Source organism: Eupeodes corollae, chromosome 1 (genome assembly GCF_945859685.1).
Source record: "Eupeodes corollae chromosome 1, idEupCoro1.1, whole genome shotgun sequence".
Taxonomy (NCBI): domain Eukaryota; kingdom Metazoa; phylum Arthropoda; class Insecta; order Diptera; family Syrphidae; genus Eupeodes; species Eupeodes corollae.
In genome coordinates, this window is record NC_079147.1 from 311,076,464 (window position 1) to 311,135,593 (window position 59,130).

The window sequence follows — 59,130 nt, forward strand, 5'->3', positions numbered from 1 at the left end:
CTCTAAAAAAAACTCTTACAAAATGCCTTAGATAGACTAATTCTGTGTGGACTGGGTGTTAACCCACACAAAACTGATTTGGTCTTATTTTCGGTGAGATACAAAATTCCATTTGTCAACCCTCCCTATATTAAAGATTAAAATTCTCAGACTAGGCTAAATACGTCGGTCTTGTCTTAGATAAAAACTAAATTGGAAACGCAACGCACAGGAAAGAGTCAAAAAAGCTACTGTAGCTCTTTTTTTTTTGCAAAAAAGCTATTGGTAATTTATGGGGCTTACAACCCACCATCACGCATTGGCTATACACATCGGTAATCAGACCGATTTTAATGTACGTTGTGGCAGTATGGTGGACTGCTGTAGGGAAAGTATAAACAGGGATAAGTTAAATAAAGTCCAACGTTCAGCTTGCCTATGTATGTATAAGTGGATCGCTTCGCACGACCCCATCTGCGGCATTCGACAACTTACTCTACCTTACACCTCTTGATATATTAAGCAAACAAATAGCAGCAAGCTCTGCTATTCGCCTCAAAGCTTCGTAGCAGTGGACTTACAACAACATTGGCCACTCCGTAATTCTTAGGTATTTAGAATCAATTCCAAAGCACACAGACTGCACAATCCCCCAACTGCAATTCGATAGAAATTTCCAGATTTCTATACCTCCCAGATCTTTTTGGGAGGATAGGAAATTCCTGGAAGATGAGTCAATCCATTTCTATACAGATGGGTCAAAAACAAAAGAAGGGGTAGGTGGAGGTGTGTACTCTGAACGATTGAAATTTAGTCTCTCATGCCGCCAGTGTAGCGTGTTCCAGGCGGAACTTTTGGCAATAAAGGAAGTCTTGTCCTGGCTTAAAGAAAACGTAATATCGACATTTGATATCCGTATTTTATCAGACAGCGAAGCCGCTATCAAATCTCTGGACTCAGTTTCTTCAAACTCTATAACAGTCTATAACTGCCGATCATCTCTAATGGAGATGGCACAACATTTTAATATTCACCTTTGCTGGGTGCCAGGCCATAGAGACATTCCAGGTAACTGTGAGGCAGATGAACTCGCCATTAACGGCACAGTACAGCCCATCCTACCACGTTTGGCACGTACTGGCATACCAATAGGTATTTGTAAAATGCTGCTAATGCAAGGGCAGGCACCAGATTGAGCAACAGTCATAACCGGACACTGTCTAAAAGGAAAGCACGCCACAAAACTAGGCGTATTCTCAAATGACTTTTGCAGAAGCTGTATGGAAGAGGTAGAGGAGGAAACAGTTCTTCATCTTCTCTGTACAAGCCGTGCTCTGGCTCGAAAATGCAAGAACTACCTAGGAGAATTCTTTTTTAACGATCTAAATCTAAACGATCTAAATCATATCAGCATAATCAGCCTCTCACGTTTCGTAAGGGACTTAAACTGGTTCCATTGAGCTTAGAAGGAAGCCTCAAGATTCATGTGGTATCAAAATGGGCCATTAAACTGGCCTAAGTGTGTCCGTTTCCATCTTGGACAGCCGCAATAACTTAACCTAACCATTTATTGTGAATAAATTACAAGAAATTTAAAACAAAGATAAATCAAATATTACTATCAAGAAAGAATCCACGAAATCGAACAGTTAAAAATAATAAACACTCTTTCGCTTGTGAATTTGCCAAAAAAATGCTGTCGGAACTCGCTAACAAACATTATAAAATTTAAAAGTCGCCTTCGGACTCGTTGATTGGTCGAATTCAAAACGAAGAAGGCGAAAGCGAAAGTAATAATTGAAAAATTGCAAACTCGAAAGCAAAACCTTTTGCCGCAAAATCAAGCCCCTGTGTTTATTAAACAAAATAAGTCTTAAAATATAGATCAATAAATCACGACATAAGAATTTCTCTATGAATATGACCCAAAATGAATAATACAGAATTATTAATTTGTTTCACTTTACATCATTTTATCGTCTCGCCAATCGATTTCAATATAAGATCGTTTGGTATGTTTCAGATACTCTGACCGTAACTTAGATGTCAAAATGATATTCAATAACTTCTAAAGTTCTTCAATTGTCACGATTTTATAAAAATTAATAATTGCCTCATCTTATTTTCCCATATTTATTTTCTTTATAATTCTAGATCAATATTGATTTCGAAATTTTATTTCCGGGAAAACAAAGTCTTCTTATTGAAAAATGGGACAGTTTTAAATCAGCAATTCTACCAGTTTTTAACGACAAGATTAAAGATAAAAACTGCCACGACCTTCTTTGTCAGTTAAACAATACAAAGTTTTTAAGAGGTTTGTAAAAAATCGATTTTATTTTTAACGTTATGTAGATATGAGTATATGGATGGATATAAAATATATTTACAATCTATTTTTAAGCCGAGTACAATTAACCTTCCGATATGAATTCATTTATTCATTCATTTATAAATATATATACACAAAAAAAGGGGTAGTATTATAACAGGGTGGAAAAAGAAAACAAGCCGAATCAAAATTACAGTTAAAATAAAAAAATGTATGTTGTTAAATAAACAAACAGTTGTCATCGAAAGGTTAAGGCAGCGGCTTAATTGTAGTTGATTTTGAACTATTTTGTGGGCTTTAAACCCAGAAAGGCATCGTTCTATCTTTTGTATATTTTAAAATCACCAAATATTTATTTCATCTTTTAAGTATTTTTTGCTTTTGAAAATTGTTGAGAATCGTGTTTGTTTTACGAAAGCCAAGAGTAACATATTAATTATAATTTTGATTTTTTTCAGATCCAGAAGATATTTTAATTATAAAGGCAGCTGTTTCAAGCGAAATAAAAAAAAAGTTTTTCAAGCCAACTATTAAGGACTCCCAGCAGTCATTAGTGGTTGAAGTAGGGGAAGTAAATGATCGTGGTATTATGAAAGGCGAACTTCGACGTTCGCTTTTGAAAACAATATTTCCAACTTTAAGAAGTGAAATATGTAACGTCATGACTCGGTGAAACGTCAAAGACTGAAAATTATTGTTGATGATATATTGTTTACAATTTGGAAAAAAGTAAAATAAATAAAACAAAATATGATAAGCAGTGTTGATTAATTTTTTGAAGATGAAGATGAAAACGAAAGAGCGGAGAAAGTATTGGTGTGTAGATTACGAAGAAGTTTAAGGGACAACTCCAACCCACTTCAACTTCCAGATAATTTGTAAGAATAAAATTGTGAATTTTATTTCAGTTTAATTCAATTGTTCTTTTTATAGGTTTGTGTCATATTTTCGCGTTAATAAGCATGCATTTGGTTATATTTTAAACATCATTACACCAGGATTTAAAACTACTCAAAGTTCTGCAATTCCACCATATATAAAAGTTTCAGTAGTTCTAAGTGAAGTTACTTATTACTTTTTTACTTATTACTTTTTTGAAAGGGCCAGATTACCCGGAATAGTGGGCTGTGTAGATGGGACTCACATTGGAATAATCGCTCCTGTTCAGCTACAACATCAATTTTTAAACAGAAAAGGATTTTATAGTTTAAATGTTAGTGGTGGTTAGTTAGATACATAGAGATTGATTCTTATTATTTCACTCAAACTTTTTTCATTTCAAGGCCTGTGACAATAATGGAATTATAAGATTTATTGATTCCAGATATCCAGGTTCAACACATGACTCTTTTGTGTGGAATCATATTGAATTAAAGGATCTTTTGGAAAGCTGGTGGTTGAATGGAGAGCGGTCAAGATATCTAGGTGTGAATATATTCCATTCGTAGGTAAAGAAGTAAATGGGCTATTTTTAAGAACAATTTTTTTGTTTTCAAAAATTCCAGGCTTGGTTTTTTTTTGAAGATCCGAAAGATCCTATACCTTTCGCATTTTCGGGGTTTGTCTCCATAATTTCAACGAGCTTTGAAAATTGGTTGGAGTTGGTTCTTTTTATGCTAGGTATACAAATAAAATTCTATATTATTTTTGCAATTGTTAAGCATTCATTAATTTTAAGCATTCATTACCTTTTTCTATTTCCAGTGCAACTCATTTTACTTTATTTTCCAAAATTATTCTCAAAACAAAATAAAACAAACAAACAACCACCGATTTCAAATTTAACAGTAAATTTCTTCAAGTCACGAAGAACTACAGTTCGACCGATTCTGACAGATAAAAGCGAACATTCGCTAGTGGTAATAGAGCGAGATTTCAATTCGCTATTTTTTTTTTGACATTTTAGGCGAATGTCAACTAGGCGATTCGCAAACGGTAATACCAAATAGTCACATTTATTAAATTTTTCTTGCGACTCGCGAGTCATAATAGGGCCCTATAATTCAATGTTGGTTTGATAACACATATTTAGTATATTTTAACGAAATTAAATATAAATTTCAAAACTTTTTGCCAGCGTTAGATACTTGCTTTAAAATTTTGTTTGCTCTTAATCTCAAATATCCAATCCAATGTAAATCTGTTTGGCTTTTTATACAAACATTTTTTTTCAAATTGAAACCTCTGAGAGAGTATCGCCTGATGTTCTTATCCTCACAGAATCTTTAAAAAAATAAAATGTGTAAATGTCATTTATGTTTATTTGTATTATTTGATGTAAAAAAGCTTATATGTCACTATAAGACAATACATTACTTCAAACAAACAGACGATTATCAATGTTTCAGCTGTAAGCAAATATACAACCTAAAAAGTTTTAGAAGACATTTAGAACGATCATGTAAGGGCATACATTTAAACGAAGAGTACTTATGAAGAATCTGATTTGTTTAACTGTAGAACCTTCGGCAATAAGTTTCTTCTGTAACTTGTATGGGAATGCTAATTTATCGCGGATGATTGTAGAAGATATAATTAATGCATTGACTGAGGGATTATTTTCACTTATATTTAAAAAAACTACATCAAGAGTTTTTTGAACATATCAATGTGGCAAAGCAAGAAATATTTAAACAAACTATGCTTTTTCTAGAAAATCCTTTCGATAAAGTTAAAACTTTTCACAGATTTATTCAGGTAACAAAAAATATTAATTTATATCAAGAACCTTCTAGTTATGTTATAAATAATGAGGTTTGTGTTGAGAGTGGAACTACACCCACTATTAATATAACAGAATCTGATGGTATTTTATTACCATTGAAAGTTTTGGAAAGTTTTTGAATAACCTGAAGTTTATAAATCCGCAATAGAAAATATGAAAACCCTTACTCTTAAAAATACACCGCATTTAATAACAACTAAAATTTGAAAGGAAAGAATTAGTAGTAAGCGTTCCCAAGTAATGCCATATAATTTATATTTCGATGATTTTGAATTAAATAATCCATTAGGGTCACACGGTGGAAGTCATTCCATTGGAGCCGTATACTACAATTTTCCAAGTCTTCCACAGCACATTAATTCAGAGTTAGACAATATATTTGTGGCAATGTTGTTTTATTCCAAATATAAATGCTTTGGTGAAAATTCGATTTTCTACCACCTTGTTGATGAAATAAAAATGCTGAAAAAACGGAGTTCCTATTAAACTAAGATCAGGTGAGACAAAACATCTTTACTTTGTATTGGGATTGATAACAGGAGATAATCTTGGGTTAAATACCATCCTCGGTTTCTGCAAAAGTTTTAATTCTCAATATTATTGCCGTATATGCAGTTGTTCTAAAAATGATAACTATACAACTTGTTCTGATAATAGTAGTAACCATAGAACTATTAATGGTTATAATCTCGATATATTTAGATTCCCAAAATCAAGTGATAGAATGTTGAATACTGGAATAAGAGAAGAATCAACTTTTAACAATATTCTATCATTTCATGTAGTTCAAAACTTAACTGTAGATACAATGCACGATTTATTTGGGTGTATGCCATTACGATTTGTGTAAGCTCATCAATCATTTTATAATTGAAGAAATTTTGTTTAAGTTTAGACGTTTTAAATAACAGAACACAACTTTTCAGGTATAGTGAATCTGAAATTGGAAATATTCATCCAGTAATCAAGTCCGAACATATAAAACGGAATAAATTAAATATCTCAGCAAAAGAAATGTGGACGTTTTGTAGATTTTTACCAATTATTATTTTTGATCACGTTCCAGAAGGTAATGAGCACTGGAAACTATTAAAAATTCTTAATAAAATCATTGATATTGTTTTAAAATCAAATTATGAACAAGTTGATCTTTCCAATCTTCAATCCCTTATTTCAAGCCACCACTCGACCTATATTGAGCTTTTTAATGAAAATTTGAAACCTAAATATCATTTTATGATTCACTACCCTCATGTCATGCGAATGCTTGGTCCGTTAAAACATTTTTGGTCATTCCGGTTTGAATCGAAGCACAAAGTACTTAAAAATTATTGTAATAGTATCACTTCTCGTAGAAATCTTCCATTGTCTTTAGGATTAAAACCTCATTAATGTTCTGTAAAAGAATAACTTGCAGCTTGGGAATCTCTCCGGAAATTTCCAATATACCAAAAAGTGGCACTTTACTAAAAGGTCGTTTATGATTTCCAAATTTACAAAACGCTTCTTCCTACAAAATGAATTTAAATGAGGTGATAAGTTACAATTCTTTTACATATCGCAAAATTTATTATAAAAGTAATGACTATATTGGCATTTTTAATGATGTTTACAAAATTAATTGTATTATTTTGTTAAAAAATGTTCCATATATAATATGTGAAAAAATAGTAATATCTAATTACATTTATCATTTTAACGCTTTTGAAATTTGAAAAGATTCTTAAATGTATTATATTTATAATATTAATGAATTTCATGGGCCTCCAGTGTCTTTGCTTTCAAACCCTAGTGGTAAAAATTTTATAATTTTAATTTTTTTTGAATAATGTGTCTATTTTTTATTTTATTCTTTAAAAACATTGTTTAAAATTCAAGAAAAAAATAAACAAAACAATAAAAAACAGTTAAATTAATGAAAATCAACTTTTTATTTTACCTTTTAAGAGTTCACAGATTTTAAAGTAAGTATGAAATCAAAAAACGACTGAAGATAAAGCGTTGTCAAGCAAACACAGTTGTAGTTTAACGTAGTTAAAGAATAATGGAAACATTATAGTTTAAGCCTGAACATTGTCATTTAACAGCGAAATAAGCGTTGTTAAGCAATCACAGTTGTAGTAGGTGTACAATAAACGTAGTTAAGGAGTAACGGAAACAATATAATTTAAGCCTGAACATTGTAATTTTACTATGAACGTGTTTCTAAAAAAAAATATTCATTCAACAACGTGCATTGTTAAACTATCAGAAGAGTAGTTTATTTATCACGGTCATACTCAAAAATAATTTTTCAGAAGTACAACAGCCATGATCGTTTGAGTACGAAAATACTCAGTGTAACACAAATATTGTCAAAAAACTATAAGGGGTGATACATCGAATACGAAATCAACACCGTTCATTGTAAAGTTTTGATAAAAGCATTAATCACGCGACCATAGTGAAATCAAGAATGATTCCTGGTTGACGTCAAATTAACCAAAAATATTGATTGATATCACCAACGTTGTGAGTGTTAGTGATGACACTTTTATTATAAATACTTTGCATAACCTTGGTATGCCGATGATCCATTACAATGCTGTCCACGATTTCCTTGAATTTTGTTGGAGTTTCTACACTCACGGTAAGAAAATTTAGCGTGTCACTGAAACTACAAAAAATTTGAAATTTCGAAAGTTTTACTAGGTTAAGTGATCAAAATAAAGAACCAATCCATACTACACGCAAACATTTTGTGAGCCGAAAATGATTGCCTGCGACATGTTAGTCCAACACATTTGTAGTTGTTGATTTACACCCTCAAACCATTTTCTCATCTTTAAAAAAAAAAAAACATTTTTTTCTAATTTTTGTAAGGATAAAGTATATATAAAAAGAGGCTGGGATGCGACCCACACTGATAACTTTCCATCCCGTCTGTCGATTTATCTTTTTTAAAAGTTTGTCTATATGTACTCGTACCAATTTTTACCAAATTAGCGTACTATTTTTTGTAGATTTTATTTTTTATGAAAAAAACGGATTGTTGGATTTTTATATAAAAATTACTGAATATCGAAAACAATATTTTCTGTGAAATAAAATAAGTTTGAAGCCAATATTTTTAATTTTTGAAAAGATATTTGAGTCGAACTTAAATTTTTACCAAGTTTTAGTATTGTTTTTTTTTAGAGTTTTATTTTTTGTAAAAAAACTGTCAATTCGATTTTTTTTAAAGTTTTATCAAATGTTGAAAACAATATTTCTTATAAGATAAAATAAGTTTGAAGCCAATATTTCAAATTTTTTAAAGGATATTTGAGTCGAAAATCAATTTTTACCAACTTTTGCTAATTTTTTTTAGGTTTTTAATTTTTTGTTCAAAAACTGTCAATTCGATTTTTTTCAAAATTGTACTGAATGTTAACAACAATATTGTTTTAAAGACAAAAGTAGTTTAAAGCCAATATCTACAATTTTTGAAAAGATATTTGAGTCAAAAATCAATTTTTAAAAATCTGTCGATTGGATTTTGCTCAAAATTTTATCAGATGTCAAAAACATTATTCTTCGTTCTTCGTTACACAAAACTGTTTTGGAGATAAAATCATATTTAAGTCTTATAATTTTTCAGTTTTCTTTTTGGTTCGTAAGATATTTAGGGTTAATCAAAATGTTCACCTTTTCTTCAAACTGGTACGGTAAAAAAAAACCACCCACGCAATTTTCTTGAGAGCCCTTTCTGCATCTTTCTGCCTTATTATCTGTATAACAAAATTTATTTGAAATCGATATCTCTTCTGGTTCTTGAACTATGGACGACGAAAAAAACGTAGCCAACGTACGGATGTACGAACTAACGTACACACGCACGCACAGACATCTTTCTAAAAATCTTTTATTTCGACTCTAGGGACCTTGAAACGTCGAGAAATGTCAAAATCGGACCCATTACAATAACTTCCTATGGGAAGTTAATAAGATATAGATGAAGTAAGACAAGTCCTTTAGAACAAAAGTACACTTTAAATCGTTTAAAATTATCAAAGAGTCAATATTCTAAAACTCGTTTTTAAAAATGTTTAAAAATTTTCGCCAAGGCAAAGCACAAATGAACGAAAGAAACAACAAGTATACGCCACATTGGCCAATAATAATTATTATTCAAATTTGAAAGTTATATTAATGTTGTTATTTGTTTTCTGATATATTATTTTTTGTCTGAAGAGAGAATGTTTAAATGTATATTCTACTGTTTCCTTTTGTTCAAAAGTTTGAATTATAAACTGACGGAAAGGAAATCACTCAACGTTAAAGAAAAGTTTGCACATTCTCAAGGATAGAATTGTTTGCTTAGAATGTATTTTCTTTAAACAGCAGATGTGCTTGAATGTGTCAAAACTGACTCATTTTATTATCAATTGAACTGTAACTAACTATAATTACTCATCAAGAAAAATTATGCATTTTGAAAAAATAGGATATAAGAAAAGAAATTCTTGCAAAATGCGGACAAAACAATTGCACCACTATATTATTGTTATTATTATTTAATAACAATATAATAAAAAACATAATTATAATGGTAATAGTAATTAGAAAGCTGAAGCTGCAGGCATTAACGCCTCTGATGCTTACATCGTACTGAAATAAGAATTAAGAGTAAAAGTTAAGTTTATTTTTTTTAATATAAAGTTAATATTATGTTTTTAATGATAAACATACATACATATGTAGTTATATAGACATATTAGAAAATTTAATGGATTTATCAATCATTGAAATATTCTATAGTTGAAGCTTTTAAAATCGATATAACAGAGTTGTTTTTTTTTAATATTATTTATAATAGAACTGAGCACTGAGCAGTGATCATTGCCCTAACCTCAAGATGTGCTTAACGTCGTTGACCAAATCGGACGGCTTGCTTTTCGGAGTAGATATTGATGAGTAACGGATAGTTGGCCCAATCGAAGTCTCAGGAAATTTGTATATGCGATTTTTAACTTCCCATAGGAAGTTATTGTAATGGGTCCGATTTGTCAAATTGAAAATTTTGACATTTCTCGACGTTTCAAGGTCCCTAGAGTCGAAATAAAAGATTTTTAGAAAGATGTCTGTGAGTGCGTGTGTACGTACGTTCGTACGTCCGTACATCCGTACGTTCACGACGTTTTTTTCGTCGTCCATAGGTCATGAACCAGAAGAGATATCGACTTCAAATAAATTTTGTTATACAGATAATAAGGCAGAAAGATGCAGAAAGGGCTCTCAAGAAAATTGCGTGGTGGTTTTTTTACCTTAGCAGGTTAAAAAAAAGGTGAAAATTTTGGTTAACCCTAAATATCTTAAGAACCAAAAACGCTAGAGACTTGAATTAAATTTTATATAATAAACTGTAACATGATCTCAAAGAAGTATATTTTTGAAAAAAATCTATCTAACGGTTTTTTTTTTTAAATCAAAAAAACTGGAAAAAAAAATTTGTCACCTACTAAATTTAACGACTTACATATGATTTCATCTCCAAAACAATTTTGAGCAATGGAGAATAATGTTTTTAAAATCTGATAAAATTTTGAGAAAAATCGAATTGACAGTTTTTTTACAAAAACTAAAAACCTAAAAAAAACATTACTCAAAGTTCGTAAAAAATAAATATCGATTCAAATATCTTTTTAAAAACTTAAAATTTAGGCTTCAAGCTTATTTTATCTTATAAGAAATATTGTTTTCAACATTCAATAAAATTTTGAGAAAAATAGAATTGACAGTTTTTGAACAAAAAATTAAAAACCTAAAAAAAATTAGCAAAAGTTGGTAAAAATTGATTTTCGACTCAAATATCCTTTAAAAAATTTGAAATATTGGCTTCAAACTTATTTTATCTTATAAGAAATATTGTTTGCAACATTCGATAAAACTTTAAAAAAATCGAATTGACAGTTTTTTTTACAAAAAATAAAACTCTAAAAAAAAAAACAATACTAAAACTTGGTAAAAATTTAAGTTCTACTCAAATATCTTTTCAAAAATTAAAAATATTGGCTTCAAACTTATTTTATTTCACAGAAAATATTGTTTTCGATATTCAGTGATTTTTATATAAAAATCCAACAGTCCTTTTTTTCATAAAAAATAAAATCTATAAAAAATAGTACGCAAATTTGGTAAAATCGATACTAGTACATATAGACAAACTTTTAAGCAAGACAAATCGACAGACGGGATGGGAAGTTATCAGTGTGGGTCGCATCCCAGCCTCTTTTGGTAGTAGATGTTGGATAGCTTGACTTTTCGCGTTCCGGGTTAATAGTAGTGGATTAATTTATTAAATTTAGAGTTCATATTCTGGATGGCATTACTTAGGTCTTTGTAGTTAGCGTTTCAAAAAGGTGAAGTCACATATTGCGCGCCGCTGCTTGATCAGCATATTAGTTTCCTGGTATTCCTGCGTGACCAGGAGTCCAATTATTTTAAGTTTTTTAGGTGAACGAATAATGATGTCTCTTATTTTATTTAAAATGCTAACATTGTATCTATCATAAAGGATAGAATGTATGACTAATATACTGTCAGTTGTAATAATATATTTACCGTGGGTATTTAGAGATGTTTTGGCCGCTTGCAGTATATGCGCCTCGGCAGTGAAAATCGATGTTTGTTCTTATAGGAGACCCGTGCTAATAAGCGATCCATCTTCTTTGATATTGTCGGTACTGCGTTTTCGATTTGAATTAAAGTCAAGGATAAAAGACGAGTCTTTGTTTATTCAAGGTGGTTGAAAAGGCTTAAACTTTGCTCAAAATCCTAATGGAGGGTTTATTTCGGTTGCAGCTACAATCATGTTCGATATTGACTATGAAGTTCTTTTAATAATAGGCCGGTATATTGCGGATTTGAAGTACTTTTCGACTATGTATCCGGGTGAGAAAGACACTTTGGAAAAAAGCATTGATACTCTCTCTGGCTGCATAATGGTACAACGGTTTAACGATTTTTAGTGTGGACTTAGGACAACTGCCATATATACAAAGGCCATAATCAATTTGGCTAAGTAGTGCCCGGACTACGCAACATAAGCATTTAAATGTGCACTACTTTCGTTACATCCTAAATAACTTGTAACATCTACTCTGTTCTCAAGGCTCTTTTTAAGATTTGGTGTATGATCATTCCGTGGCACTGTCAACGGGGCTCGAATCAAAAGAATTGACAATTTTGTGATGATACTCATTCGATGTCACATTGCAAGAGCTATGGCTTCGATTAACAATTTAATTTTCGGGGCGTTCTATCCGAACGACGAGTATTTTAAAAGTGCACGCTTGACTGCTAAAGCGGCTTCATTCCACCAGAGGCTTTCCTCTTTTTAGATAGATGCGGTCTGATACAGAATAGATTGTCAGTTCCGCTAATCTACCACGTCAGACGAAGAACCGTGGATAGGCGACTCCTGTACAATCGGGACGGCATGACACAAGGCGGAGCAGAGTTCTTTCGGTTTAGTAGGGCTGTGTCCGAACGGGACCGAACTGATAGGGTGAAGCAGCAGAACCAGTTTTGGTGGCTTCAATCGGCACTTGATAGCGGGTAGTCGAGATGGGGTTTCAAGCCTTGGTCGCTTACATACTTGTTTTATAGTTTATTTTTAAGTAGAATAGGCATGGTGGCACAAAAAAAAATACAAACAAAAAAAATTAAAAGAAACATGGAATAAAAAAAAATAAAAAAAAGACAAAAAAATATGAAAAAGGAAAAATGTTAGATAGTTAGATTTGCTGCTGTGGTTGTTCTAGTTTTAAGCAGTTTATAGGTAGTTTAAGTTAGTTTTAAGTTTTATTTAAGGACCTAATTTTAAGTAGTTTTTATGTAAAAATAAAAAAGGATATTGATATAAGTTTTTTTTTATTTTCTAATGAATAAAAAAATAAATAAAATTGAATTGAACTTACATAGATCTTAGGGCCGAAAGGCACTAGAATTAAGTGTTATTGTTTAACTTAGAGTGTCCGTATGGGTTGTTGTAAGTTATGGATAATTAGGCTAGTTTTATGAATTTTTGTCCAGCTTTAAATTTGAATCAATAAAAATGAATTTAAAAAAAAGTGCGTTGAACTGTCATGCGAGAGGTCTTGGTTCGATCCCTGAAGATGCCACCTAAAGTTTTTTTTACGGATAGTGCCTCTTGCGAGGAATTGACAAATTCTCCAAGAGTAATTCTTGTCATGAAAAAGTGCTTTCTCAAATAAGCAGTTTGGATGCGGCATATAAACTGCAATTGTTCGCACACAGGAATGCTTGAGAGTTTCAAGTCACTAGGCCCTGGTTCTCTACGGACTGTTGCGCCACCTATTTTTTTTTATATGATCATTCCATTTTAATATTCTGTTAAAACTTAATCCAAGAATATTTAAGTTGTCGACTAATTTAATTATAATACTACCTACGACGTAAGTTTGTGCTTATCTACAATTATTGTGGATATTTATTGAAATATATATATAAATCAAAATATGTACTAAATAATTTTCATTTAAGTTTTGTTCAGGTAAAAAAAATCGAAATGATCGTTAATTTAATAGCCGCTTGTATTTCTATAGCGAGGACTAGTAGATTAGAGCTAATTGATACTGCTTATGGGAAATATTGCTTTTATTAAAATACCAATACCTTGTTTATTTGTCACGTGGGAACGTTATGAAAGTAAGCAGTGTAAGATTTTGGAATAATATTATTAGCTTGGATAGAGAAGTGAGTTTCCTGTCAAGCAATAAAACAGGGTGAAAATTATAAGAATATTGAGCTCATCAGAATTATGTAAGTATTCTTTTATGTTCCACTGAAGAACTTTCAGAAAATTTCTGATTTGAAGAGTGGAGATAACTTTTGTTTTCTGTTGTGATACATGTTATGTTAGCGTTGGTAGTCAGACCGCTGCCGGTGAAAAGCCAGCGGGGTCGGGTTTGTTGGTGGTTTACTATATGTAAGTCGGGTTCTTTTTTATAATTTGTATTTAAAGGTAAAAATAATGATTTTGTTGTATGAGAAAAAGGGTAATAGAAGATATGGGTTAAATTATATTAACGTCATCTGCTAATTCTGACTTAGAACCAGAAACATTCCTATTTTCAGGCTCGTTGTTTTTTGTTGGCTAATTTTATTGTTTTTGGTTCTTTTTGACAGCTTGAGTTTCATGTGGAACACGTGTTTTTTGTTGCATAGAGTTTCAGTGTTTCTTATCAGCAGTAGTTTTCTAGAGCTTTTAAAGTATTGTTTGTATTGATAAGGTTAAAGGCGGCTGATATACCATGGTAAAAGTTCTATTTCGGGTTAAGAATATTGTCAGCAAAGTTAGGCTTAGCTCTTGTTATTTTATTTGAGTTGGTTTTTTGTTTTTTACGTGGAGCGACATTATCGGATGAACTATTATTACCTACCTTTCCTGGTTTACTAATATTGTAGAGGCGTCTAGCTTCAGCCACACTGCATTTGTTTGTATTGACAAAAATTCCTTGTTTTTTATGTATTTACGGCATTTAACGAACGATGATGGATGAGGTTTGGCAGTTGGGGGACAGTTTGCGCACATAACACGTCTGTACAGCTTTCGGGGGCGTAATCATGAGGTGGGAGAATGCAAGTTCCACAAGCTTCGTCTTTAGAGAACCTTTTAATGGTGTGACCGAGAAGTTGGCACTTGCGGCAGCGCATTGGATTAGGAATATATTCCTTAACCCTTTCTTAATAGAAACCAATTTCTACCGTAGTTGGTAGCGGTCGAAGGAGAAGAGAATAAGTGCAGCAGAAACCAGTTCCCCGTCAATTTTGTTTGTGATTTTGTATACTTCCTTGACACCTTGAGTGGCCATATCAGAAACAATTTCAGCTCCAGGGGTATTAAAAAGTAAATACGATGCTTTGAAACGGGTTAACGGGGGCATTGATAGCCTTAGTTAGGACCGCTATAAATTTATTTTTTTGTTCTTTGCGAGAGTAAGAACGATTGCATCACGGAGCTGACTAATACTGTCATATTCTTTGCTAATGGCATCTATGGCTTTCTTTGTCACACAAACATTTAGTATATATGCAATCCTATTTAATTAAATACCTCATTTTTATAAACGTTCTAAGCACAATTAAGTATTCAATACTCCAAACCAATCAAATATTTTATATAAAAAAAATATCCATAAATATGTATATTATGTACAAAACAATAGGACCATTTTTATAGTTCTTAGTAACACGCAAATAACTTTAATGTTTTGTTTTCAACCAAAATTTTTTTTTAATTTGATATTTATTATAAGTATAAAGAGTAAATTAATTAATAAATTTTTTCCAAAATGTATACTTACTTATTAAAACAAAAAATAAAGAAAAAAAGCTTATGTTTGAATGGACAAAACAATAGGACCATTTATTAAATAAATTATTTTGATTGTGTTTTTGATACTTTCTACACTTGGTTGTTAGTATTTGGTGCTATAACCCTTGTTTTGCAACACATCTTGTACTCTTTTCGGCATTGACTCCACAAGTTTGTTGCAGGTACTTTGTGGTATTGCACACCAAGCTTTTTGAAAATTATTCCGCAAATCTTCCTTATTTTTTGATTTTTTTTCCAGCGAGTGCTTTTTTAACAAGTTTTTCAAAGGGTTTAAATCTGGACATTGAGAAGGCAAGGCCACTACATCGATCATTTTCTCTTCTATCCAGCTTTTGGCTTTTCGAGATGTATGCTTCAGGTTGTTGTCTTGCATGAGTTTCCATTTCCACCTCAACGGCATTTCATATTTTAATCAAATAACAATAATTTCAACATACATTTAAACAGAAGTCACCTGGTCTTATTGTTTCGTCCACCTCTAATGAATGTTTTTTTTTTAGTTTTTCACAATTATAAGCTATTTATTCTTTATTATTTTTGCTTGAATAAAAAGTTTACCGTTTTTCACACAAAAAAATATAACGGTCTTTATCTTAAAAAGAGATAGCTCATTGTTAAGACATCCCTACTGGTCTTATTGTTTTGTCCGTCACTGTATATGAAAATCATAACATATTTTATTTTTATCTTGTGAGCAAAGATTTTGAAAAGAACGTTAAAAAACCACCCACTGCTTTTAATAAAGTCCCAAACAAAAAATGTATAGTTTTTATTTCATTCAAATTGTTTATTTGCTTACATTTACTCGTAGGTCAGCTATAAAAGAATTTTTGTATTCAAAAATAAAACGAAAACAATTAACATACATACGCGAGCTAACGTAAATATTGTTTTCATTATAATTTATCATTTCGTTATTTTATACACATTTCATTCAATAACGCATTGAAGCAATGAAGAAGATAAATTCAAACTTAAAAACCATGTTAATTTGTTTGAACAAAATTTAATCTTAAAGATTTGCGCATTTCATAATATTTCTTATAGCTATGTTTTTTTTTAATTGGATATTGAAACAAAAAACTTCTTTACATCGAAATAATATAAAATATACTTTTTTAAAAACCAAATACTTAATTCATATTTTTTTATAAATCAAATTTATTATTGCGAAACTTCGTGAAAACGTTTTTGCCGTTCCAAACTTTCAACTTCTGCCCAGGAGCTTCTCATATTACGAAATAGCTGAAAATAACACACAAAATTTACAAAAAAAAGGATGTTAATAAAAATGCTTAATATTTTAATCAGAGAAAAAAAAAACAGTAAAGAAACGATCAGATTATGACGAACTGAAAAGTATACGTATTCAACTTATGTACTAAAAAGCAAATTTCAACATTTTTAATTTGTTTAAAACTTTTTTAAAAAGATTTATTGCGAAGTATTATTGTTGAAATTATTTTAAATATAAGCAATTTCTAACTACTTTTACACTTTTTTAATTTACTAATTCGACATATCAATCTTAACATTTAGTGAAACAATTTCGTTGTTACGCAATGCAAATGTTTGTAAGCATTCCTTGACAGAACAGTTAAAATTTAAATTTATAATAATTTGAAATTAATGAAATTGAAATTTTAACGTGTCTATATATATAAAAATCAATGCCACTTTTCGTTGTAATGTTATAACTCAACAGTGCCTTTACCGATTTGGCTAATTTTGGTCTTGAATTATTCGTGGAAGTCCAGAGGAGGTTTGTACGTAGAGAAAATTAAAAAAAATTAAATTAAAAAGGATGCAACTGGTGTTACAGGCAAAAAATTCGTTGTATCATTGATTTTAACGACTATTCGATCGGAAAAGAAAATTGAATTGGCACTTGCATCTTCGGGAATTGCTGCTACATTATAAGAAGGTGGTCGGACCGCACACTGTATATTAAAATTGCCATTGAATGAACGGGTGATTGAAACTCTAACTTGCAATATTTCGAGAAATTCTGCTATGGAAAAAGGTCTGCGATAAACGTCAATTATTTTATGGGATGAGTGCACAATGGCGAATAAAAAATCAATGGAAGCATTTAATCGCACAATGCAAGATTAACGCGGTAATCAACATCTGTTTTGGTGGTGCTCAGGGGACTTTCGTCAAACATTGCCTGTCATTCCTCGATTAACTCCTATTGATGAAATAAAAACGCCTATTTGAAGTCTTCAGTTCTTTGGAGATATGTACGAAAATTGACTCTAAATATTAATATGCGTATTCAGCTACATAATGATGCAACTGCTCATGAGTTATCAAAACAATTGTTAGAAATTGGTGATGGCAAAATACCAACCGACAGATGAGTTGATTGAATGTATTTTTCCGAATATTCTTCAAAATTACAGAAATAATAATTGGTTGAGAGAACGCGCCATTTTAGCACCGAGAACTTTCATATCAATGCCACCAATTTTCAAATTGAAGCGAAACCGCCACGTGTAGTCACGACATATTGATCAATTGACAGTGTTATGAATCAAGATGAGGCAATGATTTATCCAATTTAATTTTTAAATTCATTGGAACCGGTTGGTATACAACCGCATTGATTGAATCTGAAAATTTGCTGCTTAGATTATATTATTTCGAAAAATTAATCCACCAAAACTGTGTAATGGCACCAGATTGGCAGTGAAAAAGTTATTCCCAAATTTGATTGAAGTTACAATCTTAAATTTTAAATCAAAAGGAGAAGTGTGTTTGATACTGAGTAGAGTATCCCTTTGATTTCAACTGATATGCCATTTGAATTCAATAGATTATCCTGTGTGTATATCATTTGCGATGTTCATAAATAAGGCCCAAGGGCTAACACTTCACGTTTGTGGTGTTAATTTGAAGGAATCATATTTTTCACATGCCCATTGCCCAACTTTATGTGGACTGTTCCAGAGTCGGTGTCCCAACTGTATATTTATTCATGCTCAAAATGGAAAAACTAAAAATATTGTTTATCCAACTGTTTTAGACTAACCCATATAGTACCCAATTCTTTTTTATTTTTTAGTTTTAATCTTTGCTGATAAATATAAGGTAAACAATATATCATTTGGGTCATTTGGACTTTTAAATAGCTAGCAATTTAAAATATTTTTTTGATTAAATAAATGAACTTAATAATCATTTTTTTTAATACTATGCCTTATACGTAGCGAAGCACGTACCGAGCAGCTAGTTCTAGTATAATCAGAAGAAAGATTTATTTTTCTGCAATGTTGAAGTTCTTGCTGTATTTATATTGAATTATGCGAGGATAATTCGCCTGAATGATGAAAAAAATATTTTTTTTTGGGGGTGGTGGTTGTATGACTTGGGAACATTTTTGAAACCGCGATAAGATAATGCCTAAAACCAGATTTTTCGTCAAAGTTTTTTATTGGTTGAGATCAATTCAAACCATGTTTTTTTTTAGTGAAAAGCAGATAGGTCTTTACCATTGCAGTACATTAAGTTTACTTTATTTAAATTCTAAACTCATAAGAGAAAGAAGATAATTTCTGCTCAAAGAAATGTTTTAAGCAAAATTTGTTAAGCAGTTAAGCGAAAGGTATGTAATACAAAAATCATTAGAATTTTGGTACTCAAAAATAAAACGTTTTCTAATCAGGATTAGTCACTTCAGCTAGAGGCACTAATTTGGGTTTTACTGTTTTCATTTTTATAAGCAACTAAATTAACTATTGAACAGGTTTGAGATCAAAAGCTGTTGTTCAGTAGATGAAAACTTCCTATTAGAAGTTATTGTAATAATTGGTCCAGATTAGGTTTTGACATTTTCCGACGCACATTTCAAGGTCCTTAAAATCTAAATAAATAGTTCTTAGATAGATTTCTATGACTGCGTGTGTATGGGATAAGTTTTTTTATGAGTCATATCGCAAAAACAAGCAGATATCGACTTTAAATACATTTTAATTTACAAACAATAACACCAAGCAATGCAAATAATTTCAAAAAGTTCCAGTTAGCGTTTCTTTTGTTTACTATTTAAAATACGTCATCAGGTCGTATCTCCATCTTTGCCGATATTTTCAAAATTGATGAAACGAAAAATGTTGTTATCGCTTGCTATATACCATAGACATGTATATTTGGCTCATTAAAATAATAAATAATAAACTGACAAAAAAGGATGGAAGGGCTTTCTTGGCAAAAACTATTTGGCAATCAATGCGTAGCAAAACGAACACAGACGCTATGACAATTTACGTACCAAAATATTACATTTGACAGACCAACAATTTCTAACCAAAGAAATTTCTTGGGCAGAATTTGTCAATAGCTACAATTTTGTACTCTCTCTAATGCTTCTGCCCATTGTGGGAACAGCATTTGGGCAACATTTATTTACAATTCAAAAAATTCAATTAAAGGTTTTTTTATTAATCAAAAAACCGAAAAAAAGACTTAAGAATCCAACAGTCAGTTTCTTCATACAAATGAAAATCTACAAAAAATTGATAAACTGGTAAAAATTGATGTTCTATTCTCGATATCTCGTGAATATGAAATAAATGAAGGAATTGACTTCAAATGATTTCATTCTGTGCTAAATTTTATTGGAAAAATCTAATGCTACTAAAATTGGTTATCGACTAAAAATCTCGTTAACAAAAAAAAGTTTGGTAATTTCCAAGTCACAACTTTGGAAAAAGAAATATCAGGAAAACGAACAAAAAAATGAAGAAATGGGTTTTGACTAGAGTTTTAGGAGAACAAAGAGAGATATTGACTTCAAATTATTTATCTCCTGCAAAATATTGTTATGAATATTTTGTTTAAGTCTAAAGCAAGACAAATCGACAGATAGGATGGGGAGAGATCAATCGAAAATTGATGCTTCGGTGGAATTTATTTGAGCCAGCCGTGGCAGTCACTTGACCCAAACAAATTTAAAAACATAATGGCAAACCTTTCTATTTACATTTAAGATAAAAGCTCTTTTGAAAACCAGACATCTAAAAAATATTGTTGAATCATAGCAGTAGTATCATTCATAGTATTTGATGAGTACTCACCTCATCCACCCAGTTGTTTTCAGCAAGCAGATCATTTAAAATGTCTGTAGAACTTTTTCCTGGTAACTCTTTTTGATGTTCACCAACACGTCTTGTGCAAATAGCAAACAAATTGTATTTTTCATGAGCAATTTTGTGGAATATATCAGCTCTGGCAGCACATATTCGGCAAAGAAGAATATCCTATAAAGGAATACCAAATATATAAAAAGTTAAATATTTACATAGTTTTTGTATTACCTTCTCGTAAGCGACTCTCATATCAACTGGAACTGTTTGCATTGTATTCGTATTGTAGGGATGTCCGAACAGAAGGAATCTAACTGATATACCCGGCTGGTGACATCCCCCACAGTTTTTCTGATTCACATTGTTTTGCCCCCATTCTGTGAAAACATGACATTGTGGCCATGTTTCTATCGAAACAATAACACTTCGCGTCCAAGGAGTTATCGAAAGTAATTTTCTTTTGCAATTTTCCATTATTTCATCGATGGTCCTTACACTTGATAAAAAGTATTCGTCTGTTTTCAAACAAAGACACGCTTTAAGAAAATACAAATAGCATAAATGAAATGATTATATTTAACCTTTTTCTCTATTAATTTCCGAAAAGAAACTCGGGTCCAAGACTTGTGAAATCATTGTTTGAATGTAAATCTCAAAATGATCTCGATAAGTAAGATAGTCTTCCATAATTTTTTCGATAAATTGTTCAGTATCATCAGCTAATAACTCAGAACGCATAAACTCCACAATTGTTTCGGTATGAGATTGAACTTGAATGCGTACTGGTGCTTTAATGTATAGTTTTTTTGTGTCTAAATTCCATGATGCATACTGCTGGGCAAACAAATGACAGTTTTTTTTATCAAGCACTTTAAAAAATATTGCTATGAATTTACCTTCGACATGTTGCGATAGAACATTTTTCCATTCTGGCAGAATGATTCATATTTTTGTAAGATGCACTTAGAATCAACTTGCCATATTATTGGCCAGTCATTTACTAAATCTGACCGCAGAACAATGAAATCACCAGTCTGAATGAAACATAAATAATAACATCTAAAACATGTATTGAATTGATTACATTACCTTGAAGTTGTCGCCAGCATTTGCAGATGTATTCTCTGACAAATTGTTCGATGTTGATGAAACTAAAGCCATTTTATTGATGCTATCGTTTTCTAATGTTGTATCGTCTTTCATAGCAGAGCTATCTTTTTTCTTTGTTGAAGGATTTGGTTTAATTCGCCGGTTCTTACGTTTTCCCGCAAAGTTTCCAGGCATACCATCCTCACTCTATGATAAAAAGGTTAAATATAAACAGATATTACAATTTATTAAAACGGTTTACATCATCGTCTTGTGGTGTCCAAACAGGGTCCGCATCAGAATCAGCAAACTCTTCTGGTTCATCGCGGTCCGTAACTGCAGGGGAAGTTTGCATAATTTCGTTGATACCACGTGCCTTTGCTTTTCGCAAAGATTGCTCTCTGCGAGGAGGAAGAGCCAAGGGATCTAAGGGAAAATTAAGAAATTCTGTTTAATTTCCTTATTAACAAAATGCTAATAAGCTAGTGAGTTAGAATTAAGATATATTAATGCAGTACTAGCAATTTTGTATTAATTTCGTTTTTTTTTTTTATTTATTTTGTTTTTATTGTTCGGTTTGGTGTCATTTTATTTTCCGTAGGTCAAGGTCCTTCACGGAAAGCTATTGATACAAAAAAATACGAAGATTACCTTCTCCCTTCTTATTTCCTAATTAAACTTGAGGATTAAATTACTACTAGTAAAAGTAGCAAGTGAAAAAATATTTTAACTTCGATACACCACATTGGATACACATTTTGTTTATTTCTTATCGGCAACAATTTTATTTACAGTTTTTATTTATTTATCGTATGAATCCCTAAAAGTGGGGAAAGTGATGTGAGCTTTAAGATTAAAAAAATAATTTGATATAGAATTGTGAAATTTTCTTCTGAAAAACACTTTTACAAAAATACAAAACTTTTTCTTGTTTTATGCGCTATCTCAAAACAATTTAGATGAAAGTAAATCAGAAAAAGTATACTTTTGTAACACACGAAATGTTTTATTTTTGCAATATTTATGAAGATATTTCCGCACGTTTAAACAATGTATTCATTCAGTGTCTTTCTGTAATGCAAAAACGAAACTCCTTAACCTTGAAACAGATCACAAAAGAAATTGCACTTACCTTGATGGAAGTTTTGAGATTGTGGTGGAATCTGTCGGTACTGCTGCGAATGTTGTTGTTGCGGAACGCGGAGCTGCTGTTGTTGTTGTTGTTGTTGCTGTTGCACCTGATGCTGTTGTGGAGTTTCTTCAGAACTCGCTGGATTCTGTTGTATAACTGCAGCCATGTTTTGTGCTTGTGGTCTCTTTTTTGGGAGTATCTGGGTTTGACTTATTATTTTTATTTTATGGCCATCATCTGAACCAGTGATAGTTCCTTCATTATTGCTTGTAGGTGCAGCGGAGCCTTCTACTGCTGGCGCGTTTTCTGCAGCTGTCACAGAAGATGTGTTAGACGAGTGACTGTTGTCATTAGATTTCCTTTTGTTATTACTAGCATACTCCTTTTGCATACATGGCTTTTGGTAGTTATATTTTCTACCTGTCTTCATAAGAGGCGGGGGTGATTCATCGCGTTCACCTTGAAGAAATTTAAGATAGCTATCCATGAAGGCTGATTTCTTTCCTGGCGCGTCTTTCTTTTCAAAAGGTGGGTACGTGTTTGTTGTTTCTGGTGGTTTTTGCAAAGATGTTTTGAGATTATTAGAATCACGACCATAAAGTAAGTTATTTTGCATTTTAGCTGCTTTCGGATCCGCAGTCGTAAGAAAATGGAGTTCGTCTTCAATATTGGGCACTATGACTTTGCAAGACAAACTTTCCGCTGCTTGGTCTGCCTGCACTTCTTCTGTGGGGTTTTGCTGTTGCAATGTTTCTTGTGTATTTTGATGAACATTCTGTTGTTGTTGTTGTTGTTCTTGCTGAGTGTCTTGTCCTAATGGCGTCAAATTGTAGAGGTTAGTATTCTGACTCATGCACGCAGCGTATTGTGTTGAAACATGCTGAGGAAATGCCGGATAGTACTGTGAAATCTGAGATATATGAGGATGGGTTTGAGAAGACTGAACGTGCGCTGGTTGGGGTACAGGATTCGGCTGTTGTGACTGATTGTTGCTGAACGACGGAATATTTATATTATTTTCAACTTTTGGCTGCATCCATCGGTTATTGTAATCGTAAAAGGAACTATTATGTTGTTGTTGTTGTTGCTGCTGCTGCTGTTGTTGTTGTTGTTGTTGTTGGACCTGTTGTTGCTGCTGCTGTTGGGGTTGATGATGTTGAATTTGTTGCTGTTGCTGTTGTTGTTGCCTTGAAGGTTGTTGGATAGGTTGATTGTTTTGCTGTGATGTTCGCGAAAAGTCATTGTTTTGTAGTAAAGTTTTCTTAGGTTGCCTTTTTCTAGGTGCTTTTTTAGTAGGAGCCGGCTTTTGTACTTCTTCAACCTGAAAATATTTATATTTTAAAATAATGCCACACAAAAGTCCTATCAAATATTGAGGGTAAATCTTCTTTTCTTCTTATCTGCTATATAATCATATAAAAGCGCGGTAATATATTGACCGAATATATGACATTGTTTAAAGCTGAAGATTTTTTAAACAAAGCGTTACAGATTCAAAACACTGCCTAATGAAAATAAACAAATCTAAGAAATATATACATATGTATAAGAAAATCAATTATTATTCAAAATAAAAAAGAAAAGAAGATTGACAAACAATAAAATTTCAATTTATTTAAAAAAGCAACAGAAAAATAATACTTAAAGAAAAACTTAAGAAAACAAACGAAACAAAAAAAAAAAAAAACAAAAAACATTTAGATACAAACCTTAGTGGTATTTTGAATCTGTGACGCTTGTGCATTGTTTGAAGCCAAAACGTTTTCAACAGAATGTTGTTGTTTGTTTTGTGCTATTTGTTGCGGCTCTGTCGGCTGTAATTGATTTCGAGGTTGTTGTTTTGCTGCATCTCTTTGTGAAGACATAACATGCAATGTATTTTCGACCATTTGCTGGTGAACCTGGGGCGAAGCCTGTGGTAATTCAGAGTTTTGCTGGACTGTTTCTATTATCGTACGCTTTATTTGCAACGATGGAGGCAATATGTAAATATTGTTTTCTTGTGCATGTGGGAAATGGATAGAGTACACCTTCTGATCATGTTTACTTATATCAGATAACTTGTTGGTACTGCTACCGGGCCAGCATACAGACTGTTGAATTTGATGGTGTTCTTGTTGCAACTGTTGTTGCTGTTGAGCTTGAAAGGCACTTGTTATCACAGAAGAATAGCCAACACTTGTTGTAGGTGAAAGAGAGCTATTGCTAACACTATTTCTCGCAAAATTGTTGTTGCGACTGTTATTGCTATTAGCACCGCGTCCAACGTTAGATACGTCGAGAGAGGTTTGGGCTTGTTGTGTTGGTGTATTTGACTTGTACACATTGTTATGGCTCGAATTGTTAGCCGATTCGTTATTGTGAACACTGTTCACAGCTGGGGGTGGTGAACCCACAGAAGAACATAAGGAAGGGCTTTCATAAATTGGATAAGCTGGACTGGGAATTTGTCTTAAGCCTTGCTGTAGAGTAGGGTGATGACTTTCGCTAGAGCTATGCTTTCTTGGCGTCACAACCTTAATCGAAGAGACTGGCATTTTATTTGGCAGAGAAGCTGAGCTTATCGCAGCAGCGGGAATGTTGTACGACAGTTTTCCGTCAACAAATGTATAGAAGCCCTCTTCAGAACGAGCGCAATCTTCTTCGGAGACGGCTTGAATGATTTGATTATCTAGCTGAAGAGTGTTCTCTTCGTGCTCTTGCTGATGGTTTCCAACATAAATTAGGTCTTCATAATTCTTTGAGTTACCCTTCATTTGAATTTGAAGGTTGGACTGCTTGGAATTGATTACCTGCAGTGGGTGGGATTCCAATTAGATTATTTCTTATTGAACACAACACAGAAAATTCTTTAATGTTACAACGTAAATAATGAATACAAAGTATATACAAAGAAGATAACAAAAACCAGGACAATCTGCAAACCTTAAAGAATTCGAATAAATAATTTTCTAGTACTTTGCTTATCATTGTTTAGAGGTTACAATATTAAAAAAACAAACTTCTTCTAACATGTATTGTATTTTTTTTATAATAAGTCAAAACGATCTAAATAATCTTTACGAAATTTTACCTTTCTCAATATCTTTAAGACCCATTTACTTATACTAATCTTAAATGAGTTGGGGTCAAAATTCTATATAAGTCATAATACTGCATTTATAATACTGTGTTACAAAACTCTTGTTTGTCCAAAATTCTATATTTTAAAATACATAATTTTTACAACAGAATATTTTTCGATAACAATTTTTATATCATACAAATTTTAGCACAGCGTGTATCAAAGATTGTATGGTGTCATTTTTTCAATTTGGAAAAGGTCATTAATATTTGAATTAATCTACAGTAAGTATTTAAATTTATAAAAAACAATCAAGTCTTCTCGAGCTTATACTTTAAAGGTTAACAAAATAATAATCTCACAAGATATATATTTCGGATAAAAATGGAAATGCTTTTTATTCTAGAGTCAATTTCAATTTCAAATATCTCAGCAGCAACAGTTTTCAAAATTGTACCACTCATACTATATGCTCAACGTCATTTATTTTTTTGATACCAAACTTAATCGGGTACGCCCTTGCCTTCCAGAGGAAAAAACTATAACAAAATTTTAAATGTGTTTCTTAAATACTTTGCAGTTTCGTATCACAAAAAGGCTCTTAAATTACTTAGTACTAAAAATTTTAAAACATTGAGGATCAATAATATGTAAACTTCGAATTGTTACAAGTCTTTTTCATGGATACTCTAATAACTATCTAGTTTGGCTGTGCTAAATAGCTGACCAAATAATTTATAACCAGGTATGTACAGTCCTTGGCCATATTATTAAACGCACTTTAGATTTTATGCAAAATCTTCATTTCCAGCTTTTTTAATCAGGTTTTCGAATATTGTAATGCATTTTAATTATTTTGTATGCAGAATATAATCTACTTTCTAGAAATAAAGCAACAGATTTAAAGATTTTTTTTTTAAATTAATATTTTCAGTTTTGTTGTTGTTACTTTTGTAATTTTTTTCAATATTTTGCCTCAATTCTGCGCGGCTAACTGTCAATGCATGATTTGACTGTTTCCTGTATTTGTGGTTGGTGATTCCACACGTGAATTAAACTTACAGTTTAACAATTAAATTTAAAAAAAATTTTACACGGTTTTATAATTTAATTGTTAAATTGTAAGTTTTTTCCTATTCTTGTTGTCCACAATATTGTACTATGTGTTTTATATTTCATGTGTAATAAAGTTCCCCTGAGGAAGGCAGCAAACCCTGCCGAAATGTCGGGAAAAGCTAATGTAACAACCTTGTTTCATTGCAACGATCAAAGTGACCAAAAAAGCCGAAGGAAAACCTAATTTTTAAAATACACATAAGTCTAATATTATGGCCAGGGACTGTACGTTTTTTCACGAAAAGATCTTTTAATTAAAATGTTTATCAAATAGTTAAATAATATATTGGAGTATTAAGAATAATTGTAGTTCTATGACAGTACCTTTTCAATAAAAAGTCATGCAGATAAAATGATACTAATCAAAATTATGTTCTTTAAAAAATGCATTGAATATATGTATGTACGTTGATATTCTTATACATTTCAAAACAATCAAATATATTATTTGCAAATATTATTAGGTAACTAATCATATTAATTTGCGGTAAGAGCTCAAAGGGTTCCTTTCAGAAGAATATACATGCTTTTCTATGTCCATTATATTGAAATTTCAAGTTCAGGAAATTAAAAAAATATTTGTTTGAGAACTAGCGCACAATTTTCATAACTTTAAGCAAAAATGTACAAAAATTTTCAAAAAGTAGTCTTGACCCATATGAGGGTAGTTGTGGTAAATTCTTTTATTTTTAAAACTTGCATCACTTGTATATGATTACGAGTTAGAGTCAAAAGACTTCTGTCAGAATTCAATTTTCAACTTCATGTCCTATTTACATGAGTAAGCACAAAATTATATAAAGACCACCTCTTTTGACTGAAAAAACCTTGCAAAATAATAGGAAATGAAAAAGACATATTCAAAATCGAATTAATGCTTCACTTGCCTCAGCATCCATCCTTAGTTCTAATTAAGGCCAATCAAAGAACTTGAAGTTTCATTTTTTTAATCCTTATGTAGTGTTTTTAAGAGTCACCTTACATCTCTTATTGTTCAGTGTCGAAAAAAAGATGATAGTCATTATGTAATTATGCATTTTTCGCGCAGTAGAGTGACTTTTATTTCAGACTAAGTTTTCTCCTATTTTCGTACTGTCCAAACTATTTTGTTTGAAGACTAATTAGTTGTCATTGTACAAAATCTTAATTTCATAATCGGGTATCTATGTACATCTAAAACAGATTAAAACAGATAGAAATGTCTGAAAAATGCTGTTATCTTTGAAAATCGGGAGGCAAGTGTGTGATAACTGGCAACTAAAGGCCTTAAAGAAAAGTTGAATCTTTAAAGCAAAACAAAGTACATATATTACTAATTCATTTTTTTATTTATCATCCATTTTTGAAATAAACAAATAAACTTTAAATTTTTTGCTTTGAATTGTTTTGGGTTTGAAATATCAATATGAAAGTTCATCTTATTGTCATCCAATAGAAATTCCAGGGAACAATCGCAACGAAGTTTTTTCAGAGGCGATGAATGGGAAACAAATTATTTACTTTTTGAAAGATTTGAAATGTTATCTCCTGAACAATAAAACATGGATAGAGCATTCAAAAAAGTGAAGATCTAGAATTAGGTATTAGTTTTCAGTTAACGAGAATTTTCCAAAAAGCAAACAAATAACCTTTAAATAACTTTATTTATTGGTGAAACGAATTTTAAAGTGAATTGAAAACCGCGTTATGCTCTTAAATCAATTCGGAAAACTACGAAATAGTGTCACATACATTTAGGTTTAGCGTTTTTTTTGTAATGAGATTTGACGGTTTGTGAACACTGAAATTTTAATAGAAAAAGAGAAAAAATTAAGAATGCAAACAAAAACAAGATTTCGAATATTGAAATGACCGATTATAAATCTATCTGCCCTTAAAGCAATTAGTGTAACCAGATTATTGGTTTATATACATAGGTATTCACTTGACTTTCTTTGATTATTAAACCCATATTTTTTAGGGTGGTTTTGTTTAGCAACACAATTTACTTGCCTTTTCTACTTGATTAATAGTTGCTTGTTGTTGGGCTTGCTGTTGCTGCTGGTGCATGGTAAGAAAAGTGTTCGCTGACATTTGCTGTGGCGTGCCTATTACTGGCGTATTCCAACTCAAAGTTGTTGATGAAGTTGCACTAGTAGTGGGGGAAGGTGACGCGCCACTAGAAGAAGAGTTCTCGCCATAATAGCTCGACGTTGGTATATTAATGGACTGATTCGTTGTGTAGCCCAGAGCGGCAGGTTGCGATCGACAAATTTCTTGCTTTTCTACCGTACCAGACAGGCCTAGATGTCGGTGGGATGTGCTCACTGCAGAGGAAGCGTAATGAGCCGGCTTCGGTTGGACTGCAGCCTGAGCGGCATGATGGTAAATTTGCTGGAATACAGGATTATATCCTCCGATCGGTGTAGGGGGCACAAAATTTCCACTTGTTGCATTGAAACCAGCGATGCTTGAGTGAGCTGCTTGCAGGAGCAGTGATTGCGCCGAAGACCCAGCGGCGGCTGAAATTTGTGCCAAGTGCGTATGCTGAAAATCGTCACTGGAACCTGAAGCTGACGGAACAATGCGGTTATAAGCATACGCCCACGGGCTGGAGTTAGGATCCATTATTATTTAGGTTCGATTCTTAAAACTGTGCGGTTGATTGTATTTTATTTTTTTAATATTCTATCTGCATATTGACAGCGTTAAAAATATTTAAACACTTAGTTCACTGATTTAGAATATTGGAAATTTTAAAGATTGGCTCGTTTGGTTTTACATATTAGTTTTTTTTTGTTAACAAAGCATTTTATTTCCTAATTTACTTGTTTCGGGAACAAAATTGAATGTTTATACTGCTTAATAATTAGTGTGCTTAGTGCTGGTGTCTCATTAAATAAAGCACTTGGACTATATGGGGTAGTTTAAGTTTAAATAGATAGTACTGTGACCTTATTTATTTAGTTATACGGTTTTTGACAAAAATCTGAGGAATTTTCAATTAGGTATTCATATGAAAAATTTTCTTTCAAAATAAAGCACTTGCAAATCCACTTTGATCGAATTCGCCATTTTGTTTTCTACATAAAACTATGTAGCCCAGACTCGTAGTCGTAACATAACAAGTGAAACGTAACGTAACATTATTCAATACGGCTTAAGGACTAGTGCTCAGATCTCACTTGTCTCTCCAAATATCAGATACAGTCGTCGCGTCGCCTTATTTTTATGGTTGAAAAATAGCAAATTTATAACTTCATTCTTTTAACTGAAAAATGGTATGATTTCAAACAAAAAACGCCAGTAGTGATTTCGTGGGCATTAAGTTGACGTTTTTGAGACCAAACGAATAATTTTTTTGTTATGAGAACGATATATATATTTGTGGATTCACAAAAAAAAAAATTACTCAAAGTAACACCAATTTTGGAAAAAATAATCAGCAAATATAAAACTTAATTCTATAGTACGTTTCCACCAAAATATAATCCGAGATTTAAGGCAAATGATTTAAAATAAATCATGAGGTGTTTCCACCAAAGAAAAGGAGATTAATTTGACGTTGTCATAACAACCAATCTTAATTAGATTTATTTTATTCTTGTACCTATGTATTTATTATTTTTGTATACTTATATTTTATTTCGTTTTTGATTTCTTTCGTTTTCGTTTTTGAGTTGTTTATTGTTTATTGTTTTCCATTTCCATCTGTCAATAAACTAAATTGGCGTTTAAATGGGTCGGTTCAACAGTTATTCTCCGAAACAAAAGTTTGTTTGATTTGACAAACTAATGTTTCCAAGTAGAGTTCAATGAGTTTTATTTGAAATCTTCATTTGAGGAGTTTAAAATTTCTATTGTAAATCTGTGAGATTTCAAGGAGATTTGTGACAAATCTAGCTAAATCTCGGTTTAGTGTCCAGTGGAAACGTAGTATAAAATACAAGAAAAAACTTAAATCCTAATACAAATTACATTTTGAAACTCGTTTTTTTTTTAAAGGTAATTTTACAAATATTGAAGAATGCATGTTTGTTTCTTTCTCTTAGTGCTTTGTCATTGTCTGTTTTAATGTTTTGTATAATATTTTTTAAACAAAACAATTTCAATATCGTCATGCGTTTCGATATAAAATATGCCTTTGAAACAGGTTTTTGTATACAAAAACCGTAAATAACATGTTTTAATTTCTATATAGCTAAAAGGATATTAAAACGTTGCTTGATAGTTCAATGCCACTTCTATTTATCTTCATTTATTGACATTACTGAGTTTGCGAAGGTATATAAAAGTCTGCTAATTTTTTTCGGAATAATGTTCAAAGCATTATTAATTGCATGTTGACAATAAATATGTTTAGCTATTTGTCGTGATTTTATGCACATATTTAATGCATTACAAAGAGCATTTAGAGGATGTTAGTGGACTAAAACTGTGGAAATAAAATGTAGTTTTTACCGATTTGCGTAGGTACTAAACAGTTTGCCTATTTCTGGACCCTATTCGAATTCGTGGGATAAGAAATGTACAATACATAACGTTATAGTAACATATTGTAACGCTATACCATTCAAAATGCAAAAAGCAAAAACATGAAGACGAATACAGTAAAAAGGAAGAAGATAAAAGAAAGAAGACAGAAGACTCAAAAACGAACACAGCAAAGAGCAAAAGCTTATGCTGTATGCTCGACTGATGGATAGTTAAGATTTTCCAAATTAAGTTGATTAAATTTAATTATATTAATTCGAAAGTGTTTTGCCAATTAAAGAATTTGGGTCTTATCCCAGGGTTTTTCGACCCCCAAATCTTTAAATCTCAGCAAAGTGTTCGGACTACAAGCAATATTTTGATAAAATGGAAGTGTTTATGTGTGAGCATCAACCACTGGAAAAAATCAATTTCATCTATACAGAAACATAATTAAAACAAAAGAAAGTTAAGCTCCTAAAAAGATTGCGATCAGTTTTAATTGAAAACATGACTGAAAAATCGAACAAAAAATCCATTTTATATAATTCGGAGTCAACATCTTGTGTTGATGGGGATTTAAGTAAATCCGAGGAGTTGTCAAAGGTATCTACAGACGCACAAAAATCTCAATGTGAGAAAAAATCTACTGATGCAGATTCCTGGATAGACCAAAAGAAAGGATTAGATCCCCAGCTCTCTAGATTTGCTGATTACTTTGTTATATGTGGCTTGGATTTGGATACGGGACTGGAACCGGATCGTTTTGCTGGTGAGTGGAAGAGTATGGACTATTAAATTTGTGTTGATCAAATAAGTTATATTATTTTGAAAACTATCACAGCACAAAACAGTTGTGCACGTCATCACCTTGGACCTTATAAGATGCATAGATCAGAAAAGACTTTCTTAACGTTCAATGCGTGAGAATTTATTTGTAGATATGAATTTGGGATATGTATCTCAATCTTCAATAATTTATGTCTGGTTTGTGTGCTTTAGTAACTCTTTTTAACAACAACTGCTGTGTGTGAAGGATCTAGGTATTCAATATTGTTGGGTATTTTGTACTTTCTGCATACCTAATTAACATGAACCTTGTTCTGTAAATGAGAGAAAGAAGAATGTAAGATATAAACTAAAAGGCCATAAAGAGATACGTATAATTGTGAAGGCAAAATATATGGATATAATTGATCTTCAAGGCAAAGGGAAATAAACATAGAATGCTATAACTTTCTACACTTGCAGAAAAATATTCGGCTTGTGTTTGCATTCATACTTATACCTACATAGGTACACTTTTATATAAATGTCCAAAGCGAACAATTTACTAGTGAAATTGTTGCTTTTTTAGCAATATTTCATAATACCTATATCAATGAATGAAAATTAAAAACCATAATAAAATTTATGTTCAATGAGGTATGTAGGTACATATTATATTACACATAAAAAAAAACAGTAAAAGGTCCGTAGTAAAAAATCAGGCTTCAGAGATGAAATGCAAGAGAGGAATACATTGCGAAAATAAATATTTTTCTATTCAGCAAGAACACAACAAATATTCTAATTGGTTACCTTGTTAGGAATGAATTTTTCGAAAATTCAATGACATTTCCTAGCGCTTAAAAAATAAAACTAATACTAATAGGTACTTAATTAAAAACAAAAACAGTTAATAGCTGAAAATAAAAGTAACAAATTGTTCTCTAAAATGAGCTCTACAGTGCCTTTTGAGCGATAGTCGACCAACAATTAATAAAACTCAATTCTAGTATTTTCTTAAACTTGCATCAGCTTTCGATCTCTCAAATTCCTCTTTGCTGTACTTTCAAAAAAATTAAAGAACGTTGTTAGTTTTAGTTCACTGATAAATTTCTTTTCAGGAGACAACTTGCACTGCTCACCATTGGATAGAGCTTACAAAAGCAAACCACTTGCCCACTATCCTGAAAATGTTGCATGGAATCCATTTGATTCTCATGGAATATGCATGGTAATTATAATATTTAAAATTAAAATATAGTTTTGTACAATAACCGACTGTTGACTTACAATTTAAGCTCTCATTGCCCCAAGGACTACGATTTAGGACACAAAAAAATGATTTAGATCCGAAATTTCATTCATTTGCAACGACTCGAGAGGATGGAAAGCGGTGCCATGGATTTAGCTTGATATTTTTTGAAGAAGTGAGGAATAGAAACATTTGCAGTGCAATGCACACTTTGCAGGTATTTTTTTAGCGTTAAAAGTCCCCAGTAGCTACTTTCTTTATTATAAATTTAAGGCAATGTTTATAACTGAGCTTTCTAATGGACAAAATACGATGAATCTTCGTCGAGTGAGAGAAAGTCCTGTGAGCAAATCGCTACCAAGACATTTTAAAGTGGCTGGACAAGCTCCGCAGTCGGCTTTAAGTTATTACGAAATAACAAAGGATAAACTGTACGTGGCGAAAAGCATATCTCTTATATGTCAATTTCCATACGCGTTTGCTGCAGAAATATTTCTTAAGAATCTTTACAGGTAAGTTTAATTGCTCTTTTTTGCAAACAAAATTGATACAAAAAATACTTGCAAAAGATGTCTTCCTCGACAAACTGGTGCCGGACTGAGTCTCGAATCATACGTGTACAATATTTTATATGAAGTGATATTACCAAAACCCGGAAAATCTATAAGAATATACTTGCCCCCTGAAGAACCGCAATTGTCGCCTACAGCTTTGGTGCTTCAACGTCCGGTGCCAAATGAGGAACTTCCACTGTTGGATTTTTCCTTGCGATTGCTTTTTACGTATCTGGGAGTAGAATGTGTTATTCAACTCCTTACATGTGTGCTGCTTGAAAATCAAATACTACTTCGTTCTAACGGTAAATAAATCGAAAATATTTCAGGAGAAAAAAACCAACACCTTAATTGTTTTATAATTTTCAGATTATCAAAAGTTAATGGTTGTTGGCGAGTGTATTACTTCTATAATATTTCCATTCAAATGGCCTCACGTTTATGCCCCTATTCTACCTGCAGCTCTTCACCATTTTTTAGACGCACCAGTGCCATTTGTTATGGGACTCCATGCTGATTGCGAAGCAAATACGAAAGTTGGATCAGAGGCTTCGCTCTGTTATGTAGATATTGACAAAAAAGTCATTCAGCTTCCAGAAGAATTGCCCGTTTTTCCTCACAAAAATGATTTTATAGCAGAAATAATATCGGTGCTTGATAAATTTAATATTGATCGAGATAAAAGTTTAGAGCCGAACATACGAAATGGCACGATTAGTTGCAGCAGACGAAGCGAATTTGATGGTATGACATCAAGTTGCACTTTGCCGTCTGGAATGCAAGCCAGACGTAAACAAATCATATATGAAGCTCTAGCGACTCATGAATCAAATAGCCACCCCCACGTAGAGTATCAGCCCCTTATTGCACATCCCAGGCTTGAGCATGTTCCCCGAGTTACGGACTTCCTAAAACGCAAGAGCGGTGTGAAATCGGATATGAGTGTAGATACTACTGATTCTATGCCTCAAAACTGTCGCAAGCATAAGGAAACATCTCCGCCACCAGTTAGTCTTCAAGAAGAATACAATGAAGACCAAAGAATAAATAACTCTGTGCGAGAAATTTTCTTAAATAGATTTGTTCAAATGTTTGCAGCCTATGAACACTTTGTTATCTATCCAAACCAAGAAAAAAGCGAATGGTTATCAAACAGGGAGTCCTTGCAAAATTTCGACAAGTCTTCTTTTCTTTCAGACCAACCAGAACACCATATCGCTTTCTTATCCAGGTTTTTAGAATCTCAAATGTTTGCCACTCTTATTGATAATAAAATTATCTCTGTGTGGGAAACAGATCCGGATCCAAATTTAAAGTTATTTGATAGCCGAATTAAATTGCTTAGGTAAGGAATTCAAATATCTTTACAATGTAATGGATTTTGACTTATTTATAGAAAGAGACATGGAGGTGAAAGTATGATCCGTGCAACAAGCTATGAACCTTGTGTGCTCAGCCAAAAAACCCAGCAAATCCTTGAAAAGAGGCTCAACACAGTTGACATGGAGGTGACGCCACCCAGTGAAATTTTATCAAATAGACCAGCGTACTTTCGAAGTTTTCCTATTTTAGAGAAATCGGTTCTAAATCAGGAGTGCACTTCGAGGTAGAATAAACGTTAAACGCGGATTTCAAGTCGCTTTATTTATTTTGGTTTCATTTGTGTATGCTTTGAAAAGAATAGATGAAAAGTGTTTGGTTAGATTTAGTTTTACTTTATGATTTTCTAATCCTCTTTTATTTTACATTTTTAGATGCGATTTCGATCTTTATTATAGGTTTGATTAGTGTCAAAATTGTAAATACTTTTTTATGAATATTCAATTTATGTAACAACATAAACATAGCTTTATCTAATAACTTGTTGAACTTACAAGTTGATATTATGTTCTTCAAGTGTCTTGAGTAAAAAAAAACTGCATGTTTTGTGAAAATAAATTCAAATTAAAAATGTTAAATGTTTGTTTTCGAGCATTTGTCCGTTCCGAGCATATTTATGTTTATATATTAAAAAAAAAACATTCTTACAATTGCTGCAAGGAAAATATTTCAAATTTTCAGAGGTAACAGTTTACGTCGTGTAAAAAATGGCACGAATTGGCGTGCAAAAGATATTCCTTTGGATGTTAAACCAACTTCGAGTCGAAACTCTGCAAATCTATCTACTACAGAAATGAGTCCGTCCTTGATTGCTCAAGCCAATTGGACTTTTGTGGAACGTCTATTGAAGGTTCGAAAGGATACCCAATTTTAAAAATTCTCTTAAAAATAATTAATATTATTTTAGGACATAAAAGCAAAAACAAAACGTATGCTCCTCGAGAAGATGGGAAACGAAGCTGTAGCGCTTGGTCTGAAAGGAGATGGCTCTTCAAGTGGTGTTGAAGAAAATACTCTTATAGCATCACTTTGTGATTTGCTTGAGAAAGTCTGGTCACATGGACTACAAAACAAACAAGGAAAATCTGCACTCTGGTCGCATTTGCATGCTTATCTTGAATTACAGGAAACTCGTAATCCTTCAAATACCATTTTGAGTAACAGTTACCTTACTACAACCCCAGGTAAGCTAAATATGTACAAAAAAAAAAAACAAATGTAAATTCTAAGCCACACTTCATTTGATTAAGATTTAAGATTTATTTGTCCTTAAATGTAAATACACTTGAAAACAAACAAAAAGCCACTGATTTCTGGAGTCAGTTCAAGTCGAAAATCTTAGAGATTTTTTTGCCATTTTCGTTTTCTTTTCGGTTAACGGATAACGGATTTACTGATGTTTGGTCTCTTTTATTTAACTATCTATGCCTTCGCTAAACTGTAATCGTTTTTTTTTTTTAATTTAAAAGTATGGAATTGAGCTTTTAAATTAAAATTAAAAAAAGGAAGCGAAAACGCGAAAATAACTTTTAAGATTCTTAACTTAAAATGAGCTTTAGCCAGTGGATGTCTAACACTGAATATATCAAATTACTTAATAAATCGAAGAAGGCCCATTTTTTATTGATATTCAAATCTGATCATGTACATGTATTCAAAATAAAGAGAATTAACGCAAAATCAATTTTTTAGCACTAGCATGGAGCGTTATGAGGAAAAGAATGGATTGTAGGTCATATTTATATTTTTACTTGTAGAATAGTCTTGTTATTTACTCTAAAAATGTGTGTGTTTATTTTAAATGTTATTTTTTGTTTACTTATCATTCTATTTATCGTGGTTGACACCGTTTTTAAGATATTAAAAATTCATTATTTTTTAATTTTGTGTAAAATAGTTCGATTGTGTTATTTATTTTTTAAGTTTATAAAAGTATACCTTAATTTTGGCTATATCTTGGTTAATTTTTCAATAAATTGATACATGATAATTGCATTGAATTAGATCTGTCTACTATTCGAGTTGAACCGGAGTCTCCACAAAGCCCTAACCGAAGCAGGTCACGAGATCGAAAAAATTCTGTGGCAGCTGAGCAACTTTGCACCTTACCAGAATCTATTGAGTTCGACATTAAGTAAGTTTAATTGGAAAAAATTAACAGTGGTGCTCCTTTCTGACTGATCTGTCTCCTTTTATATTTACTAGAAATGTCCTAGCAATGACTGATATAAAAACACATATAGGCTACACTCGAGCTTGGGTCCGACTGTCTTTGGAAAAAAAACTTTTGTCTCGACATTTTCGAACACTGTTATCAGAACAAACTTTATTAAGATCGTTGTACAAAAGATCGGCATTTTTGCGTTGCGAAGAGGAAAAAGAGCAGTTTCTTTATCACTTATTGACCCTTAACACTGTTGACTATTGCTCCTTCACTAATACGTATCCTAATTCAAGTAAATTATTGATTATTTTATCAGTTTGTTCCAAATTCTGGTTAACATTTGTTGTTTAGAACTGCCTTATCGCGTGGTCATTTTTCCATCGAGAAAATATGGGAGTTATAAAACTTCAAGTGGTGTTTGGATTCGCATTTCTGGTACTTTGACAGAAACTCAGTGCATACCAGTTCCCAAAGGTGCACTTGAATTTATTTTTCACGTAAGATTAGCATGCTATTCCTTTTTACTCTTATGTTATTGGTTACTCCCATAGTATAAAAACATCGGCATTCTTACGACTATGCGCATTGGACATGATAATTCTGGGCCCTCCAATAAATGGCTGGTTGATCTTGTGGTTATTCGCAATGAGGTGACAGGGCACACCTACAAGTATAATGAAATAATTTATCATATTGCAAATAATTAAATACTTACTATTTTGAAAATAGATTTCCTTGTGGGCGGTGGCTCGGAAAAGGTGTCGATGACGATTCCACAGAAAGACTGCTGGTCGGTCATCGTGTTTTGGAAAATGTTGATAATGTTGAACTTATGCAAGAATGCGGAACACCTCCTAGAGCTCGAAGCCCTAGTATTCAGAGGATTGAACTTTCTTCTTCAGAAATTCAAAATAAATTGGGCACTTGTGTCAATGTTGTTGTGAAGTGGCACTATAAACCCAGTCGAGAAAGAGATGTTGGATCACTAACAAATCTTTTGTGTGGTGAAGAAGGATTGGTAAAATGCTTGGAGCAAGTGTTTTTGTATGGATTCCGTTCGTCTCGTTTTTTTAGTCGAAATATTTACATATGGGATTTTCTTCGTAAGTTGTACTTTAAAAAATGGAATACATACTTCAGAACTTTGTTTTTAGTTAAATGTAAAGAGCATTTCGAAGCAAACATACAACAACAGGAACAAACTACGCAGACTAATGAACCAGCTAACCGAGTTCATAATGCTTCCCAAAGGAATGAAATGGCGGTCGTATGGCGTTACTATGTTCACTTGCTTAATGAAATTAACGCAGCTGGAAATACTCTTGGCAAAGATGGAAAATTTCAACTGTTCATTTGTCTAAGTTTAAGGTAAGGTTTTGAAGGAAAAATTAAGACTGACAGTAAAACCTCTTTTATTTCAGAGATCATCTTTTAACACGTGTTTTCGTACCCCTGTCGCTCACCAAAGCCACACAAGAAATGTATGATGAAGAAAGTTTTTTTAAACGAAAGGGACTTTTAACATTTTTAGTGCATATACTGGAGCCTCTCGACGATTTTCATATAGTTTTGGAGAACACAATTACAAAAGGAATATCTCCACAACTATAGTTCACTCTTAATACTCGAAGAATTGTCTCGTATACAATCTAATACTCTTAGAATAAGCCAGCAACACACAGCTGATACAATTATTGTAACGATAAGTTTGTGGTTTTTGTTAGCATTTATAAAAAAAGTGCAACTAGCTCTAGTCGTTGAAAAGTTATCAATAAGTTAAATTGATTTGTTGGTGTTAACTATACAAATTTATCTCTCTAGAATTCCAAAGACTATGTAATAATGTGAATATATTATGTGCATATATATATATATATATATTTATTTTGTTTCAATTTTATTGCAAGAACATTGAGATTAGGTATGCAGAATTGTGATACCTGCTCCATTATTTTTTCTAAAAATTGTATCATTAACTCCCGGACCGGATATGACTTTGTGAACACTTTTCCATACTATTTTATTGAGTATTAAATATCTTTTTTTTTAAGCAATAGTGAGGAGAATTATTTCAAAGAAATTATAATTTAATGATATCGTCTAAATATGTTCGTAAAGATAAGATTACATCCAGAATGTATGTATCAAGCTTAAACTAAAAAGTCGAATCCCAAATCAAAATTTCCCGGCGGATTTTTTTAGAAATGTTCCAATAATATAGGATAATCTAATTGTGAAATCTATCAGCTACATGTGTATGTTCTAGAAGTCGAAACTAAGAAAAAAAGGGTTCTCATTTCTATCGATTTCAAGAATTTTTTAGAATCACTTTGAGTGAAATTAAAAACGTCCTATCATGTTTCACACTTAACCTCATTCTTTCAACATATTACATACAATTACTTAAATTTAAGGAAATTTCGATTATTTTGAATTAACATTGTCAAAAGGTAAGATTATTTTGACTGAAATTCAATCTTTTGATTTGCTGCCTAACCAAAAAAACTTTTAGAAATTTAAATCGTAAAAAAGTATTATCTATCTAAATGTTACGCATACATCTTAAAAGAGACAAAATAAAAGATCTTAAATAGATTGCAACTGTTATGTTAGACACATGTAATTCGAAAACAATGGTAACACTTCAGTTAACAATACTTGTCTAGTTGAATTTAAAAACTGTTATATGTCCATGATTTGGCATACATTTTAGATAACTTAAACCTCAATTCCTTCCGATTTATTGAATATAATATTCTATAAGAACCGCGATTTTTGATTTTGTTGAGCGAAATAACATGTTGTAAGATTGATAAAAGGGAGTTATAACTGTTAGTGCCTAGGAACTAGAGAAGGTATTCTAATCAAATACCTCATAAGCATCAGAGTCAGTCAGCTTCCTGCAATTATCAAAGTTAATTTAGCAAAAATGAGTACAGTCCTCGAAATAAGAGTTAAGTTTATTTAAGATAAATAACATACACATTTTTTGCTGGATAATACCACTACTATAGACAAAGTAAATCACTACATCATTTGTAGAAAGAAAAAGTAGGCAGTTAATTCCCTTTCAGAACCCGATAATCTTTTTTACGTGGTAAGGGCGTATCAAAGTATTAAATTTTGGGCTATATGTTATTGTACTTATTGTTCAGCACATATCAAAAAGTATGCAATACATAGATAACGAGCCTTATGGAATTCGGAAACGTTTGGTCCATAGGTGTAGATATAATATACAGTGTCGAGCATAAGTCATGGTACTTAAAGTGCCATGTCATTAAAAGCTTTGAAAGAAAAGAAAACTTAAGGACTTAATTTTCATGCATCAAGTTATTTATTATGAATTCAAGTTATTTATTCTTTGTTTTACCAATAGAAAAAATTCAAAAACAAATTCTATTTTCTAGCAAAAAATAATAAAACCTTGAAATCTATGAAAAAAGTAGTGCAAAAGTCTAGGTACTTCTGCACTTTACTAGTTTTAAATGTTTAAATTTGTAACGGTCCTGTTGGCTTTGTTTTTTTTTACACCTTATTCTTTGTTTTACCAATAGAAAAAATTCAAAAACAAATTCTATTTTCTAGCAAAAAATAATAAAACCTTGAAATCTATGAAAAAAGTAGTGCAAAAGTCTAGGTACTTCTGCACTTTACTAGTTTTAAATGTTTAAATTTGTAACGGTCCTGTTGGCTTTGTTTTTTTTTACATGAAGCTTGTAATATGACATGTGTGTGTCAATCTGTACAAAGCGATCGGTCGTGCAGGTTAAGGTTACAGAAATTTTGTTTTTTAAGACCAAAAAAGCGATGGTTAGAAAAGAATTAACGGCAAATGAGCGTCAAATTATTATTAATTGCCATGAGCAAGGTAAAAGTTATGCGGATATTAATAAAATAGTTGGACGACCCAAATCTACCATACAAGATGTGATTAACCGTTACAATAGAGAAAACCGAATCGAAAATAAAGTCAGGTCTGGTCGTCCGCGCAAGCTTACAGAAAGAGATGAACGAAAAATCGCGAGTATAATAAAAAAAGATCCATTCAAAAGTGCTCCAAAGATGATACAGATATACAGATTAGTTTAAATAAAACAGTTTCTCCGTGGACATTTGCAAGATCGCTCCAGAGATCTGGGTTTAAGTCGTGCACACCTCGTAAAAAGCCGTTCGTAAGTGAAATAAATAAAAAGAAAAGACTGGACTTTGCAAAGAATTATAAAAATAAATCAAATACATTTTGGACAACGTAATATTCTCCGATGAATCGAAATTCAACATTTTTGGCTCAGATGGGCGGATTAAAGTGTGGAGAAAACAAGGCGAAGCCTTGAATTCTAAAAACACAATTAAAACTGTGAAACACGGTGGCGGTGGTGTAATGGTATGGGGGTGTATGTCATCCAGTGGTGTCGGGAATTTGACAATAATTGATGGAATTATGAATAAGGAGGTTTATTTGAACATCTTAAAACAAAACTTACAACAAAGTGCAGAGAAACTTGGGATCGTAGACACATATTACTTCCAACAGGATAACGATCCCAAGCATACGGCTACAAATGTAAAGTTGTGGTTCTCCTACAACACGCCCTACATGCTAGTTACACCCCCCCCCCAAAAAAAATCTTAACCCTATTATGGGATATTTTAGAGAAACGACATCGAAAACACAATATAACGAGCAAAACCCACCTTAAAGAGCTCCCGGTATCAGAATGGCAATTAATAAGGTCAGATGTCACGCGAAAACTTGTGAACTCTATGCCAAATCGTTTAAAAGAGGTTATTAGGCTCAAAGGTTTTCCCACAAAATATTAGGTAATTATATTCTTAACATAAAACATTCGAAACCGAATCAAATTCTTTTGTCCTTCTAGGGTACCAAGACTTTTTTGCACTATTGTTGTTAGGGACTAATACTTTTATTTTAACTTTTTTAAAATCCTTGAAGGATATTTTTCTGTTTTCTTGTGTTAATTTGTTAAATAAACTTAAACTTGAATAAATTGAAAATTGTGTCTTTATATCATTTACACAACTCATTTTTCAAGAATACCTACACGGGTACCAAGACTTTTGCTCGACACTGTATATAATATATATAAATGAGTTATGACGTGTCTTATTGTAAGTTAAAATTAGCTCCTCTATAAATTGCTAATTTAATTTTTTCTTATAAGCATAATACGAATCCGCTACAAAAAATATTTTTTTTTAAATTCATTACGGCGATAATGTTTGTTTTGGCATGCCTTTTCAAATTCGCTTCTTTTAATGTTTTTTTTTAAAGAAAGAAATGAAGTTTATTTGAGCAAAATAAAAATTCAAATTTTAATGTCATTTACAGATTATATGAGGCACTCATGAGTATAAAAAGTTGTCAAATGTCGAAAATATATACATATTTTGCCTTACGACTCCTTGTATCTCTAGGCACATTTAATTACTTCAGTTTTTTTGTTTCTCTATCACAAAATATCAATTCAATTTTTTTAAGATTATTTTCGTTTTATAAAAAAAAAACATTGACTTTTAAATGGCTATGCTGTTGAAATCTATTTTATACCTTGTTTGTTAGTTAAATATGGATTTTATTCACTTACAACTTCTTAACTGTATTAAATTCTTAAAGGAACTTATTGCAATCGATTCGATGAAGTAACCATAATCACCGTATAGACTTGAAGAATTTTATGTCTGTTTTAACTAAAATATTTTAACTTACTTACATAAACATACAAACAGTTTTCACTGGTCGAAAATTATTTATTGTTTTTGTTTCGTTTTCAAACTATCCTTAACGACGCTTTCAAAGCTTATCGATCTCCTAATAACAAATTTACAAAGTTTCAATTTGTAAATATCTTTATCTATCACGGCCATCCTGCAATATGCAGCGCTCTTGATGCTTTTCTTTACAAGTTTTGGTTCTTATACACAAAACCAATCATTTCAAATTTATAAGTTAAAAATGTATTTTGAATCCGATTTAATATATGAAAACGTTATATTGAATCAATATTAATTACATTATGTAAATTTGATCATCAAAAATAATAAACATTTAACAATTAAAAGAATATGGAACAAAACAAGTAACAATTATAACTTTTTCAGCAATTTGAATCAATACAAACAAAATTAATTTGATTTCAGCCATAATCATCACAAATATTCGCATTCCCAGTTTGTTTTTAAATCTTTGAATTTAAAACAACCAATTTTGCTATCACGCAATAATAAAATTTTATCATGTTTTAATGCAAAAGCTTTAAAATATTCACCATTAAGAACACCTTCGACTTTAACCTTGTCTATTGCACCAACAACTTCAAAAGTTACAATAACTCATAGGCAATCTTTAACTTGTCTATTGTACCAACAACTTCAAAGTTACAATTGCTCAGAGGCAAACTTAAGCTTGTCTATTGTAACAACAACTTCAAAAGGGGGGTTTCAAACACTAACAAATGAAACTTTAAATCCTTACTATAGCTCAGGGGCAATCTTTAGCTTGTCTATTGTAGCAAACAACTTCAATAGTGGTTTTTCAAAAATTAACCAATTAATCTTTAAATCCTTACAATAGCACAGATGCAATCTTTAGCATGTCTATTACATAGTTTAAACCAAAACTTTTAAATGAAACATATTATAACTTAAACAGACCACTAATTTCTCAATTAGGAATTCAAATAAAATTACCTTTAAATCTAGCGATCAACATCATCTTATAACCGGTCCGGTATTCCTATTACTTCTTGGTATTGAACATCTAGCTTGGACTTCCGATTCTGATTGTTTTTATCAACAACCTTCGTTCCTATTTCTAGCCGTATTGGCTCAGTTTTGTTTCGATCAAATCTAAACTTCATTTTAGTTAGATTTTTTTAAATTCTCTTATCGGCTAATTCTCTAACCGAAATAATATCATCATACTCTGGTTCCAAATTTAACTGAGAAAATAAAATCACAACTTGTGGTGTTCTGTCATTTATTCCTGTTAGTATTTTTGAAGGTGATAATTTGTTGTCTTATTGATTGTTGTGTTCAACGTCAGTTGTATTCGACTTATGTAGGTAAGTCGTCCATTCTATGTTAATATCAAAATTAGTTCTTAAAAGATTTGCAACCATGTCAACATATCGTTCTAATTGACCATTTGCTGTGATTATTCCTGAAGTAATCATATGGTGTTCAATTCCATATGATAAACACATTTTCTTTAAGTCATCACATGCAAAATTTGTTCCTTTGTCACTGATAACTTTCAAAAGCACTCCAAATAAAAATATAAAATCTATAATACATTGTATTGTATGTGATGCTTGCAACATTTGCAATAGACGTAGAGCTACAACTCCTTCTGATTTTGGAACAAAAGGACCCTTACAAATACATTAACTACACATGATTCTATACATTTTCTGACATTCCTTGCCATCTACGGCATCCGAAAATGTTCTCTCATTTTCAAAATAGTTTTTTCCCAACCTATAGGGCAAATTCCTTCATGATATTTTCTAATAAAAAACAATCGACATTTTTGAGGCGTATAACTTATCGCCTTTTTTATCTTTTCAAATATAAATCAAATACCAAATTAAAAATCTTGTATATAAATCCATCTTCGTGCAATTCTTGGCATTAAATCACGGTCATCTTTTGATGCAATTGTAACAACGGTTCTTTGCATTAATTGGTTGACAATATATAACGTAGCTTTTGCACATTCTTGACTCCAATTAAATTCAAAATTATTTTTAATAAGTCGTGTAATACAATGAGTTTTTGTACTTAACTCCGGAATAAATTTACGAGAATAGCTTTCTAGACCCACAAACTGTCTGACTTGTCTCACATTTGTTGGAGATAGGGCTAAAATAAATTCATCTTAAAGTTTAGGTCACTTATCCATTTGCATATTGTAATTATGCAGTCTCGTCAACCTGAGTACCTGTTTTTTTGTCCATGCCACTCAATTATAGAACACTTTACCAAAAACGAACAGAAGCATCATTAAAGCGAACACATTCAAAAACCGTCTTTTTAAACACTTGGCCAGTAATACTTAAGCAAAAAGAATACAAATTAATATTTTTAATTTGTATTAACTTAAACTTAAAATTAAATAATTGTATGTATATCTTGCTTTGTTATATATTTTCGAACATTCTTAAATATTTTAAAGCCTTCACATATAATAAGATTGTAATCTTAATGTGAAATTTTCATTAATAAATACGAAAATACGAAAGATCAACTCGCTTTACGCCTTTTCAACACTTGTTGATATAATAACTATATCATCAATATAAACCAATGCAATTTTACTTTTTATTTCATTCCTTATGTCGTAATCCATTGCTCGCTGAAAAACTACAGAAGAATTTGATAGTCCAAAAGGCATTCTTAAGAGTTCAAAATGCCCTTCAGAAGTCACAAATGATTTTTGCCATTGATTCTTCATCTATAGGAATCTGACAAAATCCCGGTGCCATGTCCAAAGACAAAAAATGTATTCCCAGTTAATTGATCTAAATAATCATCTATTCTTGTCAATAAATAACGGTCTTTAATTGTTATTTTATGTAAAGCACGAGCATCGACACATATCCGATGATTACCATTCTTTTTTGAACTATGTAATATAACAGGGCTAGCAAAAGGCGAGTAACTATCTCAACAACCAATAACAAATCGAACAATCATATCTTCAGGAATTTCAAATGGTAACGGGAGGATTTGAGAAAAATGTTTTCCCACCGCGACAACATACATAGCACTTGCAAAGGTATGAATCAACGACAAAAGCAAATATACCCATTGATAATGCAGAAACCAGATTTTTCAAAAAAGAGGCTCTAGCTCTTTCCAATAATGCAGATTGTATTCTACACGAGTCAGAGTCGAAGACATGAAAGCTATTCATTAATTTTTTTTGTCTATCATTATCTGCTTTTAAATTGATTTAATTTTCCTAATCGTTCTGAACAGCAATCTCCTAAACACCACTTGCCCGACCTTTATTCTTTTTCCTTTCTCATTCCAAGACTCCTAATACCTGGATTTTCCTTCCAATTGTTTCTTCAGAAACATTTCGAACTTTTTTCTCGGCAACAATTCTTTCTTGCATTTTCTCTAGGACAATTCCTAATTGATTGATGATGTATCCCACTTCTGATAAAAATGCCTAGAAAACCCTTCTTTATAATTTGCTGTCGAAAGGGGTTTTGAAAAAATGTCTACGTCGTATTTAAATAACAACGACACGATTCTAGAAAAGCTACGATGAGAATGCCCCAATTCTCATCGCTTCACTTTTCACTAGACGAAAATTATTTATTGGTTTTGTTTTGTTTTCAAACAATCCTTAACGACGTTTTTAAAGCTTGTAAATGCATACGTATAATATTTACATTAATATTATACTCTTGCAGGATTTATTAGAAATTAGAGTCATTGATTAGATGTAAAATATTTGAGCAGGATAATAATAAAACTAATCAACAATAAAATATTTAGTTTGGTGATTTGTGCGAATCACAATAGATTAACCCGATGAGTGTAAAACAATGATTACTTTGAATTCGTCTAGACGATATTAAAGACTTGAAAGCAGATCAAGTTTCTAATCTTGACTTGTTCAGCTGACAAAAATTGCATTCAAATTAACACAACTTTTTGGAATGATATATCGGTTTGGAAAGTCGTGTCTTAAGGAATTTAAGAAAAATCCAAAAGGCTTCAAGATTGCAAAATAAGAAGCCTCGCTAATTGGATGATAATCAGAACTCCATAATCATACGCATATTTTAAATGGTGATTTTTTAGCTATTATCAACACCACACTCCACAGGTTTAAACAAGTGACACACGCTTCGTGTTTTGTTTCACTGTCAAACATCTTCAGTCTGGTCTATAATTTAACCATGAATCGTCTTACAAACGAACAACGCTTGCAAATTATTGAATTTTAGTAACAAATTGCGTGCTCTGTTAAGAAAGTTCATCGCGTAGGTACGTGAATAAGCATAACTGTCGATTTTGGAGTGAATATCATGCAGAAGCATTGCAAGAGCTACCAATGCATCCAGGAAAAGTTACAGTTTGGTGCGGTTTATGGGCTGGTGGCATCATTGGACCGTACTTCTTCAACGATTTTTTGTTGTTGTAGCAAAATATAAATACTTTATTAAATATGTCAGAATTGCAAAATTTACATAGATATGGTTATAAACTACATTACTAGTGACAATTAACATTTTTTTTTTTAAATACGTTTTGATTGAAATTTAAATTAACTCGAAGGAAAAACTACAACAAAACCTTTATTCAAAATAATAACTATAATAATACAATAATTTATCGGCTTAAAAGAGATGAGAGAATCAATTAAGGTATATGTACCAGTAGTTATTTTGCAATTAATAGTTAAGTATGTATGCTCAATAATTACAAAATCAGTCTTATATTCAACAAAAAATAGTATCAGCTAAAATAACTTAAGAAATAAAGAAATAAATAATTTAATAAATAAATAAATTATTAAATTAATAAATAAATATAAATATATATATATATATGTATATATGTAAATAACTAAATAAATCAATACATAACTTAATAATTAAATAAATTCACAAATAAAAAAACTAAATAATAAACGAGCAAAACAAGTTAAATAAATAAACAGATGCATATAAAAAGAACTGCACATAAAATGAAAAGAGAAAAATACTTATGTATAAAATCAACAGGTGAACAGGAATTTAAGGAAGTATATCAAATATAATTAAGTAAACAAAATTATCAAATAACAGATAGGTTTTTAATAAATATAAAGTTGACTGTAATAAATACACGTACATATACTCGTATATCAGTTATAAAATCAAATTTGATATAAGTGAATTATCAGAAGATTCACAAGAGAATTTGTATTTTTCACACAATTTATGAATTATTGCCTGCACAAAATCAATGTTTGTTATGATGTGCAATTCATAAGTGGAAAAATGCCACTGTAGATTTAACATCATCTTCAATAATTTAATTTGGCTTTTTTGAAGTCTTCAAATGTGTCGTTTTGCACATTTTCCCCAAGCTGGTGACCCATAAAACATAAAAGCTTGAAATATGGATTTGAAAATTATGAGTTTATTTTTGTTGCTTAGTTTGGACCGTTCGTCGATTTATGAATGCATAGAGAATTTTAATAGTTAGATTAACTTTTTTAATTATTTGTTGCATATGTATTCCAAAAGTGAGTTTTTCATCAAAGGAATTCCTAGATATTTAGCGCTTTTTTCCCAGTTTACAGTAGAGCCACCAATTTGAATATTGTTGCTTAGTAAGAGGTATTGAAGTACTCTTGTATTGTATTTAAATCAAATTGCAGGTTGGTTTCTATTACGGAACCAACTGAATCTGATGCATAAATACAGGTATACAGATGCGAAAATAAGATGTGAATAAAATGTATAAGATCAAACCAAGAACTGATTCATGAGGAGCATCAGCTTAATATTATACATTTCAGACAAACAATTGTTTGCAAAAAGTTGAATTTTCTTGAACTAAGAACAGATTTTATTATCTTAATAAGATACATTGGAAAGTTTATTATTAATAGTTTGTGTATGAGGCCATTATGCCAACAGTATCAAATGCCTTTTCATTGTCTAGGTGGACCATTCCAGTACTTCTTTCTATCGAAAAATTACTTTTCAGATCTTTCGTTTTTCTGTGAACTTGATGTACAGTACTGTGAAAAGTTCTGAACCCAAATTGTTCGGCAGGCAAAAAGCTGTTTTGGTTAATTAGACATAGCAATTTTATTTTTTTTTTCAAAGCATTTGCTTAGTAAGTGAATCACTGGCTTTAGGATAGGTATTATATTTGCAGTTCTCCATTGTAATGGGAAATATCCTCATTTAAAACAACAATGAAACAATTTTGTTAAAAATACTATGCCAGATTTTGGAAATTTTTTTAAATACATATTCCTTAGATTGTCAAATCCTATTGCCTTTCTAGTTTTTAGTGTTGACAATATAGTTTGGGCAAACAACATTATTATTTTCTTCAATTAAATTTGTATTTTTTGTGTTTAATGTTGAGGAAATAAAACTCTGGTTACAATTCTATAATAATTCAAGTTTTCTTTATTAATTAAAAATACGTCTTACTCTAAGCTGAGGTTGAAGGAGAAGACCCAGTCTGATCTATATCAAAATGGATGTCCCTCGGAAATCTAAGTATTTGGTATAATTTCTAAGTTGTACCAACTTAAATAAATAAAAGGCATTACCATACAATTGATTAAATTTTAATATACAATTATAAATATTTAAATATACTACAATATTTCCCTTCTTTTAACAAAAGTTTTCTCCCAAAAAATTACATTCAATTATTGATGGATTTTAATCGTTCACATCTTCTAAGCCGCGATGGCCACTTCCATCTAGTACGGTCTCTTTGTTTGTAATTTGTTGAAATAGAACTTTTTACATTTGTATTATTTTCTTTACACAATTGTTCATCTTTACCTAAGGGGTCAACAACCCTTGGCAATGGATCCACCCTTGGGTGATGCTTATCATTCAAATTTGATTTTCTTATTTGATTTGTATGAACAAGTTTGATAACATCATTGACTTTAATTAACATGGTTTTATTACTTAATATTTTCATTATAATTCCAGGAATCCATTTAATAAAATTATTACGGAAATGATTCAGAAATAAAATTTTATCTCCTATTTTATAACAATTTTTTGACTTTTGATTCTCATTTTTAAGTAAAGCATTTGACTCATTAATCTTACACTTATTCTCCTTTTTTAAATTACAATTTTTATCAACAAAATTATTTTGTTTTTTGTCATTCACAATATCCAACTTAGTTTTAGTTTTGTAAGAGAAAATCAATTCCGCAGGAGTTCTATTTGTCGGTGATGTTGGTGTATTCCTTTGGTTGAACAAAAACTTGGAAATCATCGTGGAAATATCTAATTTTTCATTTTCCAAATAAAATTTTTTCAAAGCCTTCTTAACCGTTTGTACATTTCTCTCAGCAGAACCATTACTCTGAGGGTGATAAGGTGGAGATTTCGTTACCTTTATGTCATTTACCCTACAAAATTTTATAAATTCATATGCCCCAAAAGAAGGCCCATTATCAGACACAATTTCACACGGCAATCCAAAAATTGCAAACATCTTCTCTAACCTACTTATTAAATTTGATGCATTCGTATTTTTCATCAGAACTACATCTACGAATTTTGAAAATGAGTCAACCACAATTAAAAATTTAAATTTTAAAAACTGAAAGAAGTCTAAATGAATCCTTTGAAATGGATACTCTGACTTTGGCCATGGACTGAAACTTCCCCTTGGAACATTTGCAGTTGACTGACATTGTGGGCATTGCTGTACTACCTTAGCAATATCTTCATCGATCATATGCCACCACACATATCCCCGAGCTAAACACTTCATTTTAACAACACCAGCATGATTCATTCCATGTATTATGTTAAGAACAGATTTTTGAAGTTGTAAAGGTATTACTACTCGGTTGCCATAAAATATACTTTGATTTTCTGTCGATAAACTATTTCGCTTTCGAAAATATGGTGCAATATCATCGCTTATACTTTTTGGCCAATCATGATGAAATACATATTCAAAGACTTTTTTAAGAATTGGATCTGCTTGCGATTTCTTTGCTACTTCCTGGCTATTAATATTCAATTCTTCTGAGCAATTTTTTATCATATTTACAATTTTTACTTCCTCTATACCAGTTGTACCTTCTAATAGTAGCCTTGAACATGCATCGGCATTTGCCATCAAGGAACCTTTCCTGTATTCTACTCTGTAATCATACATTGAAAGTATAATTGCCCACCTTTGTAGCCTTGCAGCAGCAACACCTGACATACCCTTCTTTGGATTAAAAATTTCTCTTAGAGCTTGATGATCCGACACAATTAAAAATTCTTTACCGTAAAGATATTTATGAAATTTTTTGACAGCAAACACTATTGCCAACGCCTCCTTATGGAGTTGGGAGTAGTTTTTTCCGCAGAAGATAAAGTACTTGAAATAAACATCACCGGTTTTTCTACTCCATCACATATATGTGACATCACTGCACCCACTCCATAGGGGCTAGCATCTGTCACTACCACAATAGGTTTTTTCGGATCATACAATTCTAAATTTTTGTTATTTGACAAAAGGTATTTTGACTTTTGAAATGCGTTCTGACATTCTGGGGACCATATAAACTCGCTTCCTTTCTTAAGCAAACCATATAATTCTTTCAGTTGACTTGATAAGTTTGGTATAAACTTGCTATAATAATTTAACATACCAAGATATGACTGCAGCTGTTGCACGTTTTTCGGTGCTGGAGCATCAACAACTGCTTTTATTTTTTCGTTATTTGGAGAAATCGAGCCATTAGAGAGACTGTGACCTAAATAATCCACTATTTCGACAAAAAATTTACACTTTTTGGATTAATTTGAACATTATGTTCACTGAGTTTATTTAATACTCTTAACAAATTTGTGTGGCAATCCTCCTGATCTACACCTCCTACTAAAATGTCATCTATAAAACAAAAAACATTCGGTAAACCTTTCAAAATTCGATCCATGACGGATTGGAAAGCTGATGGAGCATTCTTTAGCCCTCCTGGACAACGCACAAATCTTAAAAGACCCATAAAAGTATTTATTGTAAGCAATTCTACACAAGCCTTTGATACAACTTATTGTTGGTACGCTCCAGAAAGATCTATTATGCAAAAAACTCTGCATTCAGACCGAGATGCAAAGATATCTTTAATTTTTTAAGAGGATAATGTTGCGTGACTATATTTTTGTTCAAAGTTAACCTAAAATCAACACATATTCTAACCTCTCCAGACGATTTTGGAACACAAACGATTGGACTAGCCCATAAACTATACTTTACTGGCACCAGGGCTCCTATACTGATTAATCGATTTAACTCTTCTCTGACTTTGTCTTTAATACGAAAAGGCACCTCGTACGGCTTGTGAAATACTGGGACCACATTTTCTTTAAGAATAATGTCCATCTCGAATCCTTTAATTGACTGATTCGGCTGAGGATCAATTATGTTCTTAAAATCTTTTCTAATGACTTCTAGTTATTTATCATTTGACACTTTTTTAACAACTTTTAACTCACTGATATCCAGATTTCCAAATAATTTTGTTCTCCAGTCAGGCACCAAAACATCCAACCAACTTCTGCCTAACAGCGGTTTAAATTCTCGATTAGCTTCAATGACAATTAACTCCAATTCATACATTTTATCGTGACACTTCACTTGGACTTTGATTTTCCCTTTGCATGTTAATTTCTGACCTGTAACTGAACATAAATCTACAATACATGGTTCTAATTTAATTTTTGAGAACAAATTATTATACTCTCCTAGTCCGATTAATGAAGAACAAGCTCCAGTATCCACCTCCATACACAGCAGCTGGTTCTCTACCTTTATCGAAAATAAAGCGTGCTCAGCTGACTTTACTGAATTGATCTGGTCCACATCAATGATCTGATCAACCACATTTATTTTGGACTGCGCTTTTGTTTTTTTATTCCTGCATACAATTGACGTGTGCCCCAATCGATTACATGTAAAACATTTCCAATTGATTGCAGGGCAAGTACTTGGATTATGCTGCCGTCCACAGCGATGACAATTTACTTTTTTGTGGGTATACTTTGCCTGATGATCCATGCGCTTTTCCTTTTTGTTTGAGTCTTTTTTGGTGGAACCTGACGATGATGACTGCTGAAAGACTCTGTGACAACCTTCTGCCGACTGATTTGGACGAATAGCATGTGCTTCTTTTCTTGACATTTCCATATTGAGCCCAAGTTCACAACACTCTTCGAAATTTAACTTTGAATTATTTAATAATTGCCGCTGAATATCTTCAGACATGATTCCAGCAATAAAACGATCGGTAAGAGCATCGTCTAAAGCTCTTGACTTAAGTTGAACCGGAGACATGATTTCGGGCTCTTGGAAATCTTTACAGCACTTTGTCGATGTTTTTACTACTAAAGGCAAATCCTCCAAAAAATTGCCAAAACCACATGTCGAAGCCAGAGATTTAAGACGAATGATAAATTCTGTGATGCTCTCTCCTTCACGTTGAAATGCTTTGTTAAACTTATAACGCTCAGCTCGTATGTTGACTCTTGGTGCGAAGTGGTCTCGCAATGCACTTACCAATTTATCAAATGAAATATCATTTGGCTTTTTTGGTTGAACTAAATTTTTTAGAATTGCATACGTATTTTTTCCTATTAGACTTAAGAGAATAAGTGCCTTTCTTTCTTCTTTTATTTCATTTAGTTGAAAATATATTCGTAATCGATCTTCATACGATTCGAAGTCTTCACCAGGTTCATATTCCTCTAATTTTCCCAATGACTGAGATGACATTATGCACGTGTTTGATTTTTCCGTACTTTGACACAATTTGACACAAAAAAATTATTATTTTCTGTTTTGTCTTTTAATCCTCGTCGCCACTTTTGTGTTTAATGTTGAGGAAATAAAACTCTGGTTACAATTCTATAATAATTCAAGTTTTCTTTATTAAGTAAAAATACGTCTTACTCTAAGCTGAGGTTGAAGGAGAAGACCCAGTCTGATCTATATCAAAATGGATGTCCCTCGGAAATCTAAGTATTTGGTATAATTTCTAAGTTGTACCAACTTAAATAAATAAAAGGCATTACCATACAATTGATTAAATTTTAGTATACAATTATAAATATTTAAATATACTACAGTATTTACTAAACTTATGGATGAATTGACTGCAGATTAAAATGTAGTATTACAATAAGACACTAAATGGTTTACATGAAAAGTATGCGCTAAAGCGTTTGCTTTTTCAGAACTTGTCACCATTAACGAATTACCAACTTTTAGGGCGGGAATAATCGGTTTCTTTTTATTAATATTCCAGAAGGATTTACTAGAATCTTGTAGTTGTAAAGTCTTGTAATTTACGATTCCAACAGTTATTTTTAAAATTGTTTATAGAATCTTTAATTAAGACATTGGGAGTTTTAACTTCTGAGAGAAGGTTAAGATCTCTATTTCTCATCCATCTCGTCCTTAATCTGTTCCTAACTTTAATCATTTCAATGATATTACGAGGTAGTTGAATTGGATTACCTCCTCGTATAGTTTTCTTTGGTACGGATTCATTAACGCATTCAATAATGATGATGCGAATCGTAACGTAATTGTGAATGGTAAGCGCCACCGTGAGATGATATCCAACTTTTGTTTGCCCAAAATGCAAGAACTTGGCTTGCATGACATGAGGTTTCAACAAGGCGTTGCCATATGCCACACAGCACGTGTAACAATTTGCTTATTGATAGGCGAGTTCGGTGAACATTTAGTTTCACGTTCGAGACCAGTCAATTGGCCGCCTAGATCGTGCGATTTAACGATTTATACTATTTTTTTGTGGGGATATGTTAAAGCTCATTTCTATAGAGACAAGCCCGCTTCAATTGAAGCATTGGAAGACAACATTGGAGCATTTATTAGTGAGATACCGGCCGAAATGTTGGACTGAGCGGATGGACCATTTGAGGCGCAGTCAAGGTCAAAGTTTGTATGAAATAATGTTCATTTAATATTAAATAATATAGACCGTACTATCGATTCAAATAAATATTTCATGCATTTTTCTGAATTGTATGTGTTTTTTTTTACTTTCCTATAGCTCTTATAAAATCACCCGTTATAAATCCCTTTTCATTCTTAACACATTTTAAAAGAATTTGTTAAAATTGAAGATATTTGTTTAAAACTGCAATATATATTGTAAGATTGTTCGACATATGTATGTACATTCTTAATAGAAATTCCTTCAAAACTATACTTAAATCCATTGATGATTATCTTGTAGTCCCAGCAAAAACTTTAAGATTCAATTTATTAATATGTTAAAGCTCATTTCTATAGAGACAAGCCCGCTTCAATTGAAGCATTGGAAGACAACATTGGAGCATTTATTAGTGAGATACCGGCCGAAATGTTGGACTGAGCGGATGGACCATTTGAGGCGCAGTCAAGGTCAAAGTTTGTATGAAATAATGTTCATTTAATATTAAATAATATAGACCGTACTATCGATTCAAATAAATATTTCATGCATTTTTCTGAATTGTATGTGTTTTTTTTTACTTTCCTATAGCTCTTATAAAATCACCCGTTATAAATCCCTTTTCATTCTTAACACATTTTAAAAGAATTTGTTAAAATTGAAGATATTTGTTTAAAACTGCAATATATATTGTAAGATTGTTCGACATATGTATGTACATTCTTAATAGAAATTCCTTCAAAACTATACTTAAATCCATTGATGATTATCTTGTAGTCCCAGCAAAAACTTTAAGATTCAATTTATTAACCAGCCAGAGCTTCACAAACAGATGAGTTTCACTTAAAGCTTTTATTTATTCATAAGAAATTCTTGTCTATTTAACTAAAAGATATACATAAAAACCAGTTTAAAATGTATTTAAATGACATTCTATGAATGAAATTAATTAGCTTTATTTATTTATGTTCACATTTTAGGATCTTAAATATGAGCACATCCATCAGTATTCAAAGTAATTATATACAAATATTATAGAATAAATAATTTTGTCCCTATTCACATAAATATTCAAACGCACAATTAAATTATAAGTACATAACGTACACTTGTATATAAACCTTGATGCTTTATATTCCACACTTAGCTGAACCTTTATTTTAGATTTGGGTATAACTTAATAAACATTGGGAACAGATTTCCTTATGTAGCTATGTGGTACAAAATAAACTTGAGCCAAGTAACATATTTTATTCTAGCATTAGGTCTTACAAAGACAGAATATCTCGTGACTTGTTGGAATTCACTATACACATCAATGCACTTGACCTTGGAGACCAAATAACATTCAATTATCATTTTCTGTATTTTTAAATGAGTCTTACGACCCACTTCTCCATTTTGAGTTGCTATACAAGTCTGAAGTTTGTATACAATCCGCAACAACATCTTGACACCGCTTAGAGTGGAACATCAGCACATATGTTTGAAATATCAAGCAATAACACAAAGAGATATTGTAAGCTTCTGTAAAGTTTTTTTTTTTCAATGTTATTTAAATACCTAATTATGTAGTTCATATTTTAACATAGGAACATAGTTAAACCCTTCATCACTATTGTGTTTCACACTTAATAAAGCTATGAATTCATTGGACGTGTTTTTGTTTTGGGTTTGAGCTTTAAACAAAATAAAAACAGGTTTTTGTGCTCAGCTAAAAATTATAATTCTTTGTTGTTGATAATATCAAACTTGATTATAGTCTTAGAATACATTACCTATATTTGAGGTAATGAACTCTAAAGTGAAGAAGATTAAAAAAAACCAATAAGATGATTTTATCGTTGGTTTGATAAAAGTACGTAGTTTTTATTTGTTTTGTTTATATTTAAGGTTAAATTACTCAAGACAGAGTGCCCTGCACTTTGCACAGTGATCTTGAAAAAATCTCGTTTCGTTTTAACACATGTATTATAAGTAGACCACTTTGAGTAGATTTATGATGACATACATACATATGTGTGTGTAGATATTTTTGTTACAAGAAAAAATGTTGTATACAAAATTCTAATGTAATAATATAAAAATGTCGTAAATTTTTTCTTAAATTTTCATAAATAGTCAGGAAGTCCATAAAGAAGGTAAATATGGATATCCCTTTTAATCGTGTGGCCTTCTTTTCAAATACAACATATTTTTGTGAGTCAATATTACTAAGTTAAAAAAATAATTAAAAAATATTTCTAATTATTTTTATAAATGGAACTCAAGTTTAAAATTTAGATTAGGCTTGATTTTAAACTTGTTGATAGAGCAATTAGTATATAATAAGTATGTCTTACTTCAAATTATACAATTATAATTTGACTATACAAGTATAATTAGTCATACATATGTTATATCGTCCTAAGTTATAAAATTAAATTAAGGGACAAAAATCCAAGTCTCGTGCTGCTTATATCATCTATGAAATATCAAAACCTATGAAATCATACATTTTAAATTGTTTTGCTCTTGATTATACTAGCAATATAAATCGGAGTGAGCCCAACATAGTTTGTGCATGAATGTAGATTAATAAATATAAAACAAAGTGTCAATCTACTAAATACATACACATATATTTTAGGTATTTGTCAAAAGTCACATTCGCATAACAGCATCGTTAAATCTGAGATAAATAGATGGGGTGTTAGTGTCTTACATGGTTAAGAACAGCTGATTCAAAACAGCTGGACTATTAGAAGGGAAATCCAAAAAATGATTAGGAGAAACAGCTGATTCAATATACATCTGCATGCTTGAATTAAAAAAACTAAAAATTGATAAATTTTGTTTATTTTTTCATAGAAAAAAATAAAAGATGTAAGGAGTAAGGAGTTTTATAAAGAAAAGACGACTCTTTGAATATAGGCATCTAAAAATTCACCGATCAAGGATCGCATTTCTAACACAAGATTGAAAGCAGTCGATATTAAATTTTCAATTAAGTTATTGTCAAACTTTACTAATACATAGTTCACATAATAACTATGTCAAGATGATAAATATTAACCATAAATGTAACCATTTATAACGTTTAAAAGCTTGGGTTCTATTTATGGTAAAAGCGACGGCCAACGGATAGCTTATGTAGCTCTTGAGTTTATAGATTTTCTGGGACTACCAACTATATGCAAACATCTCATGGTTGGCAGCCTTACACTTTTGTTAGCCGTATAAATGTCTCTCTCATATAACACCTATTAACACTGAGCTCCAAGAAGTAAGTGCTGCTTCAAGAACCACAAAAACACACATCGACCGTCATCCGACGTTCGATGTATCTTCTATTGAAATTTCAGAGATTTTGTTTATTAGCAGGGAACTTAACTATACGAGGTTAAGCAACAACTATTTGTGTATCCTTATTGATATGTCTCTGTATACCATTGGGCGCATTATTAACTGCTTAAGTGTGAGCGTGAAAGTATCAAATTTCTTTGAATGCAATTTATGAATCAGCGGATCATGATCGATAATAAAAATAACTTGAATTCTATAACTTGAAATCATACCTATCACAAAAAGAGTAAACAATATAAAAAAAACTGATAATATTTTTTTGAATTTCTTTGTTTACATATTAAACTAAAAAATTAAGTTATAATCTTTTCATTTCAAATTTGTTTACTATTTTTGTATTTTAACTAAGAACAATAAGAATTAATTGTTTAATTGGTCGTTTTTTATTTATTTAATTTTAAATTTTGTTGGAAATATTGGGATGAATTTATTTAAAATTCAAACTTAATCAAATTTTTTCAGTGCGATTGCTTGAGTAAATTATAGTTTACCAATTCTGAAGTTATTTCTATATGATTTTTATTATAATTGATTGAAGTGAATAACTATTATAAATTGTATATTACTTCAGTTTTCCCTTAAGTGCGATTAAATAAAACCATT

The 59,130-nt window shown here is 31.5% G+C and overlaps 2 protein-coding genes and 1 long non-coding RNA gene across 7 annotated transcripts; 2 read left to right on the forward strand and 1 right to left on the reverse strand.

The window, feature by feature from the left end:
• The first annotated feature begins 2,978 nt into the window (after positions 1-2,978).
• On the forward strand, positions 2,979-4,296 carry LOC129941058 (uncharacterized). Of its 2 annotated transcripts, XR_008780804.1 has the most exons (5): positions 2,979-3,189; positions 3,245-3,359; positions 3,413-3,534; positions 3,595-3,931; positions 4,016-4,296. It is a non-coding gene; the product is annotated as an uncharacterized LOC129941058 (long non-coding RNA). The 2 variants fall into 2 exon arrangements; XR_008780803.1 differs by having other exon boundaries at positions 3,595-4,296.
• Positions 4,297-16,178: 11,882 nt separating this feature from the next.
• Positions 16,179-29,956, reverse strand: LOC129943007 (uncharacterized). Of its 3 annotated transcripts, none has more exons than XM_056052209.1 (10): positions 28,898-29,956; positions 24,435-25,517; positions 22,726-24,046; positions 21,856-22,019; positions 21,594-21,800; positions 21,401-21,538; positions 21,086-21,335; positions 20,736-21,019; positions 20,496-20,678; positions 16,179-16,662 (listed from the first exon to the last, which is right to left on the reverse strand). In XM_056052209.1, the coding sequence occupies exons 1-10, from the start codon at positions 29,510-29,512 to the stop codon at positions 16,582-16,584; spliced, it is 4,326 nt and encodes a 1,441-aa protein (XP_055908184.1). In that variant the 5' UTR covers positions 29,513-29,956; the 3' UTR covers positions 16,179-16,581. The 3 variants fall into 3 exon arrangements, with proteins under 3 accessions (XP_055908184.1, XP_055908183.1, XP_055908186.1); XM_056052208.1 differs by having other exon boundaries at positions 21,086-21,338; XM_056052211.1 differs by lacking the exon at positions 24,435-25,517 and having other exon boundaries at positions 21,086-21,338.
• A 1,576-nt stretch (positions 29,957-31,532) lies between these two features.
• LOC129943008 (DENN domain-containing protein 5B) lies at positions 31,533-39,355 on the forward strand. 2 transcript variants are annotated; one of them, XM_056052212.1, is made up of 17 exons: positions 31,533-32,129; positions 33,247-33,356; positions 33,424-33,594; positions 33,651-33,889; positions 33,947-34,236; positions 34,301-35,276; positions 35,328-35,537; positions 35,993-36,161; positions 36,219-36,495; positions 37,004-37,039; positions 37,316-37,445; positions 37,517-37,767; positions 37,827-37,972; positions 38,027-38,145; positions 38,205-38,578; positions 38,630-38,843; positions 38,897-39,355. In XM_056052212.1, exons 1-17 carry the CDS (start codon positions 31,868-31,870, stop codon positions 39,084-39,086), a joined length of 4,164 nt encoding a protein of 1,387 aa, XP_055908187.1. In that variant the 5' UTR covers positions 31,533-31,867; the 3' UTR covers positions 39,087-39,355. The 2 variants fall into 2 exon arrangements, with proteins under 2 accessions (XP_055908187.1, XP_055908188.1); XM_056052213.1 differs by lacking the exon at positions 37,004-37,039.
• Positions 39,356-59,130: the final 19,775 nt, after the last annotated feature.

What these genes read in the sequence shown, in the direction of transcription:
- LOC129943007 (XM_056052208.1), bottom strand. Translation starts at nt 29,512, where the DNA reads ATGGATCCTAACTCCAGCCCGTGGGCGTATGCTTATAACCGCATTGTT. An exon ending in ATCTCAAAACTTCCATCAAG is followed by an intron (nt 22,020 to 22,725) that starts GTAAGTGCAATT and finishes ATTTTCCCTTAG; the next exon opens with ATCCCTTGGCTCTTCCTCCT. An exon ending in GGAAATTAATAGAGAAAAAG is followed by an intron (nt 21,020 to 21,085) that starts GTTAAATATAAT and finishes GTTTGAAAACAG; the next exon opens with ACGAATACTTTTTATCAAGT.
- LOC129943008 (XM_056052212.1), top strand. Translation starts at nt 31,868, where the DNA reads ATGACTGAAAAATCGAACAAAAAATCCATTTTATATAATTCGGAGTCA. An exon ending in TTACCTTACTACAACCCCAG is followed by an intron (nt 36,496 to 37,003) that starts GTAAGCTAAATA and finishes TCAATTTTTTAG; the next exon opens with CACTAGCATGGAGCGTTATG. An exon ending in GTGACAGGGCACACCTACAA is followed by an intron (nt 38,146 to 38,204) that starts GTATAATGAAAT and finishes TTTTGAAAATAG; the next exon opens with ATTTCCTTGTGGGCGGTGGC.